The 71,884-nt window shown below is 48.0% G+C and overlaps 1 protein-coding gene across 1 annotated transcript; it reads right to left on the bottom strand.

The window, feature by feature from the left end:
- Nucleotides 1-11,323: 11,323 nt before the first annotated feature.
- On the bottom strand, nucleotides 11,324-65,048 carry LOC138492996 (uncharacterized). The gene is made up of 5 exons (XM_069620259.1): nucleotides 64,995-65,048; nucleotides 51,797-51,838; nucleotides 32,595-32,664; nucleotides 18,752-20,346; nucleotides 11,324-11,548 (listed from the first exon to the last, which is right to left on the bottom strand). Exons 1-5 carry the CDS (start codon nucleotides 65,046-65,048, stop codon nucleotides 11,324-11,326), a joined length of 1,986 nt encoding a protein of 661 aa, XP_069476360.1.
- Between the last annotated feature and the right edge of the window lie 6,836 nt (nucleotides 65,049-71,884).

Here is a 71,884-nt window from a genome sequence, read left to right as displayed (position 1 = left end):
GTGGAACTCCAGAGTGTGCCCGTGGGCCAGGGCATCCAGCACCTAACGGTCGGTGAAGATGGACTCCCACACGCCGACGAAGTTTGCCAGCCGGCCTCCCACCGCGGTGCTTAGGTGAGGGCCCGACGTCATGGCCGGTTCAGTCCTGTTTCGCTGAGGCCTTGCCACCCTAGGCTCCTTGGCGACGATGACAGAATCCACCGGCCTTGCTGCAGCCTCTGTAAGCTTCCTGCGACAAGGAAAGGGCAGCTTGGCGGTACAATGATGAACTGCTGCCGAATCCTTTGGAGGCACCTTGAGATTTGCATCCGGAGGTCCGAAAGTACGGCCGTCGTTGATGAAGAGTGCCTAGGGCGCGAGCCGTCTTGGTGTCTGCTTTGATGGCCTGTAGCGACTTGTCCACCGCTTTCCCAAACAGGTTGTTTTCGTCGAAGGGCATGTCCCGTACCCTGCTCTGCACATCCTGACGGGTGTAGGTGGCCCTGAACCAACCGCGCCGGTGCAGGCAAACGCTGTTGCCCATCTGATGAAAAACGGTATCAGCGATGTCCGTAGCTACAGTGATGGCATGATCCGATGCCACCTCACCTTCTTGCAGGATTTCCAGGGCCTCCGTCCTCTTGTCCTCTGGAATGAAGTCCAGGATAGGGGCTATCTTGAACCACAGCTCCCTATCATAGCAGGCCACGATCGCGAGGGCGTTGGCCGTCTTAATGGTAGTCGCTGCCGATGAGATGACTCGACATCCAATGGCGTCTAGCTTCTTTCCCTCGCTGTCCGGTGGGGAAGTGGAGGATGATGCCGTCGGCCCTGCCGCTTTCTTCTTGTCTGCTGCGCATACTACGGAATCCGGGGTCGGTTGCGCCCTGAGGAACATAGGAGCGGAATCCGGGACGCGGTACTTCTTCTCGTACCGGTCTCTCTTCGCAGGGGCCGTGGAAGGGTTCTTCAGAAGGGACAGACCTTTGTCCCATATGTCGTCCAACAGCGGGACCGAGAGTACGGTTTTCCTCTTGGCTTCCCGTCGTTGGTAAAGAAATCCCTCTTTCTTTGATTCCTCGGGGCACAGGTGGAAAATTTCCGAGACCCTGACGATCATGGATTGAAAAGTGCCAATTTTGTCGGGGGGGGGGTAGCCTGGGCGGGAGGTGACGGGAGATCCATTCCATCGTTGCCACTGTCGTCAGTCCCCGTCGTCGCCATCTCTGCCCCCGTCTCTGTCTCGTCTCTCAAAGGAGGGGAAGGGGGTGAAGGCTGGAAGGGAGGGGGAGGATGGACTCGCCTCCGCTTGCTCGGTGGGCTCCCTGACGGTCCAGGCGCTGCTGTATCATCCGCTGGGGGTAAGGGCAACCTTGTCCTTATCTCCATACACAGGGTCTGCAAAGCCATCAAGATTGCTCCTGAATTGTCCTGTGGCGTAGGCATCGGTTGCGACGGGAGCGACGGCTGGGGCGTGTGGTCCTCTGTTTCCTTCACGGCCCACGGCTCCTCGTCGGCTCCACCGTTGCTCTCTAGATCCGCCTCGTCGGGATCCTTCCCATAGGTCCTGACCTCCTCGAACTTCTTGTCCAGGATAGCTTTGACACCAGCCAGCTCATCCTCGGAGGTGGTAACTGTGTCTGTTAGGGCTACCGTGCCCCCCTCCTCTTTCCCCTCCCGGGACTTCACGGGCATCTTCTTGATAGGCTCGAAAGATGTTTCCCTCCGGGGTGGCAGGGAAACTCTAGGCCCGGAAGTCGTCTCCACTGTGGTAGCCTCAGCAGGCTTGGCCAGGGCCTCCACGACTCCTTCAATCCAGGCCTTCGCCGGGTGAATCAGGGCCTTCATGACCTTGGGCGCGTCGCAGGCCTTCACCTTAGGGGGAGGGTCACTGCCTCACCCACCTTGGCTTTCTCCGTCGGGATCGACCGGGGCTTCTCGCGAAGCTTACCTGGGTTCTCTGACTTCCTTTTCACTGAACCAGAGAGTTGGCTTGTGGATGATGGCGTCTGTGACATCGCACCCTGCCTGGCAGCCAAGGACCCTGAACCAACAGCGCTCCCGGTGCCCGCGGACTCGCGTGCTTTGCCTTTTGTTGGGCTCCCGCCGCGGGAGCACCCTAAAAGGTCTTAGAAGACCGCTCTGACTTCTTCTTCTCACCTGCTGCTGGGCTCTTTGCCTCCAGCCAGTCAGCAAGTCGTTTACGACGGTCCTTCATGGTCCGGACAGACATGTTCTTTCAGAACCCACAGTCCTCCTCCACGTGTGACTTGTCAGCGAGTAGGCAGTAGAGGCACCGGGAGTGCTCGTCTTCCTTAAAGACGTTCTGCAGTCCACAACCTGGGCAGTTCCTAAACAGTTTGGATCCAGTAGGCGTCGAATCTCCTTTGTCCTGGGCCATGTCCGAATCGGGGTAGGCCTCAAAGGTCTTCCGGAATCCTCCAAGAAGTGTAATTCGAGGACAATCCGCCCTTGAGGGGCGTAGAAATTTCCAAAACGGGTCCCCGTTGATTGGAAGAAGAATCGGTGGAGCTTGAGGCTCGAATTGACCGAAAAAATAAGAGTAAACTCTTCGAAAAAACTCAATACGCAGTAAAGGCTCGAGAGCTACAGCACGAGGACTCCCAACACTTGAACGTGCAGTCAAAATCTGAAGATGGCTGCCAGAGGAGGGGCTTAGGTAGATGGCAGTCATTGGCTGGGAGCAGTATGACCCAGAGACCAATGATTGGTTAATAGTAGAAAGACAGTTCAGAAACAAAACTGAAACTGATTTTTTCTTTACCGAGGATTCCGAGCCTGACGACAGGGAATATTCATGAGCATGTGAATCCATGCCAGACCCCATGCTGGAGAATTAGGAAACAGTAATGTAGAACATTGACCCCTGCTTTCACCCACACAGCTCCATGGATATGTTTGGACCAGTAGTGCAGGTAGTATCACGGGATGAAACTACCATTACTGCCTGATTGGAATAAGTAAAACATGTATCTTTAAATGTTCATGAATAACTACGTGTAAAGAAATAATGATTACAAAAACCTTTCAGTTTTCTAGTTCAAACATATTTGTATCCGCTTATAAAATACTTCCACTGGACTTACATTTTTTTTTACTCCCAGCTTTAAGAAATAGGGAGTAAAATACTCACACCTCCAAATCCTGTTATGTTATGTTTTGTTACTTTGCATTTATATAGGGCCTTATGTACCATTGGTATGGTCTGAAGGCGCTAGTAGGTTGAACGCCCTTGGGAACCGAAGTTCAAGTCAGTAGAGAGAGTAGAGCGAGTCAAAGGTGCGTGTGAGCACCGGATATGTGTGCAGCTGGTGTGGCATTCGTGTAATAGCTGCTTCTTACCGGTAGGTGTGGTGGTTGAGAGATCAAGAGTATGCGTTCGTTCTGGCAGGATTTATCCAGACCGATTGTGGCTGCTTTAGGCCTGAGGAGAATACCTGGCTGGGGTGTGTGTAACCAGCAGTGTTTAGTTGGAGTGATAGGGAGTATGAGGCAGAACAGTTATACCGAATGGTGTCATAGTATCTCTGTGTTCTAGTTGAATGTTGGTGTAAAGAAGAGAGTAAGCGTGGTGATGTGATGTGATGGGTTACATGCTCTTTCAAATGTTCCATGCATTCCACACCATTCCATGAAAGTCGCGTAATTCTATGCACTCCAGTCCGCTCCATGTACTCCAGCCAGCTCCATGCACTCCAGCCCGCTCCATGCACTCCAGCCCGCTCCACGTCACCGGTTCCATCCACAAACGTCACCGGTTCCATCCACATACATCACTCGTTCTATCCACATACTTCAGTCGTTCCGTCCGCTCTACACACTCATCCGCTCTATGCACTCATCTGCTCTATGCACTCATCCACTCTACGCACTCATCCGCCCTATTCAATCATCCGCTATATGCACTCGTCTGCTCTATGCACTCGTCCACTCTAGGTGCTCATCCGATCAAGGCACTCGTCCGCTTTATGCCCTCTCACGCTCTACACATTCATCCGCTCTACGCACTCACCCTGCTCTTACACACCACTCCGCTCTCATGCACCCCTCCGCTCTTACGCACTCATTCGCTCTTACGCACTTGTCTGCTCCATACACTCGTCCGCTCTACCCAATAGTGTGTTCTATGCATTCATCCACTCTATACACTTCTCCGCTCTGCGAACTCTTCCGCTCTGCGCACTCTTCTGCTCTGCACACTCTGCCGCTCTGTGCACCCATCACGCTCCGCACACCCATCCGTTCTGCGCACCCATCCACTCCACGCGCTCATCTGTTCCCTGCATTCATCGCTGTATGCGCTTGTTCTTTCTTCGCACACATCTGCTATATGCCCTCATCTGCTCTACAAAGTCGTTCGATCATACTCGCTCATCCGCACTACACTCATCCGCTCTACACATTCGTCCGCTCTACACACTCGTCCGCTCTATGTACTCCTATGTTCTACACACTCCTCCGCACTTACGCACTCATCCGCCCTACACACTCGTCCGCTCTACACACTCAACCGCTCTACAACCCCATCTGCTCCACACACTCATCCGCTCAACATACTCATCCGTTCTATATACTCATCTGATCTATACACTCATCTGCTCAACATATTAATCCGCTCAGCGCACTCATCCGTTCCACGCGCTTCATCCATTCTAACGATTTCATCCGCTCCATTCACTTTGTTCATTCACCATGCATTATCGATTCAGTTCCACAGCCTGGGGGCCAATGCTGAGAATGATGATCTGCCTAACCTGACTGAGTTTGTTTTAGGTATGACTAGGAGGCCGGCAGAGCTTGATCTTAGAGTACGTGGAGGGTGATAGGGTTTTAGCTTGTCTTGAAGATATTTAGGTCTGGTTTTATGCAATGCTCGATGAGAAATGCATAAGGTTTTGAAAGTCGCCCTTCGGGCCACTGGAAGCCAGTGCAGAGTTTTAAGTGCTGGGGAGATGTGGTCTCTTGGTCCGAACGCTAGTAGCAGTTTGGCTGCAGCGTTTTGTGCTCTTTGAAGTTTATTCAGTTGGTAAGCGTGGACTCCGAGTTAGAGGGGGTTAGCGTAGTCCAGTCTTGATATAACAATTGATTGGACCGCAGAGAGTATGTTGGGAAAGGAGAGCTATGGAAAGATGCGCCTAAGAGTTTTAAGGTGGTAGTGGCAGGACTTTGAGGCGTTGTTGACTTGGCACGAGAGTGTTAGGTCAGAGTCAAGGGTGCATCCAAGGTTTTTTACTGAGTCGGTGAGTTGCCCATTGCAGATGGCCAGGGTAGTGGGTGTGGAAGAAGTTTGGAGTTGCCACATACCACAATTTCAATTTTGGAGGGGTTTAACAAGAGGTGGCTTTGGGTAATCCAGAGCTCTATGTCGAGGAGGCAAGAGGCGAGGTCAGGTCGGCAGTTGGGTTTTGAGTTCAGGAGTTTTAGAATTAGTTGAGTGTCATCAGCGTAGTTGTAACACAGGATGTTGTGTGAACAAATTATTGATGGGAGGGTAATCAAGTAGAGATTGAACAGGAGGGCGGATAGGCATGCTCCTTGTGGAACTCCCGTGTCGACTGGTCGGGCTTGGGATGAATAGGTGGAGAGTAGCGTTATTTGGTACCTGTCTTTGAGGAACAAAGCTATCCATTTGAGAGTGGTTCCACGGATTCCTAGGGAGTGGAGGTGGTCCAGGAGGATTGAGTGATTTATTGTGTCAAAGGCGGCGGATAGGTCAAGAAGGATTAACGCGGCACATCCCGCAGAGTCTGCCGTGATTTTAAGGTCATCCCTGATTGAGGTTAGGGTGGTTTCAGTTCCGTGTCGGGCTCTGAAACCAGATTGTGCGGGGTCTAGGAGATTGTTGGCTTCGACAAAGGCATTTAGTTGGGAGTAGGTTCGGTCAATGAGTTTGGCAAGGAACCTGGTGTTTGAGATGAGGCAGTAGTTTTTGGGCTCGAGAGGGTCGAGGGAAGGTTTTTTTACTAGAGGTTTGACATGAACCGTTTTGAATGCTTTGGAAAAAATACCTGAGGAAAGGGAGTCATTTATGATGGATCTTGCGTGTTCTCCTGCGCAAGTAGAAGCGAAAATTTCTTTGAGGGTTGTGGCCAGGCAAGGGTCTAGCGGGTAGCTGGATGGTTTGCGGGCAGAGAGAAGTTTGAGAAATTGGTCGGGTGATATTGGACTAAAGGAGTCGAACGTTGGTTGTGCAGTGGTCGCAGGCGGTGGGTTGGCCGGTATGGGGGGAGTGTTGCCTGGTGGATGTAAGAGAGCCAGTTTGGTGGTTAACGCATTTGTTCTTTCGAGAGCCGTGGCGTAAAAGTGGAGAGAGAGTGAGTCGCACATTGATTGTGAGGGGGTCGGGAGGGTGGTAGTGCATGCCGGTTTGGTGAATTCGGTGATGATTTTGTGAAGTTCTTTGCTGGGGTTTTTGCAGTTTAGGATTCGGGAGATGTAGTGGGCTTTTTTTGCTTTCCGGATTTCGGCCTTGTACTGATGAAGGTGTTGGGCCAAGGTGGCTCTGCTCTCTTGGGTTTTGTCTTTCTGCCATTTGCGTTCTAGGCATTTATATAGTTGTTTAGTGGTCTTCAACTCAAAAGTAAACCATCCAGGGAACAGGACACGGTGGGCTGATGGTTTGCAAGAGGGTGTGAGCCGTATTAGTGAGGTGTTGAGCCATGAGTCAAAGGCGTCGGGGGTTAGTTGTTTATTGAGTTGGCAGGTAGGTGGAGGAGACTGGAGGAGTGCGTCGGCTAGGTCAGGAACGATTATTAGCTTTTTCCAGCATTTGCATAGATTCGGAGGTTCAGGTTCGAGTACGGGAAGCGGGTCGGGTGAGCGAATGGCAAAAGAAACAATTAAGTGATCGGACCAGATGATAGGGGTGGGAGGGTTTAGATGTATCCGGTTGTTGGAGCTAAAGATGGCATCAAGAGTGTGTCCTTTATAGTGAGCCAGGCCGTTTATGTGGGGTTGGAGGTTAATTGCGCCTAGACCGTCAACTAGAGAGTGTGTCATAGGGTTGGTGGGGATGTCGAGCCATATGTTGAAATCTCCAAGAAGGGTGAGGTTGGGGTGGTTTAGTTGAAGGGTGGCAATAGAGTTGCAGAGGTTGTTTGAGAATTGTCTATCGTAGCCAGGGGGCTGTAGGTTATTAGGAAGCTGTGTGAGAACGACAGGGAGAGGGATAGTTTAACGATGAGTGATTCGCAGGAAGGAATGGAAGGTTAATCGTCGATGATTGAGGCGTGGAAATGAGACTTGAAGACGAATGCTATTCCCCCTCCTCTAGAGGGACGGTTCCGTGGGATGAGGGAGTAGTGAGGGGGGAGGCTTCATTGGCGATTGGGGCGAAGTCGTCAGAGAACCAAGTTTCGGTGATGAAAACCAGGTCTGGTTTGTCAGAGGCGAGGAGGTCAAAGATGCTGTGTCTGTTTTTTGCTACGGAACGGCATTAAATAGGATGCAATTCACTTCGGTAGGTGAGGTTGGTGTCGGAGCTGCCGCTGGGGGGGTTGGGGGGAGAGAGGGTGGAAACTGGAGTGGGGTGGTTGATGATCGATGGGAAAAGTGGGCGAGCAGAAAAGTTGGTGGGTTTCGGGTGGGAGTGGATGGATGAGTGTGTTAGGGTGATTGGGTTTGGCACGGGGGATTTGGAGGTGGGGTGTGGGCAGTTAGGAGTTTAAGTTGCAGTCGGTGAGAAATCAAGGGAGAGGGGTTTCAGGAAGGGTGAAGCAAGGGGGGATGGTGGTGTTTGGGGGAATGAGGCGATGGGTCGAGACAGGGGAGGCGATGAGTGCTGAGAGATTGAGGGGGACCAGGTACGTTTGCTCTTTAGTGTCTTTGTTGCAATTGGTGTGTGCGAGAGGGTAGGGGGATCAGAGGGGGAGAGCGATGAGGCTTCTGTTCTTGCTAGGGCTAGGCATGCAGTTTTTAGGGAGGGGAAGGGGTGTGGTCGGTGGGGGATGAGGGTGGGGGTTAGTGGGAAAAGCGGGGGGTGCATGGTTGCAGGGCAGGGTGTGTCCGGTATGATAGTGAGGGGAGCGGGCATGATCAATGTAGGCTGGTCGGTGGTGGGGTTCGGGGGAGCAGTGGTCTTAGGGTGGTTGGCTCGCCATTGTGCCCCTCTGGCTTAGTGTTTGGAAAGGGGATGGGTAGGGGATGTGAAGGAGGGTGTGATGATTTGGGAAGGGGGGACGGGGGGCAAGGCTGACCGGAGAGTGGAGGGGGTCCACTGTGGTCGTTTCCGGCCAACCCTGGTGGATTGGGCGCACTCATGGTTAGTATGTGCTATTAGGTGTAGTTTCAGGTGCAACTTACACTTTATATTGGACTTTTTATAAGTTCGGCTATATCACTGGGTGAGATTAGTCTTGGTTTCTGGGTTCCACTAAGCAGGGTGATGTTATTCACTTCTTCTAGGTTTTAGTGTACTAATTGTAACTAGGCTGCAGATATTAGGCGTTTTGAAGTGTAGCTACACATTAGGATATGCTGTTAGGCGGCTTATTTAGTTGCAACTACAGCACAGTTACGCTGTTGGGTAGACTTTCTTCTAGCAAGCTGGAATACAGGTAAGCTATTAGGGAGAAATTGAATGTAGCAACCCCACAGGTATGCTTTTAGGTGGACTTTTAAGTGCATTTTAGGAGGGCATTCTAATTGTAGTTCTAAATTCAATTGGTGGACGCTATTAGGCACACTTCTAGATTCAGGCAATGGGCGCTAATAGGCCCATTTCTAAATTTGAGTTTTGTACAGATAGGATAATATGGATGCTTCTATGTTCAACTAATAATTCAACGCTATTGGGCATACTTTTGCACAGAGAGGGATATTATCTACACAGAGAGGATATTAGGTACACTTCCAAGTTCAATTTGCACAGAGAGGGTGTTAGGGACACTTCTGTATTCAACTAGGTCACGTTATTAGGCACACTTCTAAATTAGGGCAAGGTCTACTTCTAAATTTCAATTTTGCACAGATGGGATATTAGGCACACTTCTAAATTAAACTTTGCACAGAAGGGATATTTGGGCACGCTTCAAACTTTAAGTTTTACACAGTTTCAACCAGGGTGGACTATTGGGCGCTCTTCTAAATTCAACCAGGGCACGCTATTAGGCACACTTCTAAATTCAACTTTGTCCAGAGAGGCTATTAGGGAATGCTAGTCAGTTGAACTAGGGCATGCTATTAGGTACGCTTCTGAATTAAACTTTGCATAGAGAGGATATTAGGGACACTTTGTCAGTTCAACTAGATACGCTATTAGGCACATACACACTTGCACACTTCTAACTTTAAATTTGCACAGAGAGGATCTCTGGAGAACTGGGTGAGGGGCCTGAAAGCATGTACAATGAGGAGGGTCCCAAAAGCTGGGAAGACCTCACTTTGTATGAAGGAGGAGAAATGGCGGGGCCAAAGGAGAAAGGAAGCTTCAGAGAAATCATTGGGTCGGCAAGTGTTGTCAGAATGTGTGCGATTTGTGTGTCATAGACGTTCAAGGTTTGTGGGTCTAGAGTGGATTCTGGTAAGGGCTGATTCTTTCCATGGCTGGAAGTGATGCATAGCACTCATGGCCTGCCCGAGAGAGCCAGGCTCAGTGGTATTCTTTTTGAAACAGCTGAGTGTGATGTGTGCCAACGCTGCCATGAGGTACACTCACCCTAGAATGTCAGGGAAGCATCTGTATACAACGCCATCTGTCTGGTAGGAGGAATGAGCGGCCCAATACTGAAACCTAAAAAGAGTGAAGGAATGAGCCAGGCTTTTATGTGCTGCGGCGAAAATGACCTATGACAAACAATAAGGAAGGCTTGTCATGGTGGAGTTTACCTTTTCTCACGTCAAGTGAATTCTGTCTCCTACATCTTCATTGCTTCAAAGCTGAAGACTTTTATGCTTAGGGATGATGATGCCCATCGACAGCAGATCTGTGCAACAATGTAGCTTTCATTGGTTTTGGGTGCTGTCTAAAGGTGTAGCCCGAGGGAAACTCAGACTGGTATCTGAGGGAGTGGCATCAGAAGATGAAGTTATGTTATGTTATGTTGATTTGTACTGTGCACCGCTACAACCCGGGGGCAGTCTCCAGGCGCTTGCGTGTCCTGCAAGAGAAGGTGTGGGGGTTAGTGGGAATAGGGTGAGAGGATAGATTCAGAACAAGGAGGAACTGGCGTCTGGAGGAACTGGCGTCTGTGAGTGTTGTTTTGCATGTGGTAGTATTGTGGGAGGCTTTGTGCATGCTAACCATATGGGTAAGATTCGGTGCCACAGGTGTGTGGTAGTGTTTGTGTTGGTGTTAGTGTATTGTGTGGGTTATGGAGGGATAGTCGTGTGCACTGGTTAGATAGTGTACATAAGGGATCCAGAGTCACAGGTGGTCATAGCTGTAAAATAATCCGCCATCTTGGTGTGTAGTTGCATTGTTGATGGGTTGTTGGGCTATGTGGGTGGTTTACTCTACGTGTGGACATAGTAATGGTTCTCTGTTTGTTTATGTGGAGTGTGTCTAGTCCAGGTCTGGTGTAGTGGAGTCAGTTATATAAGAGGGGCAGGAAGGGAAGATGGGTTAGTGAAATTTGTCTGTTTGTTTTTAGCCTCTGGCAAGGGCCTTTGGATGCCACTAGACGGTATCTAGCCAGGGTCTTGTTTGTGGTTCTTTTTGCCCATCCCGTCTCCTCTCTCGTTATTTGTCTATGGTGTTTTTGTTGCAGATGTCCCTTTGAGGTTGTCGTTGTCTGCTGAATAGCCAGGTTTTTAGCAGTTTCCTGAAGGTGATGTGGTCTTCTGTGGTTCTAATTTCTTTGTGCATGTTGTTGCAGATGCAAGCAATTAGACGTGAGACAGTTTTTTCGCCGATTTTCCTTTTTTCGTAGTGCTTTGCCTCTATTTGTAGGTTGTAGCTGTATCTCAGTTCCCTTCCTGGGCGATACCAGCTAATTTTGTCTTGCAGGAATTCCGATCCTTGTCTGTGGAAGGCTTTCTGGGCAATGCACAGTGCTTTAATTTTATGCGCTTGTTTACTGGTAACCAGTGTAGGATTTTCAGTGCTGGACTGATGTGGTTTCTTCTGTTTAGTCTCAATAGGATCATGGCTGCAGTATTTTGATGCCTTTGCAGTTTCTTAGTAAGTTTTTCTGACATTCCTAGGTAGAGGCTGTTTGCGTAGTGAATTCTTATGAGTATCAGAGATATGATTGTGAGGGTTCTGTGGGGGAAGGAGAGGTAGGGGAGTAATCCTCTGAGAAGTCGTAAGAAGAAGAAGCATTTATTGCTGATTGCGTTGACTTTCGGTTCCAGTGATAGTCCGTTGCACATGAGCATTCCTAGGTTATTTACCACCTTTGAAGTCTCTGGTTGCTTTCCCATGCCGTTCGGCTAGTCCACTTGTGGCCAGCCTCCGTCGAATCCTGCGGGTGAGAGAATTATTTCCGTTTTTGTTGGGTTCAGTTTGAGGTTGTTCATTGTTATCCAGCTGTAGATGTCTGTGAGGCAGTTGTTGAGGCGGTTGTTTTGTATCTGTGTTCTGTTTCTTTTCACAATTGTTGGATTCTGTCTGAAATATAGAACCCTCTTGGACACTGGGATCTGCCATCAGCACTAGCATGGGCATCACAAAGGTTTCCAAAAACAAATTCTAAATGGCGTTAGAAGTATACTTTTGCAGATGTTACCCCACCCAGGGACTTGGATGAACCTCATGCTGCCTCAGGTGGCTGGATATGTCACCAATGAACTGACATGATAGAGCAAGGAAAAATAAGTTCACTTTCCTTCTCCATGCCCACTGCAAAGTCCTTGATAGTGAGCAGAGCCCCAGTGTCAAAGGCTTACACATAGGTGTGAAACTTGCGTTTGAGGGCCCAAACTAAAGAGGAGTCGTAGAGGACACAACCTGGCTAATGCCGGTGGTGTTGTTTGAGACACTGGAGACACAACTTGCGTGTACAGTACTGTTTGAAGGCAAACTGTTGAAAAATAAATGGGCAAGGAGGGATAAGCGATGTAGCAGGAGGATTGAAGAGAAAATTCTCTGCTATAAATAACAAATACAAAACAAAATGTAAATTCATATGCATCTAGTGTAGTGTCAAATCAGTCAAAGTGGAGAGAAGGGAATGGGATATGGCAAATGGTGCATGCATATGGGGACAGACCATGCTTGTGGACGGAGATTAGCCCCCACAAAGTTTTCCATTTCTGTATGCCTTTCACAAGTTCGGAGAAACCATCTATTAGTACTACATAGTTACATTTATAATGCGGTTTTATCTTAACACCTTCTTACCTGGGTGGGCACTCAGCCATCTGTTATTGGTTTTAGCTGACATTCCATTAAAACACCTTGGAAATTATGAAGTCTCATGTTGTTATTAGAGCACTTTAATTGTCCTTAAAGCTTACAACACAATAACACAACTTGGTTAAAACCACTTCAGGAATCAAAGAACAAGTTACTTCTTACCTTGTAACGTTCTTTCGATGGGATGTTCCTCCGACGTATTCCTTATCTTAGATATCTCCTTCCAGGTTTGCTGGCCTCGGAAAATTTTTCTCTAGAGGGCGCTGCGCGTCGACGTCTGCCGAGTCGATGTTCATCGACAGCTGCCGTATCGACGTCATCCTGCCTATAAAGGACGCACGCAGCGTCCGTTGCTCAGTTCCGTTTTGTAGCCCACAGTTTTTCTGTCTGGACTAGACTAATCACCCTGAAGGAGCGTAAGCTGCAACAACAAGGGAAGTAGTACTGCGGGGATGGATGGGAGGGTCGATAAGGAATACGTCGGAGGAACATCCCATCGAAAGAACGTTACAAGGTAAGAAGTAACTTGTTCTTCGAAGGGATTGTGTCCTCCGACGTATTCCTTATCTTAGATAGGCTCCCATAGCAGTATTCTGTTATTGGAGGTGGGAGTACTGACTTCATGCTTCCTTTTATTGATGAATAGAGTGCAATACTGCCCTTCCAAACCTAGTCTCTTGACTGGAGGAGGAATCCAAGTTGTAAAATCGTGTAAAGGTATGGACGGACGACCATGTGGCAGCCGCACATATGTCTTTAATCGGCACTCCTCTTTTGAGGGCCGATGAAGCTGCAATACCTCTGGTCGAATGAGCCCTAAGATTTTGAGGGGGCTCTTTTCCTGCCAGTTTATAACATTCCAAAATGGCTAGAATGATCCATCTGGAAATGGTCTGCTTAGTTATCGGTAACCCCAGCTTGTGACCTGCATAGCCTACAAACAGCTGGTCTGCTTGTCTTATCCTGGCCAGTCTACTGATGTAAAAACTTAAAGCCCTTTTAGGGTCCAGCCTGTGTAACCTCTCTTCCTCTTTTCCCAGATGAGGAGGAGGATAGAAAGATGGCAGGGTAATCTTCTGAGTGATATGGAATTAAGAAACCACCTTTGGGAGGAAATTAGGCTTCACTTGCAGGACAACTTTGTCTTTGTGAAAGATTGTATGAGGGGGTTTACAAGAAAGAGCTTGTAACTCGCTCACCCTTCTAGCAGATGTAAGTGCTATTAATAAAACAGTTTTAAGGGTAAGAAATTTTAACAAACAAGAATGGAGTGGTTCGAAAGGGGTGCCCATCAGGAAAGTTAGGACTAAGTTTAAATCCCATAGGGGAACCTGGAATGGTCTTGGGGATAAACGTTAGTTAACCCCTTTAGAAACTGTATTACCAAGGGTAACTTGAAATAGGATGGTTCTTCCGGAGTGCGCTTAAAGATCGATAGCGCTGCGAGATAGCCCTTAATGGTGCCAACTTGAAGGCCTGAATTCGCCAAATAGAGTAGGAAGGACACAACCATTGGTGTACCACATGAAAAAGGGTCGATATTCTTTTCTCTACACCAGCTGCAAAATATGTTCCAACGGCAGCGGTATAAAGACTTTGTTGCTGGCCTCCTTGCCGAAAGCAACACCTCCATAACATCATCAGGGAGGTCCCAATCCTTGTACCTCAGCCTTTCAGAAGCCAAGCGTGAAGGTTGAGGGTTTTGATGTCTGGATGGAGAACCTGACCTGCCTTCTGTGAGAGTAGATTCTCTCTGAGTGGAAGTCGAATTGGAGGGCAGATGGACAAGTCTAGAAGGTCCGGGTACCACGTTCTCCTGGCCCAATCCGGGGCAATTAGGATCATGGTTTTCCGGAATCTTCTCAACCTCCTGATCATTTGAGGAATGACAGGGACCGGTGGGAACACGTACAGAAGTGGAAACTCCCAGTCGACTATGAACGCGTCTCCCAGAGCTCCTCTCGGGGGAAATTCCCTTGAACAGAACAGATCGCACTTCCTGTTGACACTGGTGGCTAACAGATCCACCTGAGGGGTTCTCCAAAGGGCGAAGATCTCTTGAAGGACTTCCTGAGCTAGTTCCCACTTGTGGGAGACTGTGCTCTGCCTGCTCAGAGCGTCCGCTGTCAAGTACTTCTCTCCAGCTAGGTGAACTGCCGATAGAGAGATCCCTTCTTGGATTGCCCAAAACCAGAGCTGCATCGCCTCTCTGCACAGGGGTAGTGATCCTACGCCTCCTCTTTTGTTGAGGTAATGCATGGCCACTGTGTTGTCCGTCATTATCAGGACATTCTTCCCTTGTACAGCTGGCAGGATTGCCTTCAGCGCAAGTCTGATGGCCCTCAGCTCTAACAGGTTGATATGTAATCTGGACTCCGATGGAGACCAACGACCGCTGATGGTCAAGTCATTGGCGTGGGCTCCCCACCCCGTGAGTGAGGCATCCGTGACTACTGGTATCTCCGGCCAGGGTTGCCAGAATAGTTCTCCTTTCAGAATGTTCTCCTGACAGGCCCACCACTGAAGGTCTCGAGCCACCCTGTCGGGAACCTGGAGAAGATCTGTCATTCTTCCTGAGAATTGTGACCACTGAGTCCTCAGTGCCCATTGGAGGGATCTCATTCTCAGGCGAGCCTCTGGCACTAGGAAAATGCAGAATGCCATGAGGCCTAGCAACCTCAAAAAAGTCGAAGGCTGGGAGACGTTGGGCATTTTGGAACTTGGTAACCATCTGTAGAATATCTTGAGCCCTCACCTCTGGTGGCGAGGCTTTTCCCAGGGAAGTGTCCAGGATCGCTCCGATGAACTGGAGTCTCTGCAATGGTATCATTTGTGACTTCTTGGAGAAGCCCAGTCTGTGAAGGGAGTGGCAAACGTGATTTAGCTGGATCTGAGCTTGTTCCGAAGATACAGCCCTGATCAACCAATCGTCCAAGTAGGGGTAGACGTGAATCCCTTCCCTCCTTAGACTTGCAGCCACTACCGACATTAACTTGGTGAAGACCCTCGGGGCGGAGGTCAGCCCAAATGGCAGCACTCGAAATTGATAATGAGAGTTGCCAATTGCGAACCTCAGGTATTTCCTGTGTTTGAGATGGATAGGCACATGGAAATAAGCGTCCTGAAGGTCCAGAGATACCAACCAGTCCTGGAACTGAAGGGCCTGAAGGATCTGAGAAAGAGTTAACATCTTGAATTTGTCTTTCCTGAGGAATTTGTTCAATTCTCGCAAGTCCAAGATGGGTCTCAGTCCTCCGTCTTTCTTTGGAATGAGAAAGTAAGGGGAGTACCAGCCCTTGTTCCTCTCCGCTACAGGTACCGGTTCTATGGCACCTTTCTCTAGCAGGTCTATAATTTCCTGCAAGAGGAGCGGATCTGGAGCTTTCTGAGAGCTGATCCCCGGTGGATGACTCTGAGGTATGCGTAGGAGAGGCAGGCAGTAACCATGGGCAACAGTTTCCAATGCCCAAGCATCTGACGTGATAGCCTGCCATTCCGCCAGATGTTGAGTTAACCTGCCTCCCACAGGTGTCTTGTGAGGGAAGTCCTCAGAGTGGTTTTGGGGCGGCTGATGCAGATGCCGATGGTAAAGAGGCACCTGCTGTTGCTGCGGCTTTTGAATATCTACCCCGTCCACCTCGGGTAGTTCTTCTTTGTCCCCTTTGAGCCGGTCGTCCTCTACCTCTTCCGAATGCGGAGTAGAAGCGAAAGGACTTGCCCCTCACAGAGGTTCTTGTGGGACGAAAAGGTGTCTGATGGATCGCAGCGCCTAGGGATTTTGCTGCTGCCTTTGATGTTTGCAGTTTTTCTAAACTGTCAACCGCCTTTTTCCCAAACAAAGAAGAGCCATCGGATGGCATGTTCAAGAGCCTGGCTTGCACATCTGGGGCAAAACCAGACTTTCTCAACCAAGCGAATCTCCTGGTTGTTGTACTTGCCGCCATTGCTCTACTGATACTGTCAGCCGAATCAATGCCCGTCTGGAGGGATTCGCACAAAGCGTCTTTACCGTCCTGTATGATATTTAGGAACGCCTCCCTTTCTTCTCCCTCCGGGATGCAGTCAGCCGCTGTAGAAGCACACTCCCAAAGTGTATGGCTGAATCTAGCAAGGGTGCAAGTAGCATTAACAGATTTTAACGCCATGCTACATGCCGAAAAAACTTTCTTTGCCATAGCATCATATTTCTTATCGTCCCTGTCCTGAGGGACGGTAGGGTAAGCAGTCTTAACATCAGTAGAAGATGCTGCTTGTACCACTAGACTTTCTGGGGATGGGTGTTTTGACAAAAACTCCGGGTCTGCAGAAGATTCCCTGTATTTAGTAGACAGTTTTTTATTTACTGCCGGAACGACATCTGGGGTTTCCCAGTTCGTCATGATTTTCCTCTGAAGAGCTTTATGAAAGGGCACTACAGGATCCTCCTGTGGACCTTTATCAAGAACATCCATAAGGTCATCTTGTTGGAAAGCCTGTGAAGGTGTTGACCACCCCATAAATTCTGTGATCCTGGCCATTAAGGCTCTATAGGGGGTTTCAGCATGCTCCCCCGGGTCTGGCCTAGCGAACTCCACCTCAGGGGAAGTGTCTAACCCACTTGCCTCATGTAAGGAATCATGGATATCCTTTAACCTGCGTTCTTCTGAGGATAACTCCTCTTGAACTGGGGTTGCAGGTCCCTGCAACTCAAATGTATCTTCTTGTTCAGATAGTTCTCCCTCTTCCATAATTGAGGACATAGTTCTCAATTGTTCTGAACTCACAAAGGTTGTGAAACCCATCTCCAAGGCAGAGGGTGCCAAACTTGTTGTAATTGGCCTCGAAAACGTCGATGTCGTCGACGCCGACGTCGAAGGCTTCGGGCGTGGCGTCAAAAACAAAGGCGGAGGCCTCGAGGTCCTCGACAGAATTGGGATTCTGCTCGAGGAAGTCGACAATCTTGACGCCATCGTCATCGAGGACCTGGGGATAGCCACTGGGTGCGTCGCAACCGTGACTTTCCTTGGCGTCGACGCCGGTGTCGAAGATGGCGTTGAGTCGACAGACCCGTGTGTCGAAGGTCCCTTCGACAACGGCGTCGAAGACACCGACCTCGGTGTCGACGGAACCTTCGTCGACGGCGTCGACGGAACCTTCGAAGAAGGTTTCGATTTCATAGCTTTACTCGAGTGTTTGTGACGCGCTCGAGAAGCTTCCTTCGCCGGGTACTGCGCCTCGCAGCGTTTTTGACCTTCGGGTCTTTCGACCAGAGCATCGCTCTCGGCAGTCTTCGAGGGGGTCGAGGCCGCTTTCTCGAAGACGCTCATCATATTTTTGCGGAATTCCTCCCATTCAGCCCGGGAACTATGTTTCGTGGGGCAAGAGATTCTCTTAGGAGAAACAGAGGAAGAGGAGGACGGAGAAGGGGATCTTCGACGTCTCCTCTTCGAGCGCTTCGATCTCGAGGAGTGATGGGACCCACTCCGAGACCTGGAGCACGAATGGTGACGAGGAGACGAATGTCTCGACTTCGTCGAGGAAGAAGAAGCTTTTGAAGTCTTACCTTTCTCCAGCTTCCCCCTACGCTCCTTCAGGGCCTTAGCTGTCATGGACATACAGTCCTCGCACTTCGAACAATGGTGTTCAGCTCCCAAACACCACAGACAAACTCTGTGAGGGTCAGTCAGCGACATCTTTTTCCCACAGTCTCGGCATTTTTTGAAGCCGGACCGAGAGGTTGTCGGTTCCAACGAGGAAGCCATTGAGTATGGATCGAATATCTCGAGGTAAATAGGATAAATTATCTACGAAACTGAGCAACGATATTCCGAGGCACTGAGTAAGCGCGGAAAAACGGAACTGAGCAACGGACACTGCGCGCGGCCTTTATAGGCAGGATGACGTCAACGTCGATACGGTGGCTGTCGAGGGACATCGACTCGGCAGACGTCGACGCGCAGCGCCCTCTAGAGAAAAATGTTCCGAGGCCAGCAAAGCTGGAAGGAGATATCTAAGATAAGGAATACGTCGGAGGACACAATCCCTTCGAAATTGAGATTTGATGAGCAGCAGTTATAAGCAGCTCCTCAGGTATCAGGAATCACCCAGTAAGCAGGAGCTACTTGCGGGGAAGGAGGATCTAGTGCACAATGAGTGGCACATCATACTTTCACATGAGATGCAAATGATATACTTCTGTCCATTACATATGATCCATTATGCTGAAAAGGTCTTCTACATGTGTTCTAATGATTCTCTCTACACATTCCCAAATACAGAGTGCTAATGTCACATATGTATCTTTGCATGGGACCAGTTGACCCAGGTTATAAAAAGTAGTTTGTGGTGTCAAGCTAACAAGACATTTCTATTGCTTAGAACGTTTACAATTATATTCACAGCTGTTGTGTTTATCTATCAATTCTAATCCAATGATCATGGTGTCCCCCTGGGTTCAGAAAAAACAGGTAAACTTACCAAATGCTGGGAGGGACTGCCCACCACACTTAAAGAACGCATTCTCTGGAGTGTTGCCTGCATGGGGCTGGTGGTCTGCAGGATGCCCACTTCTGTCCTTCTTGCAGGAGGGAAAAGGTCCTCCAGCTTCACCAAGACATCATCTTCCTCTTCCTCCTCATCAATGCGGTCCCACTCAATAACCCGGCTCTCCGTCTCCAATTCCGGCACAATCTGTGTACCTAATGTACCACTGGTTGGGACTGTCACAGATGTTTCCCCCAACATAGGTTCTGTTGCCACTGAATTTTCTGCTTCAGTAATAAGAACGGGTTGGGCAGTAGTCACAGATAAGTTCCCCATTATCGGCTCGCCTGCCACTGCATGTTCTGCTTCATTAATAAGAGGGAGTAAGTCATTAGCCAGGGATGTTTCCCCCAATGTGGGCTCCACTGCCACTGAACATTCTACTTCATTAATAAGAGTGTTTAAGACATTAGTCAAGGATGGTTCCCCCAATGTGAGCTCAGGTGCCACTGGCATTTCTACTTTGTTGATCCACTGGCATTTCTGTTGCACCAGTGTGGGTTCTTTTGGGTTTGTGCTTTCTGCTTCGTTAATAAACTCAGGTGGGATAGTAGCCATTGATGATTCACCCACATTGGATTCCATTGCCACTGATCCACCTGCTTCATTATTAAGAGTGAGTACGACATGTGCCATGGGTGGTTCCTCCAACATGGGGTCTACTGCCACTGAGCTAGCAGCTGCATTAATATGCATGGGTAGGACGTTACCCACAAACGGTTTCTCCAACATGGATTCCACAGTCACAAAGCTTCCTGGTTTGTTAATATGAGGGGGTAGGGCTCTAGCCTCTGATGATAGTTTGTATCCTACCCCCACATGATCTTTATTCAGGCCAGCTTCCTGGTTCTGGGAGCTCTTGCTCATCTCAAACTCTTCAAGCACAGCCCCTTCTGGCGTAATCACATGTTTTTCTAAGAGGCTGTGGACATCCTCAATGTCTATAATGATCTGCCCATCTGATACGCTCACGCCTGCCAAAGTACCATTGTCATCCGTCTTCACACTGACTTCATTTGGGGAGGTCCTGGTATCTGACGGCACAGTCTGGTACAGAAAGTCTATTTTGGGGGGGCTCCAATCGAGAGGGAACATGTCATTACTGTCTGACAACTGAGATGGACTGCTGGTATCCAGGTAGGCATGCACACTGCCACAGCTGCTGGCTGTCTTTTTGCTCTCTTCATCCAGGTAGAGGTCCAAATAGGAGAGTTGGGGCGAGTTTTGGAGAGGCTGAATACAAGTGTCCCTGTTGAGAGAGTTAACAGCAGGTATTGGGGAGGGATCAGCCTCCATTTCGTCCAGCTCTGTCTTTCGTCTTTTGGCCTCATTGCTGCTGCTGCTGCTACTGCTGCCACCACTCTTTGTAGGCCGCTTGGAAGGTGTTGTGTCCTTCTTCAAGGGAGAGAAGGCTTTGTCACAGCTCTCCTCTGAGCAAGATTCGTACATCTGAGGAGATGGCATAGGACTGCTGGCAAATTCATGTTTTGAAGGTGAACAAGCCTTTGGTGACTCTGAGGGGGATTTGTCTGAAAGAGAAAGCACATTCTTCAAACATTTGTATACAGTTGCTTTCCCCAGGGATACTTAAGCCGGCTTCCCAGTTGGGCACAGGATGGTATACCTTCCCTCATTCCATGTGACATCCTCAGTACACCCTTTGCCACTTTTCCCAATTTGTTCGATCATCTTGTACAGGTGTATAAGCCTACCTCTGAATACCCCTGCAAATTCCTGTTCATTTGTGGTTCTCACTCGCAATCTTTAAAGGGACAGAACAGGAAATTGTGAAAACAGAATAGCATGCAGTGGAGAAGCTATTGCAGCTCGTGGAGGAATTTGGCACATCTAGTGGATGACTGCTTGAGATGTTAGAGAAGAATTTCCAAAATGTCAGCACTCTTTGTGAACGTGCTACACTTGGGGAAGTGAAGCATAAAGGTAAAGAAATATAAAGATCAGCATTGTAAGCATCAGCAGCCTCCGTGCTTATACAGTAACGATAGCTGTACACCTGGCCTCAGTGGTTAGTGGAGAAGGAACAAGTTACTTACCTGTAACTGTTGTTCTCCAGCATGGGTCTGGCATGTATTCACATGCACATGAATATTCCACGTCGTCAGGCTGGGAATCCTCGGTAAAGAAAAATCAGTATCAGTTTCGTTTCTGATCTGTCTTTCGTAGTAGTAACCAATCACTGATCTCTGCTTCATACTGACCACAGCCGAAGACTGCCATCTCCCTAAGCCCCGCCTCTGGCAGCCATCTTCAGATTTGGTAGCACGTGAAGTGGCAGTATGACCAAGTGAAGAGCCGCAGAGGGGTAGGCGGGAGGGTTTGCATGTGAATCCATGCCAGACCCATGCTGGAGAACAACAGTTACAGGTAAGTAACCTGTTCCTTCTCCAGCATGGGGTCTGGCATGGATTCACATGCTCATGAATAAAAGAATACATAGCAGTACACACATGCACAACCATGGGAGGTGGCAAAGGCTCAACATTAAGCATTACATCCAAAACTCAACATTAAGCAATTCTTAAATCCTCACCAAGCTCACCTTAGGCAAACAGGTTGCGCAGCACTGCTTGGCCCACCCTGGACTCCTCCTTAGAATCCCGATCGACGCAGTAGAATTTCGTGAAGGTGTGCGTCGACCTCCACGTAGCAGCCCTGCAGATGTCCAGCAAGGGCACACCAGATAGGAACGCCGTGGTAGCTGCGATCGCTCTGGTGGAATGGGCACTCGGACGACCAGGCAGCGGTCGGTTTGCCAACCGATGACAGTACATGATACAGCCGGAGAGCCATCTGGAAATGGAAGCCTTCGAGAGAGCCTTCCCCTGATTGACAGGTCCAAAGTTCACAAAAAGTTGTGACGTCTTCCGAAAACTCTTCGTGCGGTCCACGTAGAATTTCAGCGCTCTAGCCACATCCAGCGAGTGCAAAGTCCTTTCAGCCGGCGACAAAGGCGACGGGAAGAAAACAGGCAACACCAAGGGTTTGTTGAGGTGGAAGTCCGACGGCACCTTGGGCATGAAGGAGGGGTGCGTCCTGAGCACTACCCTCGTGTCGTGAAAAGTCAAGTACGGGGGCTTGTAGGAAAGGGCCTGGATCTCTCCCACCCGTCGTGCGGAGGTGATGGCCACAAGAAACGCTGTTTTCCACGACAAGAACTTCAACGGAGCTGAGTGCAGAGGCTCGAACGGAGGTCCCATGAGCTTGGTCAGCACCACGTTGAGCTCCCACGCCGGGGCCGGGGCCTTCACTGACGGGAACGATCTGAACAGTCCCTTCATGAATTCTTTCACCAGACGATGAGACCACAAAGACGCCCGTCCCGTGGTTCTGGTGTATCGGGAGATCGCAGCAAGATGAATCTTGATGGAAGCGTGCGCCAGCCCAGCCTTGGCCAGCGTCAGCAGGTACGGCAGTACTTGAGGAGCCGTAATCCGCAGAGGGTTAATCTTCTGTGCATGGCACCAGACAGAGAACCTCTTCCATTTGTGTCCGTAGCATTTAAGAGTTGAGGATGCCCTGGCCTTTGCAAGAACCTCTCTGCAGTCGGCCGGTATGTCGTAACCTCCAAACTCTAACGCTGCAGGAGCCAGGCCTGCAAGTTTAGCAACTTCGGGTCGTGATGGAGGATGGCGCCTCCTTCCCTGGAGAGAAGATCCGCGTCCACTGGCAGCTTGATTGACGGGGACGCTGACAAGTCCAGAAGGTCCGGGAACCATGTCTGCCTCGGCCACGCAGGTGCGACGAGGATCATCCTGCACCGTGACCTGTTGAGCTGGTTGATGAGCCGGATCAGCAGCGGCAATGGAGGGAACGCATATAGGAACAGGCCCTCCCAGGGGAACGAGAAAGCATCGCCCATGCTCCTCGGCTGGGGAAACCTGCTGGCGAACCTCTGGCACTTGGAGTTTGTCGCCGTCGCGAACAGATCGATCTGGGGTGTGCCCCACCGTCGGAAGAGGTGGTCCACTAGATCCTGTCGTAGTTCCCACTCGTGGCACGAGCGCAGCTCCCTGCTGAGCGAGTCGGCGATGGTGTTTTTTATCCCTGCCAGATGAAACGGCACCAGAAACATCCCTTGGGCGACGGCCCAATGCCACAGATCCTGCGCCTCCTTGGACAGGGCTGGGGATCTGGTACCTCCCTGCTTCCTGATGTAGAACATGGTGGTGGTGTTGTCAGTGAAGATCCTCACCACCTTGCCCTTGAGGGACGGAAGAAAGGACCTGAGGGCCCAAAACACTGCACGGAGTTCCAGGACGTTGATATGGAGGGACTTCTCCGTCGGCAGCCAAAGGCCCCTCGCGTGCAGATTTTCGGTGTGCGATCCCCACCCTTCCAGGGAGGCATCCGTGGTCACTGTCTCCTGGTGGCCTGGGGTCTGGAAGCCCATGCCCGCCGTCAGATGCGCGTGGGTGCCCCACCACCGGATCGCTCGTCGGAAGCTCTCGTCGAGTGTGATCCTGTCCTCAAAGCTGCCCGTCGTCTGGATCCAGCGAGCGTCCACGAACTCCTGTAACGGGCGCATCCGAAGCCTGCACAGGCGGATGAGATAAATGCAAGAAGACATCATTCCGAGGAGGGACTTGATGGACCTCACCCTGGCCGCGTCCGCAACCAGCATCCGCTGCACCTTGCCCAGGATGGCCCTCGTCCTTTCCTCCGACGGAGAGGGCAGAAGCGCCACTGTGTCGAGCTTCGCTCCCAGAAACAGTGCGTCTTGAGCGGGCACCAGGTGGGACTTGGCGTAGTTTATGGAGAATCCCAGGTCCGTGAGTAGTTGGACGGTCCTCACCGTGTGCTCCGCGGCAAGCTCCTTTGTCTTTGCTCGGATGAGCCAGTCGTCCAGGTAGGGGTCCTGTCGATGGGCATGAAAGATGACTCCCTCCGCGGTGGCAGGGAGACTCTGGGCCCCGAGGTTGCCACCACTGGTGTAGCCTCCACAGGCTGAGCCAGGGCCGCCGCGACTGTCTCGATAGAGGCCTTGGCCGGGTGGATCAAGGCTTTCACCACCTTAGGTGCGCTCACCGTCTTCTCCTTGGGGGGAGGGTCACCGCCTCGCTCCCCCTCCGATGGGGCCTTTGAGCTCGACCGGGGTCTCTCCAGGAGCTTCGCCGGGTGCTCGGCCTTCCTCTTACCCGAGCCAGAGCGGTGGCTCGTGGTTGATGGCACCGGGGAGGATGCGCCCTGCCTGGCGCCTGTAGAGCCCGACCGTTCGGCGCTCCCGGTGCCAGCGGACTCGCGGTGCTTGGCCTTCTGTTGGACCCCCGTCGCCGGGGCGCCCTCAAAGGTCTTAGAAGGCCGCTCGGACTTCTTCTTCTTCTTCTCGCCTGACGGGCTCTTCCCTTTCAGCCAGTTGGCGAGACGCAGATGGCGGTCCTTCATGGTCCGCTCCGACATATTGTCATGCCTGCCGGACATACCCCTGGACCAGGAACAACTTCTCCATACAAGATGAGTTACGCCCACAGAACCAGTAGACCTTTTTACTCAAAATGGAGGTTGTTCGATACATTGTCCGGAAAATGACGTCTGCATTTTTTACGTCTTTAATTTTCATGTGACTTAGGTCCGTCACGTGTATCACGGCAGTGCGTACATAAGCAGCGTGGAAACTCCATTCGCTGCTTCTGATTAAGTCAATTTTGGCGTTTGTAGCTGAACCCCGGACCTGCGTTCTCGCATTCCTGTCAGCAAACTTCTTTGGCCTAATTTGAGCTTGTTTTCCTCCACACGCTAATTCCTGGGTTGCGTGTATCCTGTTCGCGTGCCAAATCTCCACGCGGATGCTGTCTGCAAGCGCGGCTGTCCAGAACTGCGTGTATCCTGTTCGCGTGCCAAATCTCCACGCGGACGCTGTCTGCAAGCGCGGCTGTCCTGAGCTGCGTGAATCCTGTTCGCGTGCCAAATCTTCACGCGGACGCTGTCTGCAAGCGCGGCTGTCCTGAGCTGCGTGAATCCTGTTCGCGTGCCAAATCTCCACGCAGACGCTGTCTGCAAGCACGGCTATCATGAGCTGCGTGAATCCTGTTCGCGTGCCAAATCTCCACGTGGACGCTGTCTGCAAGCGTGGTTGTCCTGAGCTGCGTGAATCTTGTTCGCGTGCCAAATCTCCACGCGGACGCTGTCTGCAAGCGCGGCTGTCCTGAGCTGCGTGAATCCTGTTCGCGTGCCAAATCTCTACGCGGATGCTGTCTGCAAGCGCGGCTGTCCTGAGCTGCGTAAATCCAGTTGGCGTTCCAAATCTCCACGCGGACGCTGTCTGCTAGCGCGGCTGTCCAGAGCTGCGTGAATCCTGTTCGCGTGTCTGATTCTTCACGCGGAAACGCTGTCTACAGGCGCGGCTGGCTTGGCTGCGTGTATGCTGTCGCGTGCAATCCTGTACGTGTTTTTCTGAACTTCTTCGAACTTTTGGTACCTGTGACAGTCAACAGGTGAGATTTTTGTTTTGTTCTTTGTGGGAAAGGAAGTATTTCATGAACTATTGGAAAGTTAATGTGCACAGTACATTGGACGCTACCCTGTGGTGCACCAACCCGGTATCTAGCGAGAGCCTTGTGCCGTTCGGGATAAGTCTCCCTTACTAATCTTCCCTTCCTTTGTCGTTTGTTCAACTCTTGGAACTCTTCAAGAGATTGTCCTGGAATTCTTAAGTTTAGCCCTAAGGTCAGTGTTTGAATTAATCCCAATTCTGTGTTTCTTAGTATTTAATTTGGGACAGTGTCTTATGATATTTATCTATTTTAGGCCTACTTCCTGTACAATTCCCACGCCCTTTCCAGTGATCCATCTCTCTGCCTGTTTTATTCAGTCAGAGAGTTGTATCATTTGGAAGGTCTAATTGACCTGCCTTCAATCAAGTCGTGTGAAGATAGGATCCGGGAAAGCCCTACCAAATTGTATCCTTTTTTGGTTACTATATCCTTTTTAGTTGATACTTTGGTGATTTATGACAGAATCAGAAGCCATGGAGGGTATGGATCCTATAACTGTTTTGACTCAGTTAATTTCTGACTTGAGAAATGAAATGATTACGGCACAGGATATGCTACGGCATCGAATGGATGTTATGCAAGATGCCATGCAAGTCATTCCTCAGGGAGTACAGATTCCAGCAGCCATTGCATCTGGATCTGGGACTACGGCACCATCATTATCACAAGAAACTCTTAAAGTGGTTATGCCCACACAGTTTCCCTTGGCTCCTCCGGAAAGGTTCACAGGTGATCCTAAAACCTATAGAACCTTTGTTAATCAGTGCCGACTTCATTTCCTTTGCCGGCCTAATTCATTTCCTGATCTTACTACTAAAGCAGCATTCGTACTTTATCATTTGGGGGCTACAGCTGCTGCTTGGGCAAATCCTTTATTGGAGTCCAACAGCCCCTTGTTGTACGATTGCGATGATCTTCTGGCGGCTATGAATAAAGTCTTTGATATGCGCTATGCTACTCAAGCCACAGATCTGGAGTTGTTGAATTTACAACAAGGTACTCAACCTCTGTTGGCTTACATTGTGCGATTTAACCAATTAACGGCCGAAACCCGATGGCCGGAAGACAAGAAGACGGCTGTTTTCTACAAAGGTCTTTCAGAAGAACTCAAGGACGCGTTGTCCACGGTTCCAGTGGTTCCTACAGGTTTTTCAGAATTTCTTGATTTAATTTTACAAATTGACGCCCGAAGAAATGCCCGAAAAGGAGAGAAAAAACCTTGTATTCCGACATCTGTTCGTTCTGATCCTCCGGCACATTCTTCGAATGATCCTGAACCAATGCAAATTGGCGCAGTGAGAGGCCGGTTGTCTAAAGCCGAAAGAGAGAACCGAAAGAGAAACAACTTATGTATGTATTGCGGTTCCTCCGAGCATTTATTGGCGGCATGTCCTAAAAGACCAAATAAGCCTTCGGGAAACGCCAAAACTCGACAGTAGCAGGAGTCCCTGTGTCGAGTATTACATCGGACTCCATTACAATTCCAGCTCATGCACCGATATGCGTTGAGATGATGTTACGTTTCAATGATCAAGACTTGGCTTCCAAGGCTATGGTTGACTCGGGAGCCACTAATAATTACATTGATATCACATATGCCAAGAAATGTTCTATACCCCTTATAGACAAGAACAAACCTGAAACTGTTAATACAGTGGATGGATCAATCTTGATTTCCGGTATGGTAACTCAGGAGACTGTACCTATTCAGATGACTTTATCAAATGGTCATTCAGAGGAAATTGTCTTCGATGTCATTGCGGCTCCTCAATACCAAATAATACTAGGACTTAATTGGTTGACTCTTCATAATCCCGCCATAGACTGGGTTACGGGATTGATCCAATATCCTTCAGTTTTTTGTAACGAACATTGCTTTACCAGCCAGGTGGTATCAAATAAATCCCATATGTTGGCCTCTATTGAGGGGATCTCTGCTATCAATGTGGTACATCAAAAAGGTACGCATATACCAAGTGAATATGCAGATTTTGCCGATGTGTTTGACAAAGGTCAGGCAGAACAGCTTCCTCCACATAGGCAATATCATTGTCCAATTGAATTAATTCCTGGAGCTAAAATTCCTACTGGTCGAGTTTATTCTTTGACTCTCAAAGAAGATGCTGTCTTGAAAGAATATATCGATAAAGCTCTGGATATGGTATTCATACGGCCATCTCAATCACCGGCTGCTTCTCCTTTATTCTTTGTTCCAAAGAAGGAAGGAGACCTAAGGCCTTGCATTGATTACAGGGCTATTAATGACATCACCATAAAGAATCAGTATCCTTTACCTTTGATTAATGTCCTGTTAGACCAATTAGGAACTTCCGAGTACTTCTCTAAATTGGATTTGCGCGGCGCTTACAATTTGGTTCGCATTCGTGAAGGAGACGAATGGAAGACTGCTTTTAAGACGCGGTACGGCCTTTACGAATATTTAGTGATGCCTTTTGGTCTTTGTAACGCGCCAGCCACATTTCAGTTCTTCATGAACGATATCTTCAAAAATATGATGGATCAATTCGTGGTGATTTACTTGGATGACATTTTGATATATTCATCATCCTTTCCAGAACATGTTAAACACGTCTCAGCTGTCTTACAAAGACTTAGAGAGAATAAACTTTTTGTTAAAGCCGAGAAATGTGTTTTTCATACACAAGAAGTGGAATTTCTGGGTTATGACATTACCAATCATGGAGTTCGAATGAGTCATTCTAAAGTGAAAGCTATATTGAATTGGCCTATCCCACACAATGTCAAGTCACTACAGTCATTTCTAGGATTTGCGAACTTCTATCGCAGATTTATTCGTTCTTTTTCCAAAACAGTGGCCCCATTGACAGCTTTAACTAGCTCTAAAATTCCATTCTGTTGGAACCAAAATGCCCAAGCTTCCTTTGAGAAGTTAAAAGAAGCATTTACAACCGCACCTGTACTTCAGCATCCTGATCCGGATGGTCAGTTTATCGTTGAAGCAGACGCATCCAGTGTCGCTACAGGAGCAGTACTCTCGCAGGTTTGTGCAGAAACTAAGGAGGAGCATCCAGTTGCTTTCTTTTCACGTAAACTTACCCCTTATGAACAGAACTATACTGTCACTGAGCGTGAATTACTTGCAATCAAAGATGCTTTCCGAGAGTGGAGACATCATCTTCTTGGGGCCAAACATCAGGTGATGGTGTATTCCGATCATAGAAACCTTCAGTCATTTAAAACTATGAAATGTCTCACAGCTAGACAGGCCAGATGGCATGTGTTCTTTGCTCAATACGATTTTCAAATTACTTATCGCCCTGCCAGACAACATGTCAAATCTGATGCTTTGTCTCGTATCGGTGAAGAGGTGAAAGAAGAATCATCAGTACAAAATAAGCTGTTGGCAGATCACGTGATATGTAGTTGTTCTGCACAACAGTCTCTAAAAAACGAATTACAGGAGTGGGTGAAACTAAATCCACAATTGATCCAAGAATTGAACATTGATTTATACAATGGTTTGCCTTTTAAAAAAGGAGTACTCTATCTACCAACTGATACCATTCAGAAAAAAGCCCTCAGTTGGGGTCATGATTCTTTGATTGCCGCCCAACATGGACAGAAGAAGACTCTAGAGCTATTGAAAAGATGGTGTTGGTGGCCGTCTATAACACAAGATGTTATAAATTATGTTTCAACATGTTCAGTATGCAGTCAATGCAAGACTACTCCTGGCAAACCAGTGGGGTTACTCCAGTCTCTACCAGTTCCCAAAAAACCATGGGACATGATATCAATGGATTTTGTGGTTGAACTTCCAAGAAATAAAGGCTATGATACCATATGGGTGGTAGTGGACTACTTTACAAAATTGGCGCTTTTCATCCCCTGTATTGGTGTACCAACAGCTGCTGGTCTGGCTGATCTATTCATCCGGCATATATTCCGGTTTTTTGGTCTACCTTCAGTGATCATCACTGACAGGGGATCACAATTTGCGTCACGTTTTTGGAAGGCACTAAATTCGGCCTTATTAATTGATGACAGGTTGTCTAGTGCTTATCACCCTCAAACGGATGGACAGACTGAGAGAGTCAATAGCACTATGGAACAATATCTGCGATGTTTGTGCTTGCAGTTTCAGTCAGATTGGCTCAATGTTTTGCCGGCAGCAGAGTTCGCCTATAACAATTCCTATCATAGTGCTATAGGCACTTCACCTTTCTATGCTTTGTATGGTCAACACCCACGTTCCATTCCTTTTGACTCCAGTCTGTCTTTGGACACTCCTGCAGCAGGACGTACTTTTAGGGATCTTAAAAGTCTACAGAAAAAAGTTGAGCAGCAATTGGAACAAGCTAAAAAACGAGACAAGTAGACAAGTACTATGCCGACGCTCATAGAATTCCTGCACCTGTCTACAAAGCAGGAATGAAGGTATGGCTGTCCACAAAAAACTTGAGAATACCCGGCAAAAGGAAATTGTTGCCTAAATACATTGGGCCATATGAAATTCTCCAAGTTATAAATCCGGCTGCTGTCCGTTTAGCTTTGCCACAACGGTGGCAAGTGCATCCCGTTTTCCACGTATCGCTCATCAAACCGTGTTCGGATGCTACCAGATTACCTGCATGGCCTGTTGCTATTTCAATGAAAGGGTCTGACGAATATGAAGTGCATGACATTCTGGACATGAGGTTGCGGTCTGGAAAACCATTTTATCTGGTAGATTGGAAAGGTTATGGTCCCGAGGATAGATCCTGGGAACCTCTGTCGAACATTCATGCTCCTGCTTTATTAAGGCGATTCCACTCGAAAAGGGGAGAAGCTGCTCCTTTGGGGGGTGGCACTGTCATGCCTGCCGGACATACCCCTGGACCAGGAACAACTTCTCCATACAAGATGAGTTACGCCCACAGAACCAGTAGACCTTTTTACTCAAAATGGAGGTTGTTCGATACATTGCCCGGAAAACGACGTCTGCATTTTTCACGTCGTTAATTTTCACGTGACTTAGGTCCGTCACGTGTATCACGGCAGTGCGTACATAAGCAGCGTGGAAACTCCATTTGCTGCTTCTGATTAAGTCAATTTAGGCGTTTGTAGCTGAACCCCGGACCTGCGTTCTCGCATTCCTGTCAGCAAACTTCTTTGGCCTAATTTGAGCTTGTTTTCCTCCACACGCTAATTCCTGGGTTGCGTGTATCCTGTTTGCGTGCCAAATCTCCACGCGGATGCTGTCTGCAAGCGCGGATGTCCAGAGCTGCGTGTATCCTGTTCGCGTGCCAAATCTCCACGCGGACGCTGTTTGCAAGCGCGGCTGACCTGAGCTGCGTGAATCCTGTTCGCGTGCCAAATCTCCATGCGGACGCTGTCTGCAAGCGCGGCTGTCCTGAGCTGCGTGAATCCTGTTTGCGTGCCAAATCTCCACGCGGACGCTGTCTGCAAGCGCGGCTATCCTGAGCTGCGTGAATCCTGTTTGCGTGCCAAATCTCCACGTGGACGCTGTCTGCAAGCGCGGTTGTCCTGAGCTGCGTGAATCTTGTTCGCATGCCAAATCTCCACGCGGACGCTGTCTGCAAGCGCGGCTGTCCTGAGCTGCGTGAATCCTGTTCGCGTGCCAAATCTCTACGCGGATGCTGTCTGCAAGCGCGGCTGTCCTGAGCTGCGTGAATCCAGTTGGCGTTCCAAATCTCCACGCGGACGCTGTCTTCTAGCGCGGCTGTCCAGAGCTGCGTGAATCCTGTTCGCGTGTCTGATTCTTCACGCGGAAACGCTGTCTACAGGCGCGGCTGGCTTGGCTGCGTGCATGCTGTCGCGTGCAATCCTGTACGTGTTTTTCTGAACCTCTTTGAACTTTTGGTACCTGTGACAGTCAACAGGTGAGATTCTTATTTTGTTCTTTGTGGGAAAGGAAGTATTTCATGAACTATTGGAAAGTGAATGTGCACAGTACATTGGACGCTACCCTGTGGTGCACCAACCCGGTACCTAGCGAGAGCCTCGTGCTGTTCGGGATAAGTCTCCCTTACTAATCTTCCCTTCCTTTGTCGTTTGTTCAACTCTTGGAACTCTTCAAGATATTGTCCTGGAATTCTTAAGTTTAGCCCTAAGGTCAGTGTTTGAATTAATCCCAATTCTGTGTTTCTTAGTATTTAATTTGGGACAGTGTCTTATGATATTTATCTATTTTAGGCCTACTTCCTGTACAATTCCCACGCCCTTTCCAGTGATCCATCTCTCTGCCTGTTTTATTCCGTCAGAGAGTTGTATCATTTGGAAGGTCTAATTGACCTGCCTTCAATCAAGTCGTGTGAAGATAGGATCCGGGAAAGCCCTACCAAATTGTATCCTTTTCTGGTTACTATATCCTTTTTAGTTGATACTTTGGTGATTTATGACACATATTGCCGCAAAACGCACAGTCCTTCTCCACGTGCATCTTGTCCTCATGCAGGCAGTAGAGGCAAAGGGAGTGTTCGTTCTCCTTAAAGACATTCTGAAGCTGGCTTCCAGGGCAGACCCTAAACAGCTTTCCGGGCGTCGAGCTTCCCTTCTCCTGGGCCATGATCGAGATGGGCCTGAGAAACTTCTGGAGTCCTCCAAAAGCGTGGCTCGACGAAATCTTCACCCTTGAGGGGCGTAGAAGAATCCGACACAGGTCCCCGTTGATCGGATAAAGAAACGGTGGAGCTTGAGGCTCTTTTGACCGAAAAAGAGAAAATTTTCCTAAGAAAAAGCGCGAAAAAAGCACTAAAGCTCGAGAGCAATAGCACGAGGATCCCAACACTTGAACGTGCGGTAAAAATCTGAAGATGGCTGCCAGAGGCGGGGCTTAGGGAGATGGCAGTCATTGGCTGTGGTCAGTATGACGCAGAGATCAGTGATTGGTTACTACTACGAATGACAGATCAGAAACGAAACTGATACTGATTTTTCTTTACCGAGGATTCCCAGCCTGACGACGGAGAATATTCATGAGCATGTGAATCCATGCCAGACCCCATGCTGGAGAAAGTGGGTATGGCCAAGCAGTATAGCAGCATCACTAATTTTCTTTGGACATTCATAAACCAAGTAGAATGGCGTGCCTCATCGCTCTGCGTACTGTACAAGCACCAGGCTGTAATAGCATTAGTACATGCGGGTTAGGTGAACAAAGAATGTACAAGAATATAGCAGCCTTAGTGCTTACATGGTAAAGGAAGGAATATGACCAAAGTAAGGGCTGAGTATACCTGTGAGAAACAGGGAGGATGAGGGCTCTTGTCTTTACATCTTACCTGTTTCGTTGAGTGAGGTGAAGTCAGTAATGTTCATGTCATCATATTTCAAGCTGCTACCTTCTGTGTCCTATTTCGTGGAAAGATTAATTGAAGTCAAATTTGAAAACGATAAAAATGCACAGCAATTTCATTGCCTACGGCACGAATCAGTTATCATCACAATACACATCATTTTAAAAGGAAAGATGAAGAGTCAGTATATCAATGTTAGTTTCATAATTACAAGAATTACTTTACATTTACGGGACCTAATATAGTCACTATAAGGAAGATAAAGTACATTTCTCAGTGTGGCGCGCCACTAAAGAGAAGTATTACTCAATGTACATAAAACCAGATTTATGGAGGAAAACCTTATTTTTTTTTTCAATATAATAAGGCGTCCAACACACAATTCTACCTCAAGGTATGCAGTAAAAGAATCCAGTGTCTATACTAGCCGTAGTTGCTTGGCGTCAGGTCAGGCCTACATAAATGTCAAGAATAATATAAAATACGGGGGAAATTATTTTTTTTACAACAAGTTAAGTTTAGTACTGATAAATAGGTCACTTTTACAATGCTGGGAAGGGTACTGTCAAGGTATAAACATGAATTACAAAGCTAAGACAATGTAAAGTTTAAAAGTGATGGGCATGCCAATGCTAAGGAACCAACGCCCATTAATTAATTCCAGAATCCAAACAAAGTCAATCACACTGCAACACTACTTTACACAATTCACTTTAAGTATAGCCTGGATGTGAGCTACGTATTATTTGAAAGTGACTATTGAAAAGTAGTGTTATAGTGTGGGAAAACATGGTACAGGTAGGGAAACGTTTCTAAGCCATGAGAAACTCGATTCTCTTAAAATCAAAAAATCTTGTCAGGGAAAGTGAGATCGAGGAATCGCTTTTTAAATCCTACTGTGTTACCTATGTAAAGAAAATCCAGGAGGGAGAGTTTGAAATAGATAAGGATTACCAGTGCGGCTGCTTTACTGCACTGAGAGAAATGGTAGGGTTGACATTTCTAAGTCAAGTTGGTCTGATGGTCCCGATGGTCTGATGCCAATGAATCTGAGTAATTAATATCCTAAGTTGTGATACACCTTATAAACGGCACTTTGTAAAGGACATTTACAGACTGGTAAGTTTCAATTTACTTGGTTGAGTGCCACTCTGATCCCTATTTATAATTTAAAAAAAGGGCCCTTACCACAACCCACTGACCTACCATATGATATCAGTAGGGATCTATGTGATTTCACATCACTGCAAGATTTCGAAGTAGAAAAAGCCAAATTCGAAAGGCACGGTGCGGTGAAATCACGCATGATTTCAGGCGCATTCTCCTACCCCATCCCCACCCCCACTCTCTACTTACCTGTTGGCGGCACACATCGGTGTGTGACGCCGACTCCCCCATCTCGCTGCCATGCCGGCTCCCTTTACTTACGTGGTTTGGAACCAGCGCCACGTAGTCCTTTTTTTGGTGGTCCACTTTATGTACACGAAGCCGGGGACACCCCTGCAATCCCTGGTACCATAGTAGCGAACAAGAGTGCGGGGACACCACTGTAACGCCCGCTGCCCTTGTTCACTACAATGGTACCGTAAGGTGGATTTGATCTGAATCTTCGGCTGTACGAAATTTTCGCACAGCCAAAATTCGCTCAAACCTACCATATGTTTTTTTTTCTCTCGAGTATTGGGGTAATGCCCTCAGTACTTGACGTGTCAGGGAACATTTTTGTCAGGACTGGTCCACCACCATTTAAAAACCTGAATTGTTGAAACAGGAAGCCTCCTGATTCAGCAAGCCAAGTTTAGAAAAGGAATATGTAGCAAGGGATAGTCTGAGGCGCTCTGAGTAAGAGAGCGGCACAGGCGAGCAAGGCAAGATTCTGAACTAACTTTTGCAAACACTTTTATAGATTTTTTTCTCATGCCCCGCTTGTGTGCATCCTGAGGACCCTGCAAGGGTAGCGCCAGAATGGGAAGGAGGGAAGGTGCAGGAAGGCAGGTTAGAGGGATGCGAAAGTTACCGTTACTATATCATACACTAAGCAAGCAGTACATAAATAGGAAGCAACACAAATAAAATGCGGACTTCTTTGTCTCTGCTGTACTGGTTTAATTACTTAGCTTTTCAAGGTGCGATGAGGGAAGGGAGGGGGAACAGAGGGAACACAGAGACGACGATCTTACTAGGCCAGGAGACATTGAGATCGCCCAAGTGCAGGAGATGGGGAAGGGGAAAAAGTGCAGGGGGAAAAGTTAGGGGACACTGCATTAAATAGGATAAACAGTAAAATAAATAAAGACAATAAATAATAAGTGCGGCCAGCTGGTGGCAAGTGCAAGGGTAAGTGCGGACAACACTGGTCAAGTGCTGGTAGGGGGCAGTAGGGATACAGAAACAGTCTGAGTGTAGTGGTTGCCTGGGGGGCAGTGCATGTGTGCAACTGGCGGGGAGGGGACCTGGGCCCAAGATCAGAGGGTAGCCAGGTAACCAGTGCAGTTTAAGTTTCAGCCAGGAGATCAGCAGCGGAGAGGAGGAGAGAAAGCAGAAGCAAAGAGGAAGGTCTTGAGGTGCTTCCAGAACCGGGGATGGTACTCCTCAAGTTTCAGAGAGGCAGGGAGGCTGTTCCAGAGAGAGGCCCCAGCAGAAGAAAGAGATCAACCACCAACGCGTTGTTTGGAGAAGCGACTGACCCTGAGGGAGTTAGAGGCGGATTAGCGCAGAGCTCGAGAAGAAAGATATTTAGGAAGAGAGAGTTGAAGGTATTGAGGCCCAGGCCCTAGAAGGCCTTGTGGACAATGCAGATGGTTTTGAACTTAATCCTCGCTGCCACTGGGAGCCAGTGCAGAGATTTCAGTCCTGGAGAGATACGATCCCTGGGCTTGAGGCCAAGGACAAGTCCTGCAGTCCTGTTTTGGATGAGTTGCAGTTGGATGAGTTTGCCCTGGCTGATGAAGGGCAAAGCCTCACTCAGTACACCAGTGTTTTCTGTATTTTTATTTTATAAAAATGGATATTCAGCACACGTTTGACACTCTTACTCTTATATTATCCCTATATGCACACTTAAAGCACATACCCCTAACTAAGCGGCTGCATTAAAATTCTTTAAAAATAAAATATTATATATATGATGCGTGCTCTATAAAGAGTTCTTTATAAAAACACGATTTCTTACTTAGGAGCAGGCAGACTGGCCAGAACTGACTAGAGTTGCTGTCCCTTTAAATTGTCACCTGGATTTTGGCAGTGGTGGGCCAACAGTGTTGCAGTGAGGAGGACGCAGCAGAGGCTGGTTAGGAAGTTTTTCTTGCCCCGGCCATCTATGCCAGAAGAGGTATGATAGTTGAGGGGTATCTGTTACAATAACCTAGTCCGTGGGATTTGAAGGTATGCCTACTGGGTATGTATTGATAATGAAGCACACAATCATGTTCTCCCAGGTGTTGTGTCTAAATTTGTGGCAGAGGGCCTGCCATTAATCCAAGATGGCGGCTTTTATGGATACTAATTTCGTTTTTGATCTTTAACTGCTTTTAGGGTGGTTCTATGAAGAATTTGCTAAGTAGGTTTTTTGTTAAACATGAACAAAGGAATAGAAAAGTTAATTTAAGGAATTATTTGATATCTTTTACCATTTCAGAGATATAGGTTCGAAAACTAAGTACTACATCGCAACCCTTTGACTGAATGCTCACTAAATCAGAAAGTTTGAAATAATTTGCAACTTTCTCATTGAGATATACTATTTATGAAAACTACAATATCTTTTTACATTTGAAGAGAGAAATTAAGGTTGTGCAGGTCATCTTCTGAGTTCCTCTTCATCATCTACATAATTGTTAACACAGAGCTCTTTGTCGCAACCACACTTATACAGTTCTGTGCACGTTAATGACTGAGCTCGGCATTTGCAATGCACATCACACCGTCCTTTGACGCATACACATCGTACCAGCTGTATGATTGATTTTGGTGCACATGGAAGTGTACACATACTAGGAGAATATTGATTATCTAGCTTGTCCCACCCGAATTGTGATGGCTCTGAGAGATTCGGGTGCTATTGATCAGTGGGCCGCCACTCCATCACCTGGTAATTAGGTCTGATATTCTATACTCTGGCCTGGTGGACAGATGTATAGCAGGTCAACCAAGTTTAGTGACAGGGACAACTCTGCAAGCTGTAGTCAAACCAGTTCAAGTTACCAAGGTGGGTGTTCAAGACTAAAGGGGGTCATTCCGAGTATGGCGGTAGGGGGTTAACAGCACCGGTAAGGATACCGGTGCCGTTAACCCCCTACCGCTGCATTCCGAGGTCCCTTAGTGGGTCCCACTAGGGCCAGCTAGTTTTACCAGCCGCCCTTAGCGGGACCCGTTAAGGGACCGTGGAGCTAATAACGGGCCCGCTATTTGGGGGCCCGTTATTAGCTCCTTCCCCATTCCCATTGAGCCCTATGGGGGCTCAAACTGCGAATGGGGAATGGTTTTCGAAATGGGGACTTACCAGGTCCGCATAGGTCAGAATGTCCCGGTAAGTCCGCATTCTGACTACACGGACCCGAGTTTGGAGGCAGCCATGGTGCTAATAGCACCATGACTGCCTCCAAACTCGGAATGACCCCCTAAGTCTCAGGAAGGGTGAGCCCGGTAAGGGGTCCTCAATGAGTACTGTTTGGAAAGATTTCTCTTTACTGTACCTTTCCTTCAATTGTTTATGGACCCCCAAACTATTTTCTTTGATCTTTTATCCTGACCTGTACTTTTTACAGGGCAGTGAAGCCTTAAGCTTCACTACACTGTCCTTTGCTAATCTGTTATGGCAGAAACTGACATGTCCTTCAGGCTATCAGTACTGGGAAACAATGTTTCCCTTAGTCTTGCAACTTTGTTACTACTTTTAGTAACTTGTTATCACTTGTGGTAACTTTTTATCATTGTACAATGCATCTTACAATGCAATACAATGGGGTACACTTTTTGTTTTGCCCTAGACTAACACTCAAAGGATTTTTGGTTACTCAAGGTGTGCTAAAAGGACAAGCTGTCGGCAGCAGTGACATTTTACAATTTTCTGGTGCTTTTCTGCGTTTACCGCATTTGGCTACTAACTGTGGCTAGTGTACAAACATGTCCTTTGGCAATCCTGTCCTTTAGCCTTCTTCCTGACCTATAAGGTCAGGAAAATCCTTATATGGACTGCTATTGCCCGGGAAAGCAGGAGTTTTTGGCGGGCTGCTGGAGGGCTATGTGTGTTTGCTGGCAGGATGTGGGCTGGGACTGTCTGTTCCCAATCCACAAACTGGTTTTAGTGTTTCTGAGTGTTATTTTTCTTTCTTTCTTTATTTGTTTATTAGATGCCGAAAGCCCGCGGGCATCGGGGATCCACATGGAGACAATTAATCGAGACAGGGACTGACTTGCATAGATGACGGGACACTTGGCAGGCCAAGACATAGAAGGACAGTTACTACGCTAGTTGGCTTTCTTCATTTGAATAAGAGGGTTTTCAAAGTCTTTCTGAATTTGAAGTGATTGTGTTCTAGTCTCACATTCAGTGGCAGTTTATTCCAATTGGAAGCAGACTGGTTTGGGAAGGCTCTGCCTAGACCGTTGGCTTGCTTATGTGGGTAAACTACAATAAGCCCTTGAGCCTCAGATCTTAATGTACGGGTTGGAATGTAGCCAACAATTTTGAACTTAAGGTAAGCCAGAGCTTTTCCATATAGACACTTATGGGTAAGTGTCATAGATTTAAACATAACGTGTCTTTAATTCCTTTTTAAGAATAATGCCATTTACATAATTTTTCTCTCTTTATTTTTTTTGTTTTCATCAGTTCTGATTTTATATAATCGTGTGAAAAGTTTAAATATAAACTGTAACACATTATTACATAAATTGTAAATTATAACACAGTCTTCAACCTTAACCAGTGTAGCTCCCTTCTTGCGTCGCTGATGTGAACTGACCTTGCATTTTGCTTGATTATTCGGACCGTGTGGTTTTGAATAAGTTGGTATTTCATCAAGAATTGTTTGCTTGCGCCCAGTAAAAGAGCCTTGCCATAATCCAGGCGAGAAAGTATGGTGCTCTGGCTATGGTGGCGCAGTTAGTTTCATTGAGTAAGGGTCTGATAGCTTTCAACAGCCTGAAATAATATGAGCAGTTTTTACTGACATAAGAGGCTTGTGCATCTGAGCTCATGGAAGCTTCCAAGGTCAGACCCAGGGTTTTAACCTTGCTCACTACTTTGATGTGAGCCTCTTTTATCATGAAAGATTCTTTTATCATGAGTGTTATGCATGAGTGTTCCCGCCAGTGGTCCTGATTGGACCACCGCTGGTGTGTGTGTGCGTGTGGCTAGTCCTGCTATTGGCCAGTTGGAGTTTAGGCTCTTACCTGGCTTTTAGGATAAGAAGAGGACCCCTGCACCCATTCTTCAGAGATCCTGGAGTAACCTAAAGGACCAAGACTCACTCCGGTCCAGCTGTGAGACCAGTGAATAGACCAGAGATCGACTGAAGTAGGCGTGGTGACCAACTTCTGCTGCTGTCCTGGTGGAGCCCAGTCTTGCTCTTGATCTTCAGCAGTCCAGCGAGGGAACTGCAGACCTTGGAGTGGAGGGAACATCCATTCCTGAAGTCTGCTCAGTACCCTGCGAAAAAGAGCCTTCGGAAGTGTATTGTGACCGTTCTGTGGCTGACCAGCTCTGAGTTTGGACTACCGTACTGCTGACGTCGCCGTTCCGAGTTGCGGCCTTGAACTTGGGGGTTCGTCAGCTTGTCCTTCAAGACTTACCTTGAGTCAATGAGACCCAAGATAGGAGGGAAAGTCTGACTGTGAAAACTGAGCCCCTTTGTGTCGCTGTGTTGCTGTGACCACGGTCTGCAACAGCTTACCTGTGTTGAGTTCAGTCCTTAGACGGGTCCTACATCATGTTTTTCTGCATTCTTCACCCGAGAGTCCTTGCACCAGCGAAAGACACTGGCCGGAGATCAGCTCAAACCTGCAACCCCTGCGAATCAAGGACTGAGGCTGACGGCGGGATAAGCAACCTTGGACCTTACCTTCTTACAGTGACCTACCAAGTCCTGGGAAGAATCGGAGTATGGGGGGGGGTAATTTACAGAGGTTCTTACCTGCCCCTTAACTCACTTTAAAAGTTTTGCTAACTTTTATAAAACTTTTACTATACTTTACTTTACTACTATGGTTTTACCATAGCTTGCTGGCGCAAGCATTTTCGAAAGTTGGGGACACTTCTATTAGTTAGAATGCACTGTCCACTAACCCTTGCAACTGTTCACTGGATCCCAGAAACCCTACCTTAATTTTTTCCTGCATCACAAACTGTGTCGGAACTTTCCTGAACTTTTGGGCATAAGGCCCCAGACAATTTAGGGAAGGACTTTTGAAGTTAGGGTTAACTCTCTGTGGACCTGTAGTACATAAAACTAATCTGCACTTTCTTTTACAGGAGTTTGATTTGTGTTATGCCCTACTCTAGTGGCTGTATATATGTAATCTATTATCAGTGTTCTGTGATACTTCTACCTGTTAGTAGTCATTGTTCATAGTGATATTTCAACATAAATAAATAACTGTATTAGTATACATACTGTCTATGTGTAATTTGTGATTCCCATTGTGTGTACTCATTGTGGACCCTTTACAAGCTAACCACCTCTTGAGACTTAGCCTAGGCCTTAGTCACTGCTATCTTGAACTGGTTTGGCTACATCTCCCCAGAGTTGTCCCTCTCACAACATAGGCTGTCCTTCTATACATCTGTCTACCAGGCCAGAGTATAGAAAATCAGTCCTAACAAGTACACAAAGTGAAAACTCAAGGAACACACTTAGACAAACAGTTATAAAAAATCGTATTTATTTATAGCCATATAACACTATGAAAAATGACTACTAGATTGTAATATTATTACACAAGACTACATAAAAGATACATATATACAATCACTGGAGTAGGGCAAAATACATAACAAGTCCCTGTAAAGGAAGGTAAGTATTAGTATGCAGCCCTATAGGCCCACCGAGATACGACACTAACTTTAGACGTCCATCCATAAGATGTATGGGGCCTTGTGACCAAAGGTTCATCAAAGTTCCACAAAGTTTTATGAGATGGGAAAATGATAGAGGAGTGCTCCTGGGGCCCAACGAAGAGTTCCAGAGAGTAGAGGACAAGTTATCGTAGCTAATAAAAGTGACCCCCACTTTCGGAATGCTTGCACGAGCAAGCATTGGCAAAGCCAACTGTGAGAAAACCTTTCAAAAGTTACCAAACCTTTAAAGGGGAGTTAGGAGTTCAGGTAAATACTGTTACAACTCACCCCATACTACGATTCTTCTTAGGACTTTGCAGGTCTTTTGGAGAGGGTCAAAGGTCGCTTTTCCTACATTCAGCTACAGTCCTGGATGCCCAGGGGTTGCGGGTTTGAGCACATCTCCGGTCACCAACAAATACTAATGCATGGTCTTCAGGTTGGAGAATTCAGAAGAACTTGATGCAGGGCCTCTCTCAGCAGAGGACTGGATGCAGGAAAGCTGTTTTGGATGACAAACACTGATGCACAGCGACACAGGTGGGCACACTTGCCGCGGTCGAACTTTGCCTCGTATCTCGGGTACCCTTGATGCTGGAACCACGAAATTTGGCATAGATGATTCCTGTAACACAAGCTTCAGATCCCCAAAGTTACAGGGCTCATCACGGAATGGCAACGTCTGCAGCACGGTAGCCCAAACTATGAGCTGGGCAGCCACTGGGGGATCCAGGGGCACTTCTGGGGGCTCGTCGTCACAGGACTCCGAGCTGACGTCAAGAATGTATGTTTCCTCCACTCCAAGGGTCGAAGCTCCTTCGCAGGACTTCTGAAGATCACCTACAAGACAGGGCTCTTCCAGGACAGCAGCAGAAGCTAGTCACTAGGCCTTCTCCCAACCGGTACAAAGTCTCCTTACATGTCTTGCAGCTAGACAGGATATGTGGCTCCTTCAGGTTTCTTTCAAGATCTCTGAAGAATGGGTGCAGGGGTCCTCTTCTTATTGAAAAAGCAGGTAACAGCTGAAACTCCCACTAGCTAATCAAAGATCTGGCCTACACACACACACCACCAGTGGTCCAATCAGGGCCACTGGCGGAACAGCTAATGAACACCATTCAGACATACTGAAACCAGTTTGTAGATTGGGACCAGACAGTCCCAACCCACTTTGTGGCAGCAAACACACATGGCCCTGCAGTAGCTGTGTAAAGCCTCAGCTTTCCCGGGTACTGGAAGTCCATATACGGATTGCCCTGTCCTCACAGGTCAGGAGAAAGTGTTGGTGACAAGATGGCTAAGGGACAAACTAGAAACTTTGTGGCACGGCCATGTTTGGACACTAGCCACAATAGGTAGACAAACGCGGTTAACCCGTTAAGGCAAAAACAAAATACACTAAATAATTGCAAATAGTTACTGCTGCCACCAGTTTGTCCATTAGGCACACCTAAAGTAACCACAAATCCTCTGAGTGTAAGGCAAAACAAAAAGTGTAACCGACTGTACTGCATTGTACAATGATAGAAATTACCATAACAAGACTAAAGGAAACAATGTTTTCCAGTACTGACAGCCTCAATGACATGTCAGTTTCCCCATGAGAAATTAGCAAAAGCCAGTGTAGTGTAGATGGAGGCTTCACTGCACAGCACAGAGTGCAAGTCAGATTAAAAAAAAAAAAAGCAAAAGGTGTGGGGGTCCATAAGAATGGAGGGAAAGGTGCTGTAAAGATTAATCTTTCCTAACATGAGTCCTTAAGGTGTATGGTATTAAAGAGGATCTTACTGGTGGCAGATTTTCACTTTGCATCTCTTTTTTTGTGAAGATCCACCAACACAATTGACCAATATCCAACATCTTTGTTTCTATTAAGGAGAGCATCGATTAAATCCTGATCTTCAACCCCCTTTGGGTTCCAATATAGGGTCACACCACAAGGTGGCCCTGGTATGGTTGCCCTTCTGAATACCTAGCAATAACCAGTATCTGGACGTGTGGGTCAGGGCATATTTCCTCCACAACCTGAAGATCCACCCCACTTTTGACAGCTATCAAGAGCCCAGATGAGGGGAGCCCCCTTGGCCCCTTAAGCGCCCTGTTCAAATAAATAGAATAACCATCCAATTATGGTGGTGTCATCAACCAGGTTTCCTGCAGGCACACGATCCCGAAGGATTCAAATCACAAGTCCCACCTTGCAAAAAGGTGCCGTAAGCCTCTACAATTCCACAACACCAACTTCAATTCTCTCTACTTTATGGGGACCTTCAGCTAACTCTCCCTCCTGTTCAGGTCGAGTGCCACAAGGAGCAAAGTCCATGAGCCTGTTGATCTTGACAGCCAGTTGGTTATGCTGTACATTCCACTCTCCTTCGTGTGCCCTTCACCCCATCCACAGTTATTTTGTAATAGAAAGATTTAGGTATCGAATGTGCGTGGTTTAGGTTTCAACCCCTGTGGTCGTCCCTATAATCCCTATAATCAATATACCAAGGGTCTAACCACTCAATCCCCAGGGATTGAAACCCAACCTCCTTTGGATGATTCTCTGAGCCCACTATGGCATGCTGCCACCCTTTCTTAAATGAAAACCCAACGGGAGTAGGTTAGTCGCCTCCTCCAACAAGAGCGCTTTCACCGATCTTGATGTCAAGTCCAAAATTACTCTGTTCATACAATTTGTGTTAGGAAACTCAACCAGACTCTTGTCCCCAGAGTTTACAAACCTCAACTTTGGAACATTATGAATACGACAAAAACATTAGTCCTGTTTAAAGATAGACCATCAGGTATGTTAAACCATCTTTCCAGCGATACACTATAAGTAGTAGGTTTGACACATTGGGCCTGGTCCTTCTGCTGGCCAAGCCAAGACAGATTGATTGCTCTGGGTGGAAGGAAGGTTAACCAAGACCAGTCTTCTTTGCTCCAGTGTTAAAAACACCAGACTAAACACTGATTTGGGTTTAAGATTACTTAGATCACTAGTGTTATTAACTAGCAGAGGAATGATATGATATGATATGATATGGCATTTGTAACGCGCCTATACACAAGTGTTTCAAGGTGCGACGAGGCAGGGAGGGGGGAACAAGGGGAAGACAGACAACGATCCTACTAGGCCAGGTGTCATTCAGATCGTGCAAGTGCAGGGGTAGGAGGAAGGGAGAAAGTGCAGGGGGGGGGAGTGCAGTACAAAGTAAGTAGAATAAAAATAAATAAATAAATAGGGCCAGCTGGTGGCAAGTGCAAGGTAAGTGCACACAAGTGCTAGGAAGGGGGGGCTGTAGGGATACAGAGACAGTCCCGCAGTGCAGGGGTTGCCAGTGAGGCAGTGCAAGTGGAGAGTGGCTGGGCCCAGGACCGAGGTCGGTGAGAGTGGCCCAGTTGCAGATTCAGTGCAGTTTCAGTGAAGAATTTAGCAGGGGAGAGGGAGAGAGAAAGCAGAAGCAAAGAGGAAGGTTTTGAGGTGCTTCCGGAACCAGAGATGGTTCTCCTCAAGTTTCAGGGAGGCGGGAAGGCTGTTCCAGAGCGAGGACCCTGCCGCAGAGAGAGATCTACCCCCAGCTCGTTGCTTCGAGAAGCGGCTGACCCTGAGGGAGTTGGAGACGGATGAGCGAAGGGCTCGGGAAGGAAGATATTTAGGAAGAGAGAGTTGAAGGTATTTAGGCCCCAGGCCCGAGAAGGCCTTGTGGACAATGCAGAGGGTTTTGTACTTAATCCTCGCAGCCACCGGGAGCCAGTGTAGAGATTTCAGTCCTGGAGAGATACGGTCCCTGGGCTTGAGGCCAAGGACAAGTCTCGCAGTTCTGTTCTGGATGAGTTGCAGAGGGTGGAGAGTGGAGGCAGGCAGATTAAGATAGAGGCTGTTACAGTAGTCCAGCTTCGAGAGAACCAGGGCTCGGGAGACAGTGAGCTTCTGGGGGAAGGAGAGGAAGGGAAGAATACCTCTGAGGAGGTGCAGCTGGTAGTGTGACTTCTTAGAGACGTCAGATATATGAGGAGAGAAGGAGAGTGTGGAGTCGAAGATGACCCCGAGGTTTTTTGCCTTGCAGGTAGGAGCAGGAAGAGGGCCAAGAGAGGCTGGCCAGAGGGCTGCAGGGAAGGAGGGAGTGGGTGTGCCGATGAGTAGAATCTCAGTCTTACTGGAATTAAGGCAGAGGTCATTGGCGGCACACCATTCCTGGATAGCGGACAGACAGTCAGAGATGAGGGAAGGAGAGGAGGAGGCCGAGGGTAGCCTGAAAATGAGCTGGGTATTGTCCGCATAGCACTGAAAGTTGGGGCAGAGAGCGGCGATGCGGTGGGCAAGGAGTGCCAGATACTGGTTGAACAGCCAGGGAGAGAGATTAGATCCCTGGGGGACACCACAGGTGGAGAAAAAGATGTCAGAGAGGAAGGACCGCAGTTGGACCTGGGAGGGTCGATTGGAAAGGAAAGAGGTCAGCCACGCCAGAGCCTGACCAGAGATACCCAGGTTATCACGGAGATGGTTGAGCAGGATGGCATGGTTGACAGTGTCAAATGCAGAAGAGAGATCGAGCAGAATGAGAACACACGGAGTGTTGGAGTCGAGGTTCAAGAGCAGGTCCTCACGGATGTTCAGGAGAGCAGTTTCCGTGCTTCTGGTAGCTCTGAAGCCAGATTGATGGTCATGAAGACTACCAACAGATTCAGCATGGAGGTTAAGGTGGGAGGTGGCCAGTTTCTCCAGGTTCTTGCCAAGGAAGGGAGTGATGGAGATTGGGCGATAGTTAGCCGGGCAGGAGGGGTCGGAAGAGGGTTTCTTAAGAAGAGGGTGCACAAGGGAGTGCTTGAGGCGGAAAGGGAAGACTCCAGAGGCGATGGAGTGGTTGCAAAAGTCAGCCAGGGCAGGAGCCAGGGAGTCGATGTGGTCCTTTATAGTTTTGGAGGAACAGGGGTGAACCTGTTTAGACGAGACTTTCATAGATCGGACTTGTCTGGAAAAAAGCAGCAGAAAAAAGGGGAAAGGCAGAGAAGGAGGGAGGAGGGGTGGCTGCAGAAGGGCCAGGGGAAGAGCCAGGAAGAGAGGGAGGGAGGTGATAGGAGGAGAGTGAGGACAGGATGTCCTGAGTTTTAGAGATGAAGTGAGAGGCCAGTGCAGTGCAGAGGGCCTGGGAGGGGACAGGAGAGGTAGAGACTGCAACAGGGTTGGCAAGCTCCTTGCAGATTTTAAAGAGTTCGGCCGAGTTGTTAGATGCCGCAGAGATGCGGGCTTGGATAAGGGCTCTCTTCTTGGTGAGAACGGAGAGACGGTATTGCCTTTGGAGCAGGCGGTAGGCCAGTTTGTCAGAGGATGAACATGAAGCATGCCATTTCCTCTCTGCCACCCTGCACTTGCGTTTTAGGGTGACGAGATCCGAGTCATACCAGGAGTTACATTTGGCTTTGGGCTTCAGGCGGATTCTCATGACGGGGGCAAGGATATCAAGAGTGTCAGATATAGCAGAGTGGAGCATGGAGGGGGCTGTTTCAGGGTGGGAGTCAGCCGAAGGGGCCGGGGGGGGCGAGACGGTTGCAGCGAAAGCCTCAACTGACGCGCTTCATGGGTCGGATGACCGAGAAGGTGGGTGGCAGTGATGAGGGTGGCTTTGTCTGTGGGGTAGGGAGGGTGAGGTGGGAGGATAGGAGAAAGTGATCACTCCAGGAGAAAGGAGTGGAGAGAGGGACGGAGAGGGGAAGGTCAGAAGAGATCAGAGCATCAAGAGTGTGCCCTGCAGAATGAGTAGGCCCAGACGGGAGAATAGAGAGTGAGAGAGAGTCGCATAGGTCACGAAAGAGTCCAGTCGTGGGACAGGAGGAATCCAGGTGGATGTTGAAGTCACCAAGAAAGAGGAGTTGAGTGGTTGAGGACAGGAGTGAGGAGGAGAGGTCAGCCCACTCAGAGAGGAAGGAGGAAATTTGACCAGGTGGCCGATAGATAGTAGCCACGGTAAGGGAATGGCTAGGAGAGAGAGAGAGTCGGCAGACAAGACATTCAAAAGAGGAATAGGTCTGTGTAGGAGTGACAGTGGCAGGAATCCACTGAGGGAAGATAAGGGCAACACCCCCCCCCTGCACGGTTGGGCCTGGGCACGGAGAGGATCTTGTAACCGTCAGGTAGGAGTGTGTCAAAGCTGGTGACAGAGCTGGCCGTGAACCATGTCTCAGTGAGACCGAGGACGTCAAGGTCCAGTTCCTCAAGAAGGCGACAGATATCAGAGGAATGCTTGATGGCAGAGCGAGAGTTAAGAGTGGCAATGTGGAGAAGGTTGCCATCCTTGAAGGACTTCTGGGGAGGGGTACAGATCAGAGGTACGCCCTGCGGAGGTGTAGAAGAGGGAGGTGAAGAATGAGCACGAGAGGGGGCAGGGAGGGAGGGTAGAGGCAAGGTAGCCGAGGACAGAGGAGGGGGGACAGCAGGAGAGGAAAGGAAGTTGATGAGGCATGGGAATCGTCTATCAAAGAGGTGAAGGTTGGCCTGAGGGCCTTGGACCAAGACGGTCCCATTAGCATAGACATTAATGATGGCCTTAGAGGAGCGGAAGGGGGCCAAGAGGACATCCCAACGGGTGCCACCATTAATGGGAGAAGAGGAGAAAGGAGAGAGCACAGAGACCATATGAAGGGTCCATAGGTCAGGCGAAGGCACGAAAAAGAGGATGTCAGTGAGAGTGATAAGACCCAATATGAACTGGTTCAACAACCCTGGGTCACACAGAGGATCCACTTCCGTGACCCTGGAAGTAGAAGGCATCACTTGAGGCCGCTTTAGTCGGATATTTGGTTCACCCTCATCTAGTTTCGTTGATTGCTCTAGTTGGTCTCCTATTGAGTACACAGTTATATTAATCAAAGATTTTTCTGATGAAAATGTCGAGTGACCTCGTTGGTGTTCCTCATCAAGAACGGCCTTAGCGGCTCCAAACTTGAGATCTTCCTCCTCTCTGGTTTCCAATGTCACTGTATTAGGCATCCGCTTAAAGCAAGGAGCCACTATATCTGGACTTGGAGGAATGTTCAAGTTCCTTAGGAATTTCCTGGAGTCATTTGACTTAGCTTTTTTGCCATTACCCAATTTTTTTAATATGCTTCCCAGAATGCTGCTTCTTTAGGTTCTTTCTGACAAAGATTTGGTAATCTGTAGCGACAGAGATACTCATCCGAGATGGACTTGATGAAACAAATCTGTGGTCTCCTGTACTAGCTCACCAGTTAAATGAGTTACATTCTGGGCCACAGTTGGTGCCACTGATAGGGCTGTGTCAAGTCAATCATAAGTGAGGCTATTGTAGTAGCAACTACTAAAGGGATCATAGACGGTGGTGGACCTTCCGAATGGTTAAAGGCACCAAGCATTTAAGAAGCACTAACTCAGTGATAATAATCACCATTGGCTACCTGCCTTCAAAACTCAATACAGAAGAGACACCATAACTTAGCCTTGATAAAGACCTTGTAATGGTCGAAACACGTGTCGGCACCTAAAGTGATAATACATTTCTAATGGTAACAAGCTAAAACGAGTGGACTATATCTTTCATTGCTAAAATACATAGGAAGCACGTAAGAGATGTGTAAAGCGCCAATTGTGTAGGATTCCAACACAAACATATCCAATTTTCATTTGGGGCACAAGAGCACAGCCTCAAGGGTTCCTACAACCAGCTGCCTTTACTAAAACCAAACATCTAAGGATGAGCGTGGCACGGTAACCAACTGTTCCTGGTGCTCTCAACATTCTAAATGTTTTTCAAACGTACCCACATACAAGTACAAGGCAGGCTTGCCCTTTTTGCCTAACGTGTTCTCCTCCTCCATTACACCTGTTTAACAGAGCCCAGTTAGGCAGCAAGTGTTCCTTGTACTCTGCTTACCGCTCGTGAGGCGCAAGTCTTCTATGAACTCTGCTTACCGTCTGTGAGGCTTTTTCTCCGGCCGGCCCCCGCTCCAAGGCGGCATACCCCACAGAAAAAGATCAGCACAGGACCTCAGTCCCGCCGATGCCGACATCCAGCTCCCAGAACCGTGCAACTCCTGTCAGTAAGGCTTCCCCCTTCAAGGTTAGAGGAAAGCACCGAACACTGTGGACCAAGATGTCAAGCTGCACTGTGTCTAACTTGCTAGGTCACTCAGACTGACAGTCAAAGCCGCTTTCGAAGTGCTATGTTATCATATCACATAATCAAGTTGTAGATCTGTTGGAACATCTTCCTTTTGGCATATTGCTTTGGATGCTGTTAGGTGGTGATGTTTTAACCGTTCGTAATCTGTGATTCCTACAATTTGTTTTGCTTCTGTAGACAGCCTTGACAGCTCAGGAGAGGTTAAAAAGAATCATGCTAGACTCTGTTTCTCTTAAGTAATATTAACCACACCACCAAGTACTTTCATTGCCCTACTTTGATGTTCCAGAGCTTCATCTGAAACTAAAGCACAAAAGTGTACTTTTGTCTTCTTACTACCCAATTACCTTTCTTAAACTCACTCCACAAGTACGTGTGTTTGTTTCAAGCTGTTTAATTTCGCTTAAGTACCATGTTATCATGTCTGCATAGTTTATCAAATCGGGGTCGAAAAAGTACTTAACAAGCGCTTCAAGTGATGCAAGGTGTAAATCCCAATTTGCAGTGCATACAGATCTGATAAATAAAAGCACTGTGTCCGCCATATGAATGTACTGAAGAGCAACTCTGAGTGTTGGTTTTTCTTGAGATTCTTTAGCCTTAAATACGTCAATTTTGGCCATCACATTCAAATTTGTCAGAACTGTCACAACATAATTAACGATTTACGCAGAGGTTCCATCCTTTCCTAGATTTCAACATGCTATTGTAGATTCAACGATGATGCATTTGAAAAGTGCAAGCCTAAGTGACGTATGTGCTTTAACTGCTCTCTTCATGCACTTCCCTGATAGAATCTGACAACACATTTGCATCATAACTACAGTTAAGGTGGCCTGAATGCCTGTACCAGCCAAGAAAGACCCAATAGCTCGAGGCATCGCCATTATTATATGTAGCTCATCTGGTCTAAGGATCCAGTTCTTTGACAAGTCTTTTTTAGCCATACCTAATTTTAAAACAGGCTTGTAAAGGCCAAGGTCCAATGTTACAACTGTTTTTGATTCTGGGGTGACAACAGAAGTTATTTTCTCCAACTTCATCATGTATGTGAGCTGTGTTTGTTTGCTTATTGGGCCATTTACGCGACAAATAAGTTTTAGGCTCCGGACACTTCCACTTCTGCAGGATGTGTTTCCTATATCCCCTTCGGGATAGGATTCACTTTTTCAAACGCACCCACCAGGAGATGTGTCAACCACACATCTACGCGTTGCAGCTCGCCAAACTTTTTTTTTGCAGGGAGCACGGTCCCGTTTCGCGCGACTGGGAGGTCCGGTTTCCGGGCGCTCTCCCCCTCGCACAGCCCCGTTTCGCGTGATTGATAGGTCCAGATCTCGTACACTACCCTTCTTCTTTGTACACTTCCCTTTCCACAGGGTATGTGTCCGATGGCCCCGCTGGGATTAGATACGTTACGCGAACCAATCCAGAGGGAGGTGTGTCAGCCCCACACTTTTGCATAACAGCCGAGTGAGGATTCCCATTGGGAACGCGGCTTACGGACCCTACGTCACCACGTCGGCCGTAACACATCAGGCTATGCCTGCAACTCACTCTCCGCTGTCAGACCTTCGCTGACACCAGCACTGACACAATCAGCTTGTGCATCGCTCCGTCGATTCCTAGGAGACCGGTAAGCTCGTTTGCCCGTGTAGATTAGTTCTTTGCTCCTTAGGCGCATTTCTATTAAGCCACCATTCAAGCGCACGCGTTTACATTTGCCATACTTTACTCTGGATTCTCAATAGTTTTGTAGTACAGCCTCACCCACCTTTAGTAACTGAGCACAATATTTTAGAAAAAGGTCTGTGTATTTTAAATGTGGTCTAGATGCACACCCTTCAGTGCATTCTTTCCATTCTGAAACGGATTATAACAGGATTCTTCCTGTTTTTCTTCTTTCTGCCTTCGTTAGCAGTTATTCATTATCACATTATCCACTGGATACCTCTGCTACTTCCACTAACTACCTGTGGCATCCACCTTTCCTTTTGAAGACAGTTTATGATTAATGGGCATTATTCAAGACTTTTGCTGTGCTTGGAGATGAGTACATCACACTCCTTTTACTCAGGTATTTTTCCTTTTCCCCTCTCCATCATGCCACTACAATTTCTTGTATATCTTGTAAACTTTAGATTTACTAATGTATATATCTCCATACTTCTTTTTACTTCAGTGATTTTCTGCAGTTATTGCTGCTCACGCTCTATACCGAGGTCTTATTGACATCTTGACCGCCTGCCTTTGAAGAATTCCCCCCATATTTATTTTGGGTAAGGTTCCCCTTCCAGGTAGCTTTAATGAGTAGTCTTTACCAAATTAAATGTTTTGCCTAAAATAATAATGGCTATGAATACTTGGCAACCCAGGATTTGCATTTGAGAAGTATGTTGTCATGATCACTGCTTCCAAGGAGCCAGAACCAGCCCAACGTCCTTGGAAGCAGGCCCATAACCCTAATCCTAGGCACCAGCCGGTCTCTACTGGGACCTTTTGGACCTTGTCCTGGAGCCGGTGGCACCAGGCTCATCAAAACCATCGGTCCCGGCACTGGAAGCGCCGGGCTCATAATTGGTGTGAAAGTGCTTGGGTGGTCTTACCTGCAGCAGACCATGCTGCTTACTTACCAGCCACTTAGAAGCCCTCTGTGAACAGGAACTACTTTCTTACCTGGGTGGGGCAGCTCCACTCCCTGGATACAGCACTGGAACTCTTCTGGAAACTGGAACTCTTTTCTTAACTAGGCGGGGCCATGGAAGAAGACGCCTCATCACTCCAAGGCTATTTAAACGACACCCGATAGATGAAACGTGCTTCGCGTTATTCTGCATCTGCAGCAGAACGCTCACCGAGTCTGTTCCAGCCTTTCTTCTTTTGATCCTGAACCTGCAAGAATTATACTTACCATTCCTGTATCCAGTCAACATCAGCACCTGCAAAAGACAAGAAACAACAGGTTAGCAAGACAAACTTTACACGCAGTGCTTACTCACCTGATCCATCGGCAGCGGCCGTGTCTCCCGCTGCACCTTCACCTGCAAAGACAACAGCATTGTTATACTTACCAGCACGCTGTGCATTCCGGATTTCTTCATTCTGCATCTTCGCCTGCAAAGACAAAAGCATTGTTATACTTACCGGCACGCTGTGAATTCCGGATTTCTTCATTCTGCATCGTCGCCTGTAAAGACAAAGAAAAAGACATTAAGCAGGTATTTACTCACGCCCATCACGCTCGTCGCAATAAAACGCCTGCGAATACTCCGGCGTCTCTTTAACACGAACTAAGCTGCCAGGAAAGAGACAGTTAGAGCGCTTGCCATACTTACGAATTTCCAGGCGCTTCACTCCATCTTCCATCTCAAGAGTCCTGCAATACATAAGGGAAAAGCATTATACAGAGTCTTCAATATTAACGTGCCACGCATTTAAAGACTATAAAGACAAAAGGTGTCCCAGGGGCAGATGGGTTCCCCAGTGAATTTTATAAAGTATATGCGGAGGAAGTGCTCCCGCCCATGCTGGAAATGCTCAACGAAGCGTACGAGGTGGGACGGCTGCCGGAGTCACTTAGGGAGGCGATTATAATACCGCTCCCCAAGCCAAATAAACCGGGACATGATTGTGGCTCCTACAGGCCCCTGTCGATGCTGAACCAAGATAGCAAGATCCTGACAGCTGTCCTGGCCACTAGAATGCGTAGAGTGATCAGCAAGTTGATCCACCCTGACCAGACGGGCTATGTCCCTAATAGGAACATTACTCACAACCACAGACGCCTCCACAGGGTGGTCGAATGGGGATGTAGTGATGACGGCGAAATGGCGATAGTGGCATTGGACCCGGTTAAAGCGTTCGACTCTGTTCGGTGGCCTTGGCTGCTGGCGGCTCTGAGATGGTACGGGATGGGACCAGGTTACGTTAGGTGGGCCGAGATGCTATACAGTGCACCACTAGCCAGGGTCCGCACGGGTGCAGTGGTGTCAGAGAGATGGCAGTTGGGCAGAGGCACTAGGCAGGGGTGTCCCTGGTCCCCAATGTTGTACATCCTGGCCCAAGAACCCTTGGCAATTTACCTCCGGCAGCAATATGACCCGGTCGGCATCGATGTAGGAGGAGAGTGTCACCTTATATCCCTGTATACAGATGATATGCTGCTATACCTAAGATACCCAGAAGAAAATTTGCAGTATGTTTTAGAGGTGATGGAGAGGTATGCCTGGTTGTCCGGTATAGCGGTAAACCCCCAGAAATCCACTCTATTTCCGCTGGGAGGCTATGTGGGGATTCCGGTAGAGAGGTTGCCAGTGTTGCAGATCCCGTGGGCGACGAGCTCCTTCCGATACTTGGGAATGGACGTGTATCACACGACTGAGGAAGAGCACAAGCACAACACTGAACTTGCTGTGGGGAAGATCGAGAAATGCATGAGGTTCTGGGAAAGATTGCCATTAGCGATGATGGGCCGGGGAGCTATGCTTAAAATGGTGGTACTGCCCAGGCTTTTGCATTATTTTAACAACATCCCTTACATGATTTCTAAGAAGTTTTTTGTGAGGCTACATAGTGTTTGCAGAGAATTCCTGTGGCACGGCACGCGTAACAGAGTCGCACTGTGGTAGCTGCAGAACTTCTACGAGAAGGGCGGAGTCAAACTGCCGAACTTTGAGGCATATTATGTGGCAGCGCAGCTACAATATGTGTCCAGGTGGCTCTCTGATGACGAGACCCCTGAACACAGGCTGTTTGGGAGGGATTGCTCCCCTTTTTATCTGCGAGAGGTGACCTGGTGACTAATGCATGCATGAGGGAGCGGCCTAGAATGCTAGCTTTGGGACGGAACATGTGGAGACGGGCCTGCCGGATGATGGGTAACCCTTTGCCGTGTGTGTCGCAGTTCCCATTGGTCGCACTGGCGAAGGGAGACGGGCAGCTCAGAGCAATCATCCGGACATACTGGGAGTCAGTGGGGTTGGTTACCATGGGAGATATTTGGCAGGATGGGACCATCATGGAGTTCGAAGAACTAGAGGCAGGGTCGGGATTGCACAGGGGTCAATATGTGACATATCACAGGATAGTGCAGGAGATCCGGAATAGGTGGCCTGAAACTACCCTGGCCGATGAACCGGACGCCACGGTGGAGATACTATACGACACATCGGAGGGCGGGCATGAGGTCTCTAGGTTGTATGAGATGTTGATGACGAAGGTTGGGAGTGATTTAGTGCACTTGAGACTGGAATGGGAAATGGAGATGGGGGCCCCGATGGCAGATGGGTTGTGGGAGCATGCCTTGGCGTATCATAAAAAAGTATCGAGAAATGCCAGGTTTAAGCAAATACAGCTTTATATAACGCACAGGGCATACATGACCCCCTTGAGAATATCCAAATTTCGGGATGTTGGACGCCAGGCGTGCCCCAAGTGTGACGAGGAGAATGCAGACATGATACACATGTTCTGGGCGTGCCCAGTAATTGCAGGCTACTGGGGTGAAGTGGCGCAGAAGCTGGCAGGAAAGGGTATCACGCTCAAAGTGGATTCAGCCTGGGCCTGCTTACTGGGGGGATATCCCAGAGCGCGTAAACTTAGACATGTGGAGAAATTGAAAGATTTGGCTTATGTGCTTGCTAAACGTAGGATTGCCATGGGATGGAAGGAGTGTCATAAGCCACGAGTGGAGGTCTGGTGGAGGGATCTCCAAAAATGGGCGGAGGCCGAGACGGCTGTGTGGCGGGATACCAGTATTGCAGGGGAGGAGGAGGAAATGTGCTCCCTCGCGGCATGGAAATTGTTGATAGCCGAACTGTTTGGAACGGGGTTGGCTCCAATTGAATCTGAGAGCGATGACGCCCCTCCGTTCACAGCGGATACCGATGGCGGACACCATACAGGCTCATAGGGGGGAGGGATGGGGATTGCAGTGCTTTTTGTTGTTAAATGTGTTTATTTATGTTCTGTTGTATTGTCGTTTGGTTTATATATAAAATAAAAATATATTTAAAAAAAAAAAAAGACAAAAGGTGTCCAGAAACTTACCGCTCGTGCAGATAACGACGGTAACCATCCTCTGAATTCAAGAGGCCAATGTTTCACCAGTGAAGGAACTGGCAACGGCACCCTGCACCAGATGCAGATGGCGAGCCCAGCATTCACCTATCTAAGGTGAACACGTTGACCTGGGGGGGCTCTACAGAAAAGCTGGGAAGAGAGAGAGAGAGATAGAGGGACATTCAACAACCCAGACCATTAACCCCCATATTCTTTCACCTGCAGAAACCTCACCCTTCGGGTTCGACACACAGTGCGAAGAGGTTCGACCCCAGAAGCCAATCGAGTCCTGCACATCACTTTTCGAGTCACAGACACCTTCCTGCCAAGACCCGCGCCTCCGTGGGAATCAGGTGAGCGTTACATATGTAGCAAGTCACAGTGTGTGTGTTTTTTTGTACATATTTTATTATGTGATGGATTGTTTTGTCTGCTTCCCCGCAGGGAATTTCACTAATTACTTTGCCCCGAGGAAGGCGGTTCTTTAACATCAGTGGCCTTGCAGGTGGCCCGCCGAAACGTATAAGTGGTCTCCTTTTTTTGTTGGAACTCATTTTTTGTTTCCAATTACATATAGATTTCTTCTCTCCGAGACCCCTCCTTTTCAAATCTGAATTATGTGAAAAGTTTACGTTGGCAGAACTGTACAAATGTATTTACATTTTGTTTAATTGACTGAACTAAATAGTTCTGGCAGACTTGTACAAATGGATTTATATTTTGTTTAATTAATTAACTGAACTGAATAGTTCTTTCTCTTTTTTCTTTCTTCTTTTTGCTTTAAACAACGTTTCTGGTCTTCATTCAAACAGTCAACCAGCAGATTTATTAAATTAAATTGTTTCTTGTGTTTTTTGTTAAATTCATGTATTTGTTAAAAGCAATGAATTTTATGCATTTGTCAAATATACTCACTTTTGTGAAATAAAAATTTGTGAGTAAAATACTTGAAAAAAGACGTTTTCATTGTGGCATTACATTGCTCTATGCTTCTCATGGATACCTTGGGCTGCTTTAAGTAAGAATAATCAGGATATCCCGTATCGGATACCATGTGAATTGCAACTATAATTTTCTAAATTTAGTTCTTACAGCTTTTGAAACTCTGTTGTATGAATATTTGAGACCTCCTCATTAGCTGTACCACTTTTGGGGCGATCCCCTTTCATGTGTATGAACATCTTCCTTTTGGCATGTTTTAACCGTTCGTAATCTGTGATTCCTACAATTTGTTTTGCTTCTGTAGACAGCCTTGACAGCTCAGGAGAGGTTAAAAAGAATCATGCTATACTCTGTTTCTCTTAAGTAATATTAACCAACCCACCAAGTACTTTCATTGCCCTGCTTTGATGTTCCAGAGCTTCATCTGAAACTAAAGCACAAAAGTGTACTTTTGTCTTCTTACTACCCAATTGCCTTTCTTAAACTCACTCCACAAGTACGTGTGTTTGCTTTCAAGCTGTTTAATTTCGCCTAAGTACCATGCTATCATATCTGCATAGTTTATCAAATCGGGGTAAAAAAAGTACTTAATAAGCACTTCAAGTGATACAAGGTGTAAATCCCAATTTGCAGTGCAGACAGATCTGATAAATAAAAGCAGTGTGTCCGCCATATGAATGTACTGAAGAGCAACTCTGAGTGTTGGTTTTTCTTGAGATTCTTTAGCCTTAAATGCGTCCATTTTGGCCATCACATTCAAATTTGTCAGAACTGTCACAACATAATTAACGACTTACGCAGAGGTTCCATCCTTTCCTTGATTTCAACATGCTATTGTAGATTCATCGATGATGCATTTGAAAAGTGCAAGCCTAAGTGACGTATGTGCTTTAACTGCTCTCTTCATGCACTTCCCTGATAGAATCTGAAAACACATTTGCATCATAAACTACAGTTAAGGTGGCCTGAATGCCTGTACCATGAAAGAAAGAGCCAATAGCTCGAAGCATCGCCATTATTATATGTAGCTCATCTGGTCTAAGGATCCAGTTCTTTGGCAAGTCTTTTTTAGCCATACCTAATTTTAAAACAGGCTTGTAAAGGCCAAGGTCCAATGTTACAACTGTTCTTGATTCTGGGGTGACAACAGAAGTTATTTTCTCCAACTTCATCATGTATGTGAGCTGTGTTTGTTTGCTTATTGGGCTGGCATCTAAGAGTGGGAGTAAACATACTCTAGGTTCTTTAGTTGGTGGGTCACTTATAATGGAATTGTAACCGGACCAAGTCGGAACTGTAGTGGATGATTCTGACTCTGTCTCACATTCATCAGTATCGGTTTCTTCAGTGAGATTACAATGTGTATCCAGCAACTCTTCATCAAAACATCCTTGAAAATCACTCAACAGCAAGACTTACGCCCGCATCCAAAATAGGTCCTGCAGCCTGTTGGATTCTAAAATAACCTTATTCCTCTCTGTATAATCAGTGATTGGACTGCTTACAGGATTCTATGGTCTACACCTGTGGGAATGTTGCAAGACATTACCTCAGACAGGGACTGTGAAATCTTCTGCAGTGATCGTAGTGATGATGGTCCTGATATTTCAATTGGGTTTAGGACATCTGACTTCTCCTTCTCCTTCTCCTGAAAGTCCAACTTAACTTACAATGCAAAGATACTTTACAATACAGAGTATCCTCGAGGAAGTCAATGTTGTCAGCAGCCCAATAGACACATCTGCCTCTGAACAACTCTGAGGGAACATAAGATCCTCCACAATCATCCATGCGTTTTATTACCACTCTGGCAATCTGTGTCTCAAACCGAAGGACTCTGTCGTAATCTATAGAAGCTCCCATGCTATGCAGAAACTGAATGATTAATTTGCTGCAGGTAGCTGTGTGCATTGTGAGCCCAACTGCCACTTGCAAGGCCATTTCACGGGTATGCCATGTGGGAGAAGTGCTCATGTAGGAAGCTTGTCGTGGTGATATCATTTCACATATAAATATCTGTGGAAATGTCTGAGTCCTGTTCATTAGAGTGTTGTCCTGCTTTTCTGAATTACTTTTCATATCCATCTGTCCTTGACAGCACCACTTGTGAAAAAGAACAGCTTTCTTTGGAAAAACATCTGCCAAATTTACTTCTTCAAAACCTCCAGTGAATTTTCATTTTTTACAAGTTAGTAAGGCTCTCTGTAAAATCATAGCTGCTTCAAGAAGGGTTCTCATATTTTTCTCAACATCCTCAAATTCTTCTCCTGCATGAGTGCAAAATCTGCTGTTACTTTCAGCGAGACTCATTGTGGTTCATTTACCCTTTTGGGATAACAAACAAGAATGCCAATACATTCAATCTCTTCCTCTATGAAACTTTTGATTTGTTTTCTTGTTTTCATCTATCCTTCTAAAACATCATTAGCTGCAATTTTCCTGTAAAGCCTTTCAATTGCCCTCATTGTTGTTACATTGGGTTCAAGGAGTAAATCACTGATTGAACATACAAATTCAACATTTGTTGCTTCATAAAACAGTGAATTAGGCAGCATCTTTCTGCTTAGTTTAGGCTTGCATCGTAAAACGTTCACTACATGTGTGTTCCAACATGCAATTTCCCTTGCGTGTGGGTCTCCAGGATCTGTACAATCACTAAAACGAATCTCCAAAGTGTCATTGTTAGACAGTTCTACTGATCTCTTCAAGCGGATGCCTGCTGAATCAGTTGCTATCAAATATAATTGATTTCTTCTTTTTCCTTCTTTATTGCAAAAGAAGCATTTATTTCTGTCGTACATAGGTATTTTTGATCTTGTAGTGTAGCTTTATTCTACTTCTTCCTCTTCTTCATGGCTGGAGATAGACGGCTTTGGCTCACATAACAGCTCTCCATACAAACTTTTGCTTCGATCCATGTTTGCCTTATGAGGACATTGCTTGTAGCGATACGTAAGCCATGATGCTTTTTCATTTTTAAGTTCTTCAGGTAATAAGTTGCATAATCATAGACTTAAGTTCAAGTGTTCATTATTGTTCCACTCAGATCTCTTCTTAATGCACTCTAAATCCTTTTCAAACAATTTGAATTAATCAGGGGAGATCTCTTTCTTAGTTGACATAAGATACACAGGGAAAAGTCTGTTTATCCGTTTTATTTTTGGCTGGTGGTGGAAGTTTGACTTTTAAATACATTTTTATAATCTGGCGGTATTCACATTTTGAAAAAATTGATTTTCAGGCTTCAACTTCTCTTAAATAATTGTCTAAATTTCTTGCCAATTACCAGAACCTGTAACAAAATAGGAAGGAAAACAAATGTTAGAAATCATGAGAAACAAAAACTGTGAACAGAGACTTCTAAACAATAAGAGATATCAAATTCTAATAAAGGCCTTCTTTATTCAGTTTTGAGGGTGAACAAAAAAGGTCCGGAGAACATATTTGACAGGATGGCTCTGAATGGAGTTATAAATCAAATTCTGATTAATAAATTGCTGCAGAGACCATCTCGGATTAGTGACATCACACAGGCCGTCTGCCACAAATTCAGACAAAACACCTGGTAATAAACGATTAATTGCTTAATTTTGCATTTTTATCCATGACTTACATTCATTCAAAATCCCACAGAATTACATATGCCCCTCAACTATAAGTGGTTATGGAGGTGCCTGTGGCCAGAGGCAACAGGTCCTTACTGCCACGTGTGAGAGCAGGGTTCGATATTGCTGGGAACTAAATAGCTCTTGATAGAGCTTATTCAGCCCCTGCTAATGAGGTTTTCAATTGCATGCAGGGAACATTATCAGCGCCTACGGCCTCATTACGAGTTAGGCGGAAATTTTGTGGTAAATCTGCCAGAAAATTGCCCTAAACAATAACTGTTATTGCCACTTGGTCAGGTGGAATTTCCACCTGATTACAATTGGTGGTGGCGGTGCAATTCCCCATATATTTTGGGTCCATGGGACCCAATGTGGCTTTTTTTGCGGAATTACCACTGCTGTAATTCTGCTAACTCTGCCAATCTGTCGGCGTTGAGTGGGAAGATTTACCTCCAGGGTTTTCCTGGAGGTAAATCCTCCACTCAAAACCCAACCTCATAATTAACCACTTACCACCTAACTCGTAATGAGGTTGCTAGTGTTTTACTGACATTTCCACTAACAGCGACTAGGTGGCAGCAGAGATGGGAGCTCATGCCATGTGGCTGCAATCAACATCTTGATGGTGTGGCATAGTCTATGCAGTGCTCCTACCTCACTAAGACTACCCCCTGATTAAGATGACCACTTCTGTTTTTGGATTTACACAGGGGGTGGGCTTAGATGCAATGCTGATCTGGGAAACCAATTGTGCTACAGACCGTGCGCGGAGCAATTTCTTGGATTTCACATACCTCTGAGGAATGCATGCACCCAAATAATGAGTCGCCTGATGAGCCAGAGGCCTTGCAGAAAAGGGCCTGGTCCGGTCCAGTGCTGCTGAGACCTAATGTTCAAGTAAGTGTTTTTCTTTTCTTTTACAGTTGATAGTGGGTGTGGGGAGGGGTCACGGCGAATTTTTAAAAACTCGGTTCTCCCAAACCTTGTCAGGTCGGAGTACTGTTCCTCATGCTTTTGCTGCCTTTAGGCCCGCTGCCCAAATAACCCTCCTTGCATCCACAGACAACTTAGCAAAGGTTTTCATGAGAGATTTAAAAAGGCGCGCACACATGGGAATTTTACAAATAAAGTCCCCTTGTCAGTTGTCACGCACAACCTCTCCTTTCCAGACACTTTAGAAAACATGCAGCAACAGTCACACAGGCACAATCAGACCATAGAGTGACCCCTGACATCCATTTTCGTGGTGCCGAATCCTTTTGGGAATAACAGCTTTAGCAGAAGCGCTTTCTTAAGGCCTTAAAGACAGAAGTCCATTGCCAATTTGTCAGAAGTTAAATCTCCCATCTAATTAGTTCTTTATTGTCCGTGTTACGTTAATTACATTGTGGGTAATGCCAACCGTTTGCTTCAGAACAACAAAAAAAAATATCTGTACTACCCACAAATGAGGCTGGTTGTTAAGATGTCCATCCATGCCACGCGCACATGACCATGATACCATACACTCGTGGTGGGACCAACTCGTTGCTTCTTTTTTTCTGAGTTTTTGTCCCTGTTGCTTCCTCTGGGTCATGAGGGACTACTTACGGGTTAGGGCTCGGTAACCATGCTGGGGCTGTTGGCGTTAGCATGTTGGAGGTGTGGGGTCTGGCTCTGCTGGCCTAACAGTGCTGTAGCCTCGTGCTGGCATTCCCTACTGCAGAGACTTTGAATCTTCACCTAGTTGTCGAAATGTGGCATTGGGAAGTAATCATGCTATGGTTGAACTGCAGATGCAAATACCAATGTACATTTTGCTCCTCTGTTGCCTCACTGTTCTTGCAGAAAGCAGAGTGGATATGCAGTGGCGCAACGCCATTGTGCTGATCGAGCTCCACCTCCCCGCCCCCCGAAATTTTGGGCAATGTTGACTCCACCTGGCCGACCTATAGAGCCGTGGCCAGGCAGACAGGACACAGAAACCGTTGTTAACAAAGGCGCTGTAATTACTAAGAAAGAATGTCACTGTTAGCACCTGCATTCGTAGACATAAATGCATACATTTTTTTGGCAATTGAAATCGTGATGTGGGGTTAACACTAGAATGCCAGGGGAGTATTTGGAATTGAGCACAGGAGACTGCTCATTATCACAGCAGACCTTACGTGGCTGCGTTCAGATGTAAAGGCCAAGTTAACTGCTTTTAACATAGAAGCTTCACCAGAATAGTCTGATGTGCGCAGTTTTCTACTAGCAGAGAGGTGAGCAGGGAAGCCTTTCCTGAAACTGCTGGCAGTAAAGTTTTACTGTGTTTGTGCAGAATCAGTAAAATGAAAAATGCACTTGCACAAACACATTGAAACTTTAAAGCTGCTACTTTCAAGACTTCCATCGCCCATCTGCATCAGCAAAATCAAATGCTCACATCAGCCCCCTCCTCATGTATGCGAGCCAACTTACAACCACCTTGTATACTTTGATATTCGTGGGTAGGGACTTATGTGCGCACATGGTTTTTCTTCAGAATATGTGTTGTGTTATGTGGCTAGTATAGCATTTTGGTAGTCAGTCAAGTCACTTATTACTGTGGCATGACCTTATATATGTTTTACTTTTTTTAAAGGGCAATTTAATACCTCCTGGTTAGGTCATGTGCCTCATGGTTATAGTAATATTCCTGACAACCAGGATCTGCTTTCAGCTCCTGCTGCATGAATCCCAATTTCGACCCCTGGCAAGGTGCCCCAGGTTCAGTCGAGGTCCACAGCCATGTGCTGGGTGAATCCGGTGAAGCTCGTGTGCGATATTGGAGGTCCCGAATCCAAAGTCCTGGGCCGGATGCGTGGGGCAGCTCAGTTGAAGGTGCACGAGGTGGGGCCAGCTGGCCGCGGCAAAGTACGGGGTCAGCGCCAGCTGGGCAGCCTCTTCAGCAATGCTCCCGTAGAAACAGAGAGCTCTGTGCTGACTGTTGAATGGCCTGGGTTGTGGTGGTGAGCTGCGTGACATTCCACTGGCTAAGGAGGAGCACAGAGCTGCTGAATAGCACACAAGCAGGATCAACTAAATGCATAGGGGAGCCAGAGCAGAGCAAGTAGTGTGGGGCCGTTCCATCTCTGGGTGGAGCGCCAGAAACATGACCCTCCAGGCAAGAGGGTCCAAGTCAACTGCTGCAACAGCGCTCCATTCTTGAGCTTAAATTACCACAAGTTTATTATGAAAATATTCCTGTGTGGTACACTGCACGGGCAGTCCACGAGGGCACAGCTGAGGGCTCATGGGCTGTACCAAGTACACAAAACATACATGCTTGATTATAATGTTATTTACATTTTGTATACTTGCTTGATTAGTAAATCCCCCTCTTTTAGGGGATGGTTACATGTTCTGCCCCTTTGAACTAGCCTCATCCCAAGGGTAGCCTTTGGCTGAGTGGTGTATGCCTCCAACCATGATCTCATTTTCACAGTCACTGATTGTCACCCGCTGCCTTGGATCTCAGGCCTATCCAAGAGTGCACCTAAACTCACAGGAACCTTCATAAACGGTGGAGTGATGAAAGACTGGGAGGAACAGACAATGGGAACCTTGCATTGTACCCCTGGACAATACTAGGTTAAGTTCATAACTGGTCTGCTCCCCTGGTGAAACGGTGGAGAGTGGCAGGAGCTTCTCCAAGGTTCTACGCCTGAACCAACTGGGGCCCCTCAAGAGTCCAGATCCCTATCTCACAGTAAAGGTATGGGTGAAGAAATGCCCACCACTGCATCCAGCGCAGCAGGGGTGATGGGATCAACGTCAGGCATTCAATTGGTCAGTGGGTGAGAGAGTCAGGCCTGACCAATGCTTTATTATAGGGGGCGTCCCATGGAGCACTCCCAAAAGCCACATGCTCACGTTAAGATAATCCCTAAAGTCCCTAACCAGCCAGGTCAAGTGCTTGGGTAAAGCACCCACCATTGCAGAAAGCAGTGTCCTGGTTTTCTATAACCCCCGGAAGTTGATCCTGACACACGGCCCTTACCATCTCTGGGGCAGACCCAATAGTGACCTATCCCCTATGGGTGTTAACTACATTGACATGGTTACAGGCTAGCCAACCAACACTGTCTAGCCCAATCCCTGCATTTCCTAGCACTGTGCTCAACCCTGCAGCACTGTCTAGTCTGGCTACCATCATGGCTGCACACACTGGCACCACTAACTCTGCCATGCCTAGCACTTGTGCCAGCTGAGGATAAAGGTGCCAAACCGATCGCCAACACATGCAGATTGTGTTAAAGAGACCATCTCAACGCCATATGAGCTTGGGCTCTTTGAGCGCCGAATATCCTTCTTTGGGGAGAGACCAACCCCAAGGGGCGAAGATGAGTGCCAGACTTGGGCAGACCAGAAAACACAGATGTTGCACGACTGGAAAGCTCACAAAAGGGAGAAGCATGGTCGAGCTGGAGAGAGTCTGCGAGATCCTGTGCTAGGGGTCAACCAGGTGCTCCGTGCCACTCATCCGCACCCCGTCACGGATGACATCATGCACATCCTTATTAGAGTCTTTGGGATCAACGAATCACCCACAGACATGATGGTTAAGTACTACGGTGCTCACCTCCAACTGGGTGAGAAGTTATCAGGGTATCTAGAAACCAAGTCAGGCTGCAGAAAGACCTGCGTAAAGCAAGATCCATGCTGCTGATGGTTATCCAGCTGCGACTTCAGGGACAGACCCAGACCCAGAAGACACTATCCTTCCAAGAAGTGGTCCGTGGGGTACGTAACCTGGAGGGTGAGATGCAGGATACTGTGTACAGCCTACCCGGTTTCATGCTGCTGATGCTTAATGAGCTTCGACTCTGGGAACAGACCCAGACCCAGAAGCCACTATCCTTCCAAGAACTGGCCAGTGAGGCACGTACCCTGGAGGGTGAGAGGGAGGATACTGTGAAAAGCCTATGCAGTCAACTAGTGGTCCATTTACAGCCCCACAGTACAACCTGACACATTAGGTGGAAGAGTTGAAGAAGGCCATCCAGGCCCAGCAGCTGCATAGGATATGCTTTTAGTGACTGACAGCTAATCCACTAGAGTGCAAAAAAATGCTTTTCATCACCTTCTCATGAATGGGAAAACCAGCTCTTTTAGAATGCTTAACCTCATTAGTGGAGGTATCTGTCACGACCTTATCCCCACCAAGGGCTCACGGGGCCCTAAGGACCTTATTCGGATCCCCTCGGATGCATTGGAGCCAGTCCTGGCGCTGTTGGCATAGGACACGCTTGCTGGGACGGGGTTTCTATGAACAGAGGACAAGCATGGCCGCCCCCATGCGGAATACTGGAGAACTGTATTCTGCGGTCTAGCCTTCAGGGTGGGACCTGCCCCAAAGACACCTGGGATACTGCCTTGCTATTTAAAACACGCCCGATCAAGGGCACGCGCTTCGCGTTATTCTGCCTAGCAGCGTGAAACTCATCTGGTCCTGCCCTTACGTGCTCTGCAGCATCCATCGGTGTCGAACTTATCCAAGGCAAGAACCATCGCCATCCTTACCTGCTCTGCAGCTTTCATCGGCTCTGAACATATCCAAGGCAAGAACCATCGCAATCCTTACCTGCTCTGCAGCATCCATCGGTTTCGAACTCTTCCAAGGCAGAACCATCGCCATCCTTACCTGCTTAGCAGCACTCATCGGGTTCAACATCATCGGAGGCAAGATTCATCGCCATCCTTACCAGCTCCACTGGTCGCCCGGAAGGTCAACATCTTCAAGACATCTTCATCTCGTTGGACTCTTGGGAAACATCCTCCTCCATGTCCTTGCGACCTACAGAACAAAACCAAAATCACAGATTAGCCATTTTCTAGGGCACTCCCCGCGCCGCTTGGTGTTCTTAACCGGGCTCAGACTTCTACCGCAGCAGTTGCCACCTGCAACAAGAAGCGAGAAAGACAATATTGCAAATTCAACTAAGAAATTGCTTGCATCTAAAAGACATTCGGCGGTACGGTGCCACCTTTCGACGCGCCCCTGCCCAGCGCGGCAGGACAGAGAGCGCACCTTTATAGAGAACCAGGTGAGAGACATTCCTTAGGGAACTGAGAGGGGATCCCGGGAGGTGGGTTGCAAGGAAAGGACCGAAGCTTATCTCCCCTTCCTGTCTTCCAGAGTCGTCCCTCGATTATCCAGGTCCCAGGACAGGCGAAGGGTGCCCGAGAGCATTCCACCTATTCGAGAGGCGCCCCCGTGGACCAACAAGGTGAGTGTTACAGTATCTCTTCCTTGGAATTCCCTCCCTGTTGCCAAGGACGAGATACCTCGTCCTTTCAGGCACTCTGTTTTGTGCGATCCCTGGATCGCACAAAACTGTAATCCAACCCCCGGGCTTTGTGAGGGGGAGGTCCCCCTTCACTGCCCAGGGTTGGATTACCTTCGATTTCACGTCGGCGTGCGTGACATTGAAAGTAATTTCACTGCGGCAGCCATTTTCGGCTGCCACGGTGAAAACAGAAGGTGAGTGTTCACCTTACTCTGCCTCGATATCCGGCTGTATTTCAAGCCGGAGATCGAGGCAGGTATCGTTAGAAAGGGGAAATTCTCCCCTTTCCAACGATACCTTGAGTGACAGCATTGCTGCCCGCGGATCGGGCGCAGAGCTCGATCCGCGGGCAGCAATGCCCACTAGACCACCAGGGATCGATTTTCGGAGCGGGGGGAGAGGGGCTGCTTACTAGGTAAGCGGCCCCCTCTCCCCCAAAGCATGGTGCCACGGCTGTGGAGACCCCTGGGGGCAGAGATCATCTGCCCCCAGGGGTGAAAATGAAAAAAATATATATATATATATTTCGAAGGGAGGTGGGAGGGGGTTTGGGACCCACTAGACCACCATGGATTGTAGAAAAAATGGTGTCATTGGAAAGGGGAGATTCTCCCCTTTCCAAAGACACCATTTTTGAAGCATTGCTGGTCACAGATCGGCACAGTGCGCTCGATCCATGAATAGCAATGCTCATTGGACTACCAGGGATTCTTTTGTGACGTGGGGGGGAGGGGGGCTGCTTACAGTAAGCAGCCCTCTCCCCACCTCCCCGGCCCCCAAAGCATGGGGGCACATATCTAATAAACCCTGGGGGCAGATGGCTGATCATCTGCCCCAGGGAAGGGGCAAAAAATGTATTTAAAGAAAAATAAATTGAAGGGAGGTGGGAGGGAGTTTGGGGCACTGGGGCCCACTAGCCACCACGGATTCTGGCAAAAATGGTGTCGTTGGAAAAGGGAGATTCCCCCCTTTCCAAATACACAATTTTTGACACATTGCTGGTCATGGATCAGCGCAGAGCGCTCGATCGTGACCAGCAATGGCCACTGGACCACCAGGGATACGTTTGCGATGTGGGGGTTGCTTACAGTAAGCAGCCCTCTCCACCCCAGCCCCCAAAGCATGGGGGCACATATCTAATAAACCCTGGGGGCAGATGGCTGATCATCTGCCTTGTAGGGGGTGTCTGTACTTCCGCTCTCTATATGGTAGAGGAGAGGCACAGAGGACCCCAGCCAAGATTCTCTATTATTGGTACGTGGTCAAGCAATCAAGGCCTAGCTTCTCAGGAGGTGATGCAGGCTGGTTCTTAAGTACAGTGTAGTCCCCGAACCCCCACAAAGGAATGTCCACACAATGTATTACTGAAAACACAGTCTTTATATAATTAATATTCAAGGGTATGTACACGATCACAATAACGCACTTTGTACTCGGAAGTCAATAATGATAAATATATACAATTCTAAAGTGGTACCACTAAGGTTATCAAATCTCATTAAAGTGCATCAACTGTACGGTTAAAATGTCACACAGATTAATAACTAGGAAACCAGCAATAGAGATAGGAAGGGACGCAAGATGGTTGAAACAGTATGCAGAAAGCTGACCCCTACCACGAGGCACAGTTCGGTGTGGAGATCCCCCCACCTGGGCAACCTGTAAATAAAGATATATAGCACAAGCCCAGTCCATATGTTCAATAGTCTCACTTCCTCCTATTAAGGTGTTACCCCCACAATGTACATGGTGGAGTAGAGGTTTCCGACGATGCGTCGACCGATCCTTCTTGAGTGACAACCTTTCAGGCAGGAGCCACGGATCGTCGAGAGGTGTCGAGGACCTTGGCGTTCGGTGTCGGGGGAATCAACGGCCCTTCTTGAGTGCCCTCCCATTAAGGCGGGAGTCACGGGTCGTCGAACGTCCGACGGTGAACAGGTTGAACTACGGCGGTGAAGTGGCAGCTGCGTTCCTTGCGGTGCTCGTCTACGACAGAGCGTTGGCGTCCTGCAAGGAAGAGGGGTGCGGGGCACCTCGGTGATGATAGTTCTGGACCGCAAAGAGATGATGAAGAATTGTGGCCCAGCAAGGGCGTTGAGTCGTCGCCGTCTCTGTGGTCTTTAGGTGGCGGGAAACCCACCGGCGGAGGCTCCTCGGCGCGTCGACGGTCAGGCCTTCTCCAGCGGGAGACAAGCGGATGACGATGCAGGCGAGAGCGTCCGATGATCAATTGAAGTTCTTAGGCAATCGGGAGCACGGCGGCTCCGGTCGGTGACGGCGGTCGTCGACAGTGGCGGACAACAATCCGAGTGCTTTTCCTTGGAGTTCCGCAGCAGTCCCCGTATCGGGTCGGCAGCCCGTCGAAGGTCTGTCTACCAGGGAGCTTTGGCAAAGATCAGCTGTGCACGATGGTCCCTCGTAGCTCGGGAAGAGGGCGCCTTACCAGGTCCTCTCTGGGTCAGTCCTTTGAGGCACAGCAGCTTTCAGATTGTGAAGGAGAGCAACAGCAATGCTTCTCGCCCAGTAGGGATTCAAGGTCAAGCGTCAGTTACTCCAGTTACTCGTCGTAGTGGACTTCAGCTTCTAAACACGATTCCTAGTAGTGAGAGGTCCCCAGATATACTGTTGATCTCCCATTCATTCCGCTGGGTCACACTCAAGCATCCAATCATGACTATAGGCATTCATGCAGGCAGGCAGCCAATCAGGCACACAAGGTATTCAGGCCATTCACTTCTCTCCAGACACTCACAACAAGTTATGTGTATTGAGACAAGTACCGAGCCATTCAACACTCCAAGCTGCATTCCTACCGGTTTCGGGCAGGGTTGTCTCAGTCATTGTGTCAACCACCAGATACTAGACACCCACAACACAGAATGCATATTCGTCACACACTCTATTCACCCAGGTCCCACCCACAGGAGGTACCCACAACATACATCACCGGGAAGGCTCCAGCTAGTCTGGCCGGGCCTTCACAACAACACCATATATGGCGTTTCCACCCAACAGCCAGTCAGGGGGAAGGGACAGAGTCAGGGCTTCCCAGGACTTTGGGAAAACAAGGTAATGGGTAATAGAAAGCAAGAGGCCACAGGAGCCATCTTGTTTTCCATCAGGAATCAACTGATCCCAATGGCAGGGCCGGGGTATCCCAAAATGGAGGATACTCCGCGCACCTGTCAATTTCAGCATGGAGCTGCCACCAGCCCATACCCTGCTCTGTGGGCCACCCACAGGTGCCCAAAAACATACACTAGGGGCACAGGGTTGTACCCCCACTCATAGGTGCCATAAGGGTATCCCACGGGTCCGTTCACCAAACCAAAAGAAAGAGAGCTGCACCGATAGGAGTCCCACATAAACTCCTGCCCGGAAAACACGACAGAACACACGATAAAAAGCAGTAAAGGACAAGGATACGGAGGCCCTGTCCCTCCGATGTATTTCCAGCATCACACACCCACACATATGAGGTACCGTTTTCATCGGGACATGTGTGGGGACGGGGGAAGGTAGGCCATGTGTTGTTGGCGGTGTGTTTCGGTGGGTGGTCAGAGCGAGATGTCTGAGAATTGTCTTCATTTCCAGCCAATTTCAGAGACATTTCGTTGTGTCCACTCACCGAAACACGTCACCCACAACAGATGTCATACCTTCTCGCGTTCCCACAGGTGTCCCGACGAAAAAGGTACCTCACATGCATCTACCGGGGACGCAAAAGGAAAAAGGTAACCCGCTGGTAATTTGTTCATGTGGGCAACCTACAGATTTGAGCCTACGGTGTCGAAGCCAGCAAGGAAAACAGGGAACCCCATGCATTTCCCAAAAGAGGACACCCGTGGGAATCCACAGAGGTCTAACTTGTGCAAATCGGCCCAGAATCTACTACCCAGAACCCCCGGCAAATTCCAAATTTAGGGGGTATAAAACACAATTTCCAGACATTTCACTCTGCTCAACCACAGAAACACGCTGCCAACAACAGATGTCATACCTTCCAGCATTCCCACAGGTGTCCCAATGAAAACGGTACCTCACATGTGTGGGTTCACCAATCTAGCCGCAAAGGGAAAAGGCTAACCCACTGATAACCACAAAAAGGGTTTGAGGAGATAACCTACAGATTTGGGCATAGGGTGTCCAAGCCACCAGAGAAAACTGGGAACCCCATGCATTCCTGAAAAGAGGTCACCAGTAGGAATCCACAGAGGTCCAACTTGCGCAAAGCGGACCAGAATGTTTTACCCAGAACCCCCGACAAAGTCGAATATGTGGGTTTTTTCAGCACATTTCGGACTTTGCCGGGGCTTCTGAGTAATAAATTCTGGGCCGATTTGCGCAAATCATACCTCTGCGGATTCCCACAGGTGTCCTCTTTTCGGAAATGCATGGGGTTCCCTGTTTTCCTTGGTGCCTTGGACACCCGAGGCCCATATCTGTATGATGTGCCTGTCTGCAGAGAGTGTGAGCTTCAGGTGTGAAACAGACTTGGGGTTACTTGTGTTTTAGGCTTTCCCCTTGGCGCCCAGGTAGGTGCACCCACACATACGAGGTACTGCTTTCATCGGGAGACATGTGGGAACGTGGGACGGTAGGCCATGTGTTGTTGGCGGCGTGTTTCGATAGGTGAGCCGAGTGAAATGTGCAGAAAATGCGTTTTTTTCCCACATTTCGGATTTTGCGGGGGTGTCTGGGTAATACATTCTGGGCCGATTTACGCCAATCATACCTCTGCGGATTCCCACGGGTGTCCTCTTTTTTGGAAATGCATGGGGTTCCCTGTTTTCCTTGGTTGCTTGGACACCCGAGGCCCATATCTGTATGTTGTGCTTGTCTGGAGAAAGTGTGAAATTCAGGTGTCAAAACAGACTTGGGGTTACCTGTGTTTTAGGCTTTCCCCTTGGCACCGAGGTAGGTGCACCCACACATGTGAGGTACCATTTTCATCGGGAATGCGGGACGGTAGGCCATGTGTTGTTGGCAGCGTGTTTCAATGGTGAGCCGAGTGAAATGTGCGGAAAATGCCTTTTTTCCCCACATTTCGGACTTTGCGGGGGTGTTTGGGTAATAAATTCGGGGCCGATTTGCGCAAATCATATCTCTGCGGATTCCCACGGGTGTCCTCTTTTTGGAAATGCATGGGGTTCCCTGTTTTCCTTGGTGTATTGGACACCCGAGGCCCATATCTGTATGTTGTGATTGTCTGGAGAAAGTGTGAAATTCAGGTGTCAAAACAGACTTGGGGTTACCTGTGTTTTAGGCTTTCCCCTTGGCGCCCAGGTAGGTGCACCCACACATGTGAGGTACCGTTTTCATCGGGACACCTGTGGGAACGTGGGACGGTAGGCCATGTGTTGTTGGCAGCGTGTTTCGATGGTTGAGCCGAGTGAAATGTGCAGAAAATGCCTTTTTTTCCCACATTTCGGACTTTGCGGGGGTGTTTGGGTAATAAATTCGGGGCCGATTTGCACAAATCATACCTCTGCGGATTCCCACGGTGTCCACTTTTCGGAAATGCATGGGGTTCCCTGTTTTCCTTGGTGTATTGGACACCCGAGGCCCATATCTGTATGTTGTGATTGTCTGGAGAAAGTGTGAAATTCAGGTGTCAAAACAGACTTGGGATTACCTGTGTTTTAGGCTTTCCCCTTGGCGCCCAGGTAGGTGCACCCACACATGTGAGGTACTGTTTTCATCGGGACACCTGTGGGAACGCGGGACGGTAGGCCATGTGTTGTTGGCAGCGTGTTTCGATGGTTGAGCTGAGTGAAATGTGCGGAAAATGCATTTTTTTCCCACATTTCGGACTTTGCGGGGGTGTCTGGGTAATAAATTCTGGGCTAATTTGCGCAAACCATACCTCTGTGCATTCCCACAGGTTTCCCCTTTTGGGAAATGCATGGGGTTCCCTGTTTCCCTTGCTGGTTTCAACATCCTAGGCCCAAATCTGTATGTTGCCCACATGAACAAAATGGGCAGTGGCAAAAGGCTTGGGGTTACCAGTGGGTTACCCTTTTCCTTTTGCGCCCCCGGTAGGTGCACCCACACATTTGAGATACCGTTTCCATTGGGACACGTGTGGGGACGCGGGAAGGTAGGCCATGTGTTGTTGGCGGTGTGTTTCGGTGGGTGGCCAGAGCGAAATGTCTGAGAATTGTCTTCATTTCCAGCCAATTTC

This window comes from Ambystoma mexicanum, chromosome 10 (assembly GCF_040938575.1).
Source record: "Ambystoma mexicanum isolate Mex_15411 chromosome 10, UKY_AmexF1_1, whole genome shotgun sequence".
Classification (NCBI taxonomy): Eukaryota; Metazoa; Chordata; class Amphibia; order Caudata; family Ambystomatidae; genus Ambystoma; species Ambystoma mexicanum.
The sequence above is the reverse complement of the archived record's forward strand: the minus strand, read 5'-3'. Positions and strand labels throughout refer to the sequence as shown.

Coding starts and splice junctions, on each gene's coding strand:
- LOC138492996 (XM_069620259.1), bottom strand. CDS start 65,048: ATGGCGATGGTTCTGCCTTGGAAGAGTTCGAAACCGATGGATGCTGCA. Junction 51,839..64,994: donor CGATGGATGCTGCAGAGCAG/GTAAGGATTGCG, acceptor TTGTCTTTGCAG/GTGAAGGTGCAGCGGGAGAC. Junction 20,347..32,594: donor CACCTCACTCAACGAAACAG/GTAAGATGTAAA, acceptor TTTCTCTTTCAG/ACAAATCCCCCTCAGAGTCA.